The sequence below is a fragment of the Primulina tabacum genome, chromosome 18 (assembly GCF_025594145.1).
Source record: "Primulina tabacum isolate GXHZ01 chromosome 18, ASM2559414v2, whole genome shotgun sequence".
NCBI lineage: Eukaryota > Viridiplantae > Streptophyta > Magnoliopsida > Lamiales > Gesneriaceae > Primulina > Primulina tabacum.
Genome location: NC_134567.1, coordinates 308,692 through 380,176, shown reverse-complemented (window position 1 = coordinate 380,176; position 71,485 = coordinate 308,692). Strand labels below are relative to the sequence as shown.

General features: G+C 47.9%; 2 protein-coding genes across 2 annotated transcripts; both read right to left on the bottom strand.

The window, feature by feature from the left end:
- Nucleotides 1-27,425: 27,425 nt before the first annotated feature.
- On the bottom strand, nucleotides 27,426-32,094 carry LOC142533502 (uncharacterized). Its single transcript, XM_075640310.1, has 4 exons — nucleotides 31,580-32,094; nucleotides 30,252-31,531; nucleotides 28,102-30,178; nucleotides 27,426-27,915 (listed from the first exon to the last, which is right to left on the bottom strand). Exons 1-4 carry the CDS (start codon nucleotides 32,092-32,094, stop codon nucleotides 27,426-27,428), a joined length of 4,362 nt encoding a protein of 1,453 aa, XP_075496425.1.
- Nucleotides 32,095-64,763: 32,669 nt separating this feature from the next.
- Nucleotides 64,764-69,558, bottom strand: LOC142533498 (uncharacterized). Its single transcript, XM_075640301.1, has 6 exons — nucleotides 69,120-69,558; nucleotides 68,821-69,059; nucleotides 68,276-68,722; nucleotides 66,954-67,728; nucleotides 65,857-66,896; nucleotides 64,764-65,294 (listed from the first exon to the last, which is right to left on the bottom strand). The coding sequence occupies exons 1-6, from the start codon at nucleotides 69,556-69,558 to the stop codon at nucleotides 64,764-64,766; spliced, it is 3,471 nt and encodes a 1,156-aa protein (XP_075496416.1).
- Nucleotides 69,559-71,485: the final 1,927 nt, after the last annotated feature.

The following is a 71,485-nucleotide window of genomic DNA, read 5'->3' as shown; positions in this document are numbered from 1 at the left end:
CCAGAGAACCAAACACAGGCAACTCACTAGTAGACGGGACCCCAATACCATCCACACAATCATCCAACTGTAACCCTCCATCAATAACCTCATCACTGAGGATCACACCCTCAACAAGAACAGACTCCAATGGATCCTTTCCAGAAGACCCAAACCGGCATCCTCCAGATTACCACATGGAGGGTCCATATCAACACAATCTAATCCAACAGGATCAGGCTCCGCATCCTGCCCATGCGAGAGCACCTCAAAAGGATTCAACTCAAGAGGATTCTTTCTTGGAAGAACCTGCCGAACTGGCCTCTTTCTCCCTCTACGTCTGGGACCCTTGCCGGTTTTCTGAAGCTGAGGCTGGGTCCCCAAATTAAAACCAGAATTAACACCCCCTGGAGGGGCAGACTCTGTAGATGGGGGAGACTGGCCAGAAGCACGGTCAGCAGGCTTAGGACGAATAGGTTTGGGATTTTTCCCATAGGAATAACAAACACTGGTCGAATGACCCAGCATTTTGCAATCCATGCAGTACCCGGGGATTCGCTCATAAATGACTTCAATTTCTTGAGCATGATCACCCCAACCCACCCAAATCTCTTTGACTGGCGGTTCGAGCACATTAATTTCAACACACACGCGAGCAAAAGCTCCCCGAGAAGAATCTGCAGTATGATCATCCATCTTCACCGGTTTCCCCACAATTTTGGCCAAAGCAAAGAGACTTTGCTTAGAAAACAAATGAAGGGGAAGACCCTGGAAGCGGATCCAAACAGGGGCAATGGGTGACTCCTCCTGAAGATTAAACTCTGGCGTCCACTTAGAGAAGCGGACCGACAGAGGTCCCACCTGCATAACCCCCTTAGTCCAAAAGAAAGCATAGTCTTCTTCACAAGCAAGTGTGAGAACAAGAAAACCCCGAGGCATGAACTTTAAGTCAAAAGATCTAACTAGTCCCAATTTAGCAAAAGCCGCAGAAATACTAGAATTTGGAACTAGAGATCGATTCCCTGAAATTTTTCCAACCAAAGCAAATTTGAAAGGTTCTGCCAGGGTAGAAATTACCTCATCCGGGAAGAGAATACCCGGTTTTCCATTTCGAAGAGTCGGCACAGGCATGTCATTCATCGAATTGTGCAACTCATCAAAACTTTTTTTGGCCCTTCGAGGGGACGGTGGAGTCAGAATATCACGAAATGACACAGTAAGCGGAATTGGAACACGCGTACCTGGTTTGACCGAAACATCACAAGTGTTGACTGCCGAGTCAACTCGCCCCACTCGGCTGTTTGACCCCACCAAGTTGACTCGCGAGTCACCTACCGGAGCACCACCCTGGAACGGCGACGGTGAGGGGAGCCCATAACCGGGATCAATTGGGCTAGAACCGGGCAATGGAGGGATCGATTGGACTACAAAAGATGAAGAAAACCGAGTTGGCTCAAGAAATTGGGGGTTTCCGACCGGTGGCCGGAAACCTGAAATTGACCAGGGAAGAACACGACCCATGACTGGACGATCACAATGGCCAGAGGAATTGAAGAAAGACAGTGGCACGACGCCGGAAATCGGAGATGAATGTGACCAAACAGCGTCGGCTGGTGCGGAAATCTCAGATCTGAAATTGCCATCGATTACAAACGGCGTTTTGGATGAAACCGGTGCCATTGAACTCGCTTTGGAATGTAGATTACAGATCGGGCCTTGGATACAAGAAATACAAGATAAAAACTGAAGAGAGGATGACAACACCAAGACCTCTCAAAAGGCTAGTCAAACTAAACATACAAACAAAAACCTAGGGTGGCAAATACATAAGCCAGAAACTAATCCCTAGGGAAAGCGAATAATACAAATGACCGCCTAAGAGCAGCACAAGATACATGAAAATAAATCCAAACCGATCTAACCAATAAAAATCCAGCTCAGAAATAGGTGCAAAAGACCACCGATGGTACCCATCTCTGAGCCGGCTGTCAATGTAAGGCCAAACTGAGAAATACATCATAATCCAAGATCTATCTGCAGTACAGGATCGCGCAGTCAAAATAGTCAGCAGCTGGGAAGTGACTGTGCAAAAACAGTCGAAGCACGAAAGGAGGACCGCATTGCAGCTCAAGTCATAAAAGCTCCAAATCCCAAAAAGAGAGTAAAAACTGTCGGAGCTCATCACGTCAGAAATGCAAGCATGAATCACACGACTGTAACTATAAATGGAGCTCCAGGCCAGAGAAATCACTGAGATACAACATCCAGATGCACCATAGCAGTCGGCAAAACATAAGGTAAGAAATCGGCAGGCAAGGAGAAGCCTGCAGTGAACGCCTGCCAGATGACAAGGTAGTCCAAAGAGAAGCACCAACGGAGAAAGTGCTGGGACCCACCCAAACCCAAGTGAACAAAATGAGGAGGGTGCAAGTGTCTGGACCCACTTGCACAGAACAAATATGAGTAGATAACAACCTCCAAGAAATAAAGACCTGCAATAAAAAATACATACATACATATATAACTTGAGATAAAAAGAAAGAGATCCAAAAGAAAGATGGGGCTGCAAATGGCTAAGAATATCTGTACCGGAGGTATGGCAGCCCTGAACGATCAGAGCGGGCTAGGATGGAGATGTGACTGGGTAAGGAAGGACCTAACTCTAAGGTAAAGTGCCTAAGGTCATGAGCCCTCGCCGCCAACGCATCCGCCACCGAATTACCCTCCCGAAATATATGCGAAATATGAATAGACCGCCCTCTCAAAAGGACCAGAATCCTAGATACAATGTGATCAAGACCCTAGCAACATCGACGGGAACGAATGAGCTGAATAGAAGTCAGAGAATCAAGCTCGATCCAAAGAGGGAAGAAAGAATGATCGGAACAAAGGAGAAGACCCCTCCAAACCGCCCAAAGCTCAGCCCGGAGAGAAGACCCAGCTCCAATGAACTCGCTGAATGAGAGCACAACCCTCCCGGAATCATCCCGAACAACGCCACCAGCAGCAGAGTCCCCAGATATACCACGCGAGCTCCCATCCACATTAAGCTTGAAGCACCCGGACGGCGGTCGCAGCCAGCGAACAATCGCCGTCCTATGTAATCTGTGGAGAGCAACCGAAATACCCATCGATCTCGCCACATGAAACACACCCAGCCAATGTCTGGGCTTGACAGTACGCGCAGAGTGGGCGAGACGCAGGTAAGACAAAATCTAGTACTTCACCGTCTCCCCAGAGATGGGAAGATGACGGTGCTTAGCATCATTACGCGCAGTCCAGAGGAACCACAGAACGATGCAGGGGAGAAATTCCCGCACATGGCCCCCCTGGGACCAGACCAAGTCTCTTTTCCACGCACTGAGGAACAAACTGAAATCCTCAGTGTCGGGAATATGGACCCGAAAAATGGCGCCAAAGAAACGCCAAACAGACCGAGCTACCGGGCTGCGAAGGAATATGTGTGTGAATGTCTCGTACATATCACAACACTGACATCTCGAAGCTAACGCAAAACCCCGACGCTGGAGTACCTCATCAACTGGGAGCCACTAATGCCAGAATCTCCAGAGGAAGAACGACATGGTAGGCCTCAACCAGCTCCCCCAACACGGGCGGAAAATATCAGAAGACGGAGCACGCTGACGGATCAGCTCCCAAGCAGATCTCGCTGAAAAAGCACCATCAGAGCTATGGATCCAGCGTGCCAGATCGGGCTTTCCCGAAAGAACACGAATAAAAACGATCTCCTCGGCAACCGAAGGAGCAACTACCGCGCACAGGCGATCAAAATCCCAGGACCCCTCAGCCACCGTGACCACAGGATCTTTCAATCTGCGGAATCCAAGACCCACCTCAAGCACGGGAAGGCAAGCCCGGGACCACCGGGCCCAGTGCCACTTCCTATCCAAGGGTCTCGATCCCAGAAGAAGGCATTAAACACCCGCTCAAGCTTCTCCATGACAGCCAGAGGTGGCTGAACCACCTGAAACAGATAAATCGGCATGGAGAGGAGCACGCTACGTATCAGGGTCATGCGGCTGCCCGGGGAGAGGGTCCGAATCTCCCACCCCTCTAACTTCCTATGAACAGACTGTAGGAGGGGCTCAAAAAGGGTGCATGTGCGATTACCCCGATAAAGGGAAACTCCGAGGTACTTGAGGGGCAAATGACCCTCGGCGAACCCGGTGATGCGCAAAAGCCGGGAGCGGAGGCGCCCAGAGCACCTCGGAGGCAAAATCAAAGAACTCTTGGCAGCATTCACACGCTGCCCCGAACAGTTCTCGTAGTGATGCAGAAAATCGACAAGGCGCTGCATACCACGAGACCCACCACTGGCGAAAATAATGACATCATCAGCATAAGCCAGGTGGGAAATCAAAATATCACAATCAGAACGATACCTCAGCGCAGGATGCTGCAGGTAGAGGCGGTCAAGGCCACGAGAAAGATACTCCGCCCCAAAAATGAAGAGAAGGGGAGACAATGGATCGCCCTACCGGAGGCCTCTGGTGGAACCAAAAAGCCCCGATAGAGAGCCATTAATGTTCATGGAGAAATGACAATGGGAAATACAGGCCGAGACCAAAGCCACAATACGCTCAGAAAAACCAAAATGTCTCAAAACATCAAACAGGAAAGACCTCTGGACCCTATCATAGGCCTTGGCCATATCCAACTTCAAGATGACATTACCACCACGAGTGGGGAGAGTAATGCTGTGAGTGAGCTCCTGGGCAAGAAGAATATTATCAGAGATCATCCGACCCGGAACGAAGCCACTCTGATTCGGGGAAGCAAGTCTCTCCACCACATCCCTCAACCGAGAGTACAACAGCTTCGAGATGATTTTGTTCGTGACATTGCACAGACTGATCGGACGGAAGTCCGATCAGGCGCGTGCACCCTCGACTTTGGGAATCAGAGTGATCGTGGTGGCGGTAAAGCCCTGAGGCAAAGGAAAACCCTGGAAAAAATCAAGAACAGCACCAAAAACATCCTGATGGACAATCTCCCAGCAATGCTGAAAGAACGTCGAAGAGAAGCCATCAGGGCCAGCAACGCTATCATGATGAATGGAGAAGACGGTCGCGCGGACCTCCTCCAAAGAGGGTATCGCAGCAATACCATCATTCTCCACAGCAGATATAACCGAGGGAAAACCCGAAAAATCAGGGCAATCGAGCGCAGAGGGCTCCCCGGTAAGTAGATCCTGGAAAAACAAGGCTCCCGACTGCTGAATCAAATCCTGAGACGTCAGGCAGACCCCATTCTCCCAAATGCGGAAAATTTTATTCGCCACGCGCTTTTTCCTCACCATATTATGGAAGAGTCTGGTGTTCCGCTCACCATCCTCAAGCCAATGACAAGCCGCTTTCTGTTTCCAAAAATCCGCCTCCATGGCGGTGATACGAGCCAGATCCTCATTGCGATCAGACAGGGAAGTCCAATTCGCATCAGAAGGGTCGGCCTCACAGACATCCTCAGCTGAACGAACAGCTCTCTCAGCCTCAGTGAGTCTATCAAAGATGTTACCAAAAACATCCCGATTCCACCATCGGAGGTGATGCTTGAGACGCTTCATCTTGGTAAAAAGCCGAGGCATGCCGCTCAGACTGCAAGGCAGATTCCAATTAAGCCTCACAGTCTGCAAAAAACCATGGTGCCTAACCCACATACGGTGAAAGCGAAACGAGCTCGGCCCACGGGCAAAAACAGGAGAGGTAACCAAAAGCGGACAGTGATCTGAGACAGTACGAGCGAGATGTTCAACCCGAATCGAGCTGAAATGATCTCCCCAATCAACAGAAACCAAGACCCTGTCCAACCGCTTCCAAATGGTCTTATTCGTCCAAGTGAACGAAGACCCCTCAAAACCAGCATCGATCAGGCCAGAATCAAGAATAAAAGTGTTGAACTCCTCCATGGGCAGCAACCTACCACCACGGGAGCCCAAGCACTCAGACGCATCCCTGACGACATTAAAGTCGCCCCCAACCAGCCAGGGACCCAAAACAGGCTTAACCAAAAGCAAAGAAGCCCAAAGATCCCTACGCTGAACATAATCACATCTAGCATAAACAAAATAACAAAATATCTCTGTCGGCAAGAAAGAGGCAGAGACTCTGATGTGAAGGAACTGAGCATGATCAAAAACACACTCCGCCCTCACATCAGCAGCAAAAAATACCCAGATATGACCGGAGAGATTGGAGATGACTCCAGAAAACCCCAAACGGCGAGTCATGTATCTCGGATCCAGATCAATCATGGGCTCCAAAACAGCCAAAACCTTAATCTGTTTCTCCTTCACAAAGGCATGCAGCCTCTGCTGGGACTCCGAACCTCGAAGTCCCCGGATATTCCAGATTAAGCAATTCATGGGGAACGGGTGGAAGAAGGATCCGATCGCTTTTTACGCGATCGCCGACCATCATCCTGAGATCCTTTCCTGGGATTGGACATGTCAGTGTCCAGGATACTACACTCAGACCCACAGGTAACCCTAGACACAGAATGTCGATCAAAATCCTGATCAGGATCATCAGCCGACATGTGACTGGGAATCATCTCAAGAATAGGGGTCCCTGTCGAGCAATTAACTCGTCCAGCATAGAAGTGACATCAGCAAGTGATGCAGGAAAAGATGGGACCGAGTGACTGCTATGATTTTCAATACAAACCTCCTGGGTGGCAAACACAGTCACCACATCCGGGCGTGGAGATCCAAGGTCATCCACGCAATCCACATAATTGACACTCTCATCGTCCTCAGCCACCGTGACCACAGGGCGGTCAGAAACAGGGGCCTCCTGATGAGAACTCAAACCGACAGAGGGATCGGGAACACCTAATCCAAGCTCCTCAGAGCCTACCTCTGTCTCCTGTAAATGGGAAAGAACTCCAAAAGAGTTTGAAGCAAGAGGATCATCCCTCGGGAGAGCCTGACGAACAGGCCTCCGTCTCTGTCTATGCCGGGGACCATGGCCATTGACATGAAGCTGGGGCTGTGGTCCCGGGACAATGACAGGGGCTGCACCCTCAGGTGGGGCCTGAGCAGGAGGGGCCTCCGGCTGAGGAGGCCCTCGATCAACAGGCTTGGGTCGAGCAGGTTTAGGATTTTTCCCATGGGAATAGCAAACGTTGGTCGAATGACCCAACATCTTGCAATCCAAGCAATACCCAGGTATTTTCTCATACACAACATCAATCTCCTGGGTATGATCACCCCAGCCCACCCAAACTTGCTTAATAGGTGGTTCCAACACATTCAACTCCACATAGACTCGAGCAAAAACGCTCCGAGAGGAGTCAGCAGTAAAGTCATCCATTTTCACCGGGTTGCCCAAAATCTTGGCAAGGGCAAAAAGACTTTTCTTGTTAAACAGGTGAATGGGCAAACCCGGGAAATGCACCCAAACAGGGGCAATGGGAGATTCTTCCTCAAGATTGAATTCCGGGGTCCATTTGGAGAAACGAATCCCGAGAGGTCCCACCATCATCTGCCCACGCGTCCAAAAGAACGCATAATCCTCCTCACAATGAAGTGAAAGGATCAAAAAACCCCGAGGCAAGAACCTCAAATCAAAAGATCGCTTCAATCCCAAACGAGCAAAGGCCGCAGAAATATCCGAGTTTGGGACTAAGGATCGATTACCAGAAATCTTCCCAACTAAAGAAAACTTAAAAGGCTCGGTTAGAGAAGACATTACCTCATCCGGGAATAAAATACCTGGTTTCCCATTCTTAAGAGTCGGCGGTGGCATTTCATCCATAGCATTCACCACATCTCCAAAGCCATTCTTCCCCGAGCGGGCCGAAGAAGGCGACAGAGCATCCCTAAATGACACCGGAAACGTCTTATGCACCCGAAGATCTGATTTAGAGGCTGAACCATTGTTGTTGACTGCTGGGTGAACTCGGTCAACTCGCTGAGTTGACCCAGCCGAGTTGACCACCGAGTTGACCGCCGGAGAAGTACCCAAGATCGGCGACGGAGAGGAGGTCACAGAACCGGTCTTCAATCCACTAGAACCGGGCAGTAGAGGGGCCGATTGCATCAAAGAATGAGAAGAAATTCGATTTTGCCCTAGAAATTGGGGGTTTCCGACCAGTGGCCGGAAACCAGAAATTGATTGAGGCAAAACACGACCCATGACCGGACGAAGACCTTGGCCAAAGGAATTGAAGAAATACGCCGGAACGGCGCCGGAAATCGGAGATGAATGGGACGGCAGAATCGCGACAGGCACCGAAAGAGTAGATCTGAAATTGCCGTCGACGGTGAACGGCGTTTGGGCTGAAACTGGTGCCATCTGAATCGACTGAGTATGGGCATCACAGATCGGGGCTTGTATTGTATCGAGGTTGCAAGAGTCAGCCGGAATCGAAGAAGAAAAATCCGGCGAGCTCGTGAACAGTGAAGGCGTCACTTTGATCGGTGATTGCGGTGGATACACGGTGTTATTGAGGGTGAGGGTTGTACCAAACGAACCGTCTGGTTGAGGCGAGTCGAACGGTGGGTGGTCGGCGCCGATTGGAGCAGTGAACGGCACCGGCGAAGATTTGAACGGAAATGGGCCATTTTCGATCGGGAAATAGGAGGGGTTGCCGGACTCCGATGCTTCTGATTTTTGAGTATGTTGGTCGCCATGAGGAGGAGGTTCCGGTGGTATGCTTCGCCGGTCAGTATCCGACGGCGGCTGCATGGTGGCGATGACTCGTGAATAGTGTCAAAGTAGTGTGTTTTTCTCACGCTTTTACTGTGTGGTTTTTTCAGAGAAAATTTTTTGGGGGCAAATGGTTTTAGATGGTTTGGTTGAGGGTTGAGGGTTTAGGGTTTAGGGTTTAGGGTTTAGGGTTTCGGGGGGTTTAGGGTTTAGGGTTTTTTTTTCCAGAAATTATTATTTATATACAACAAAAGAGCAGTACAAAGAAAGCCTGATGGGAGGGGGACTAGACCAAGACCTCCGCAAAAAAGACTGAACAATCGTCACATCATAAAAAAATACAGACATACTACAACAGGAACCCAGAAGTCATCTACAAAATGCACTCAAAGGCCAACAGGGCACCCGGAATATATCAGCAAAGCAAATAAAGACAACGTTGAGCAAGGAGAAGCCTGCAGTGAGCGCCCATCAGCTACCGCAAAAGGAGAATGCGGAAGAACTACCTCAACCGGGATCAGGAGGTCGACCATAAGGGGAACTCGACTGACCCGACTGAATCCTGTAAAAACGTCGCCTCTGAGATCTCGTGCGTCCTGGTAAAGGCAAAGACTGACATGCTGTAGTAGGAGGAGGAGTCAAATCAGCCACCCGAGACCCACTCCCAAAGTCGATCTCTAACGGAGCGAGAGAACCAGAAGCGGTAGACACGACCATCTGTGTCGGAACAGTAGATACCATCATCGGATCTAGAACCACGGGGACCACATCAACCAGAGGAGAGCTCACCCCAGAACTAGACCCCTGAGCTTTCCCTACAATAACAGAAGTAACAACCACAGAGATATCTGGAGGAGTAGACATCGGAGCCACCGCAACTTGAGGGAGCAAAGGAACATCCTCAAGACTTGCATCTAAAACAAGAGAAGAGGACGGAGGGCATGAAGAAGAACCCACACAAGAATCACCACCAAGGTAGGAATCACCTGAAATGGAGTGAAGAACCTCAAACTGGTTATTCGAAACAGGAGCCTGAGGAGTAACCTGACTCGAAGCCTGGCGACGCCGACGTCGCTGCTGAGTCCAACCTGGCTCAGCACTCCTAGAACCAGGACCACTAGAAGGAACCGAGCCATGCGGAACACCCTGATGCTGATGCGAAGACCCTGGAGCAGTAGTCGAAGAAGTCTGAGGCCTCTTCCTCTGAGCTTTTGAAAGACCGCCAGATGCCCTGTAACCAGTACGAGCACATCGCTGGGAAGAGTGACCCAACATCTTGCAATCAGTACAGTAAAATGGAACTCGTTCATAAACCACATCCAAGTGAAGAACATGAGAGCCCCATCCAACCCAAATCTTATCCGGACGGGGTTTTGAAACATCAATCTCCACACAAACACGGGCAAAAGAACCCCGGGAACAATCTCAGTAAACTCATCCATCTCAATTGGATTCCCCAAAAGTTTGGCAACCATAAAGAGAGTACGTCTCGAGTAAAGATGTAGAGGTAAATTAGGAATCCTAACCCAAACTGGTACAAGAGGCGACTCCTCAGCAAAATTAAATTTCGGAGTCCATTTAGAAAACTTAACTGACACTGATCCAAAAGATAGAGTACCGAGAGACGAGAATTTCAGAAAATACGCCTCACAAGTAAGAATTAGAGCCATGAACCCCCGAGGAAGAAAGCGAACTCGAGGCGAGCCCACAAATTCTAATTCAGAAATAGCAGTCAAAATAACATTATTGGGAGTGATCTTCCTATTACCAGTAATGCGACCAATCAAAGAAAATTTAAAAGGCGCAACCAAGTTAGACATAACCTCATCCGGGAAGTGTAAACCCGATACTCCATCAAGAACCTGCGGAGCAAAATACTGATCCATGACTTCCGCAACACCTGCAAACGTCTTATCCCGAGGCAAGGAAGAAACAGGAGCAAGTAAATCACTGAATAAACGAGCAGAATCAGGCGAAACAGCACTTTTCAACCCCAATTTGACTTCCGGAAGAGAAAAGTTGACTGTCGAGTCAACTCGTTGAGTACGGCCGAGTGACTCGGCCGAGTCAACTCGTGATTCGCCGGCTGGCGACTGAGAGAAGGTCGGCGAAGGGGTGGAAAACACAAATCCGGGATCCTTTCCAGTAGACTCGGTCGGCAAAGGCACCGATTGAACATTTAAATCCGGTGAAATCGATTGAAATACCCCGAATTGGGCGTTTTTGATCGGCAAGGTATTTTCCGAAATTGAAGGCATAGAAATCTTACCCATGACTTGGTGAGTTTGTAGTAGAGAGGAATTGCAAAAATCAGCAACCGATCCGGAGTAATTGAGTTGAGAAGCCATCGCATATATAGCTTGTGGACTGAAATTCTTAGATCTGAAATTACCTCCGCCTCCGGACTCCGATGATGAAATTGAAACTATTACTGGAGGCGTCTGGTTATGGGCATTCCAGATCGGGGTCGTAATCTGAGAAACAAGACCGGAGCTGGCCGAAATCGGGGCCGAAACTTCCGGCGTCGCGATGAACAGTGCGTGCGGAACTTCGGCGGTCGATTTCGGGGTGCTAATGAACTCCGTTTTGCCTGAATTTTGGACCATAGGATCGACAGTCAGAGACGATTCTAACGGTATACTACACGTGGTCGGACGATGAACGGACGGTGGGGCGATGGATTTCACTGGAATTTCGGGGTTTTTGGGAACTTTGGACGTAAAATTGACGGGGCAAACGTGCTCCGATGGACCTGATTTTTAAACAGTAGCCTCGCCTCGCCGAGGCGCATCTGATGGTACCATTTGCCGGCCAGAAACCGACGCCGACATAGGGGCGATTTTTTGCGATTTTTTGGCGAATTTTGGGCACTATTCACATTAGAGGAAATTTTTTGGGGGCGAATGGTTTGGTTTAGGGTTTAGGGTTTGGGGTTTGGGGTTTCGGGTTTAGGGTTTTTTTTGGGTTTAGGGTTTTTTTTTCGGGTTCGGAGTTTGGGGTTGGGGGTTTGGGGTTTGGGGTTTCGGGTTTATGGTTTAGGGTTTCAGGGGATCAGGGTTCGGGGTTCGGGGTTTCGGGTTTAGGGTTGGGGGTTGGGGGTTCAGGGTTCGGGGTTCGGGGTTTAGGGTTTAGGGTTTTTTTTTTTTTTTTTTAAAGATAAACACCGCCTGAAGCGGTGGGGTTAGGCAGACCCCTACCTGTATATATCATCAAACACAAAATACAAGATAAAACCTAAAGAGAGGAGGATAAAATCAACACCTCTCAAAAGGTTAGTCATACAAATAGAAAGCAGAAACCTAGGGTGGAAAATACACAAGCCAAAAACTAATCCCTAAGTAAAATGCGTAATACAAATAAACACAAGTGATCAGCGCTAAATACATGAAAACAAAGCGAAACATATCTAAACAGTAGTGATCTAGCTCAGAAGTAGGTGCAAAAGACCATCGATGGTACCCATCTCTGAGCCGTCTGTCGATGTAATGCCAATCTGAAAAGTACATCCTAATCCAAGAACTGGCAACTGTATAGAATCCCGCAGTCAAAAAAGTAAACAGCTGTAAAGTAACATCATGAGTCACGCGAATGAATGGAACTCTAGGCCAGATAAACCACTGAGAGAAAATATCCAGAAACTCCATATCACTCGGCAAAAACATAAGAATAGAAGTCGGCGGACAAGGAGAAGCCTGCAGAGAATGCCCGCCAAATAAAAGGAGTAGTCCAAAGAAAAGCACCAACGAGGCAAGTGCTGGGACCCACCCCAACCCAATGAAGCAAAACAAGGAGTGTGCAAGTGTCTGGGCCCACTTGTCATAAAAGCTCCAAGACCCAAGGCGAGGAAGACAACTGACTGAGCTCATAATATCTTAAATCCAAGCATAACTGTAACTCTGGAATAAGAGGTAACCAATAGAGAACGTCCAGAGCCACCAATGCACGGAGCAAAAGTAGAAACCATATAAATCCCGAGATGAATGAGGCTCCAGGCCAAAGAGACCACCGAAATATATCATCCAGAGCCACCATAACAATCGACAAGAGAGCATAAAAGTAAGAAAGCGGCGGGCAAGGAGAAGTCTGCAGTGAGCGCCAGCCGGATAACAGGAATGGTCCAAAAAAAAGCACCGACGGAGAAAGTGCTGGGACCCACCCAAATCCAAAGGAACAAAATATGAAGAGTGCAAGTGTCTGGGCCAACTTGCACCGCTCAAATGTGATATAAAAAACAACCTCCAAGCACAAAAGACCTGCAAGAAAAAAATATACATATATATAGATAAAGTAAGAGAGCCAAAAGGAAGAAGGGGCTAAAAATGGCTAAGAATATCGGGATCTGAGGTATGGAAGCCCTGAATGATCAGAACGGGCAAGGATGGAGATGTGTCTGGATAAGGAAGGACCAAACTCTAAGGTAAACTGCCTAAGGTCATGAGCCCTAGCCGCCAAAGCATCCGCCACCGAATTACCCTCCCGGTATATGTGCGAGATATGAACCATACGCCCCCTCAAGAGAACCAAAATCCTAGACATAATGTGATCCAACCCCCAACAACACTGACGAGAGCGGAGGATCTGAATAGAAATCTGGGAATCAACCTCAATCCAAAGAGGGAAAAGAGAAAGATCAGAACAAAGGATAAGACCCCTTCATACCGCCCAGAGTTCCGCCCGGATAGTAGACCCAGCTCCAATGAACTCACTGAACGAAAGCAAGACCCGCCCAGAATGATCACGAAATATGCCACCAACCGAAGAATCCCCAGGATTCCCTCTCGAACTCCCATCCACATTAAGCTTAAAACAACCGAACGGCAGCCGAAGCCAACGAACAATCGCCGTCCCATGATATCTGTAAAAGCAAACCGAAATCCCCAGCGATCGCGCCACCTGGAAATAACCCACCCAATGCTTGGGTTTGACAGTACGCGCAGAATGGGCGAGGCGCAGGTAAGACAAGATCTGGAACTTCACCGTCTCTCCAGAAATGGAGAGCTGTCGGTGCTTCGCATCATTCCGAGCCGTCCAGAGAAACCACAAAATAATGAAAGGTAGAAACTCCCTCACATGGCCCCCTGGAGCCCAGACCAGATCCCTCTTCCACGCACTAAGGAATAACCTGAAATCCTCAGTGTCAGGGATACGAACCCCAAAGACAGCACCAAAAAAATGCCAGACAGGGCGAGCCACCGGGCTGCGAATAAACACATGTGTGAATGTCTAAGACATATCACAACACTGACAACGAGACGCTAACGCAAAGCAACGGCGCTGAAGAACCTCATCAACTGGGAGCCATTGATGCCAAAATCTCCAAAGAAAGAATGACATCGTAGGCCTCAACCAGCTACCCCAACAGGGGCGATTAATACCAGAGATCGGGGTGTGCAAACGGATCAACTCCCAAGCGGACTTCACAGAAAAAGCACCATCGGAGCTATGAATCCAACGAGCCGAATCCAACTCTCCCAAAAGAATCGGGACCAACACAATCTGCTCCACAAAAGAAGGAGCAACTACTGAACAAAGGAGGTCAAAATCCCAGGTTCCCTCCGAAAGAAAATGGGAAACCCGGGCACCACGATCCCCACAGACCTCAGTCTGACTGGACAGGGGAACATCCCTGAACCAGCAATCATCCCAAAATGAAACATCTCCATGGCCGACACGCCAGGGAATACCACTTTCCGCACGAGGCCTGATCTGGAGCAAACGCCGCCAAGTGGGAGAGATAAAACCACAAGAAGAGACACAAGCTGGGTGCGCCAAGAGACAATATTTCCTCATCAAAAATTTGGCCCAGAGGGAAGATCCCTGCCTGAACCGAAACCACAGTTTTATGGAGAAGCTATCCACGAGATCTTTCAATCTGCGGAAGCCAAGACCCCCCTCTTCCACGGGAAGGCAAGCCCGAGACCAACGAGCCCAATGCCATTTCTTCTCCCAGGGCCTAGACCCCCAAAGAAAGGCATTAAAGGCTCTCTCAAGTTTCTCCATGACAGCCAACGGAGGCTGAACAACCTGAAACAAATATATGGGCATCGAAAGGAGCACGCTACTAATGAGGGTCATGCGGCTCCCCGGAGAAAGAGTACGAATCTCCCAACCCTCCAGCCGTCTCCTAACAGACTGTAAGAGGGGCTCAAAAAGAGAACACGTCCTATTTCCCCGAAATAATGGAACTCCTAGGTACTTGATCGGCAGATGCCCCTCCGCAAAGCCAGTGATACGCAAAAGTCTAGAGCGAAGGTGCTCAGAGCATCACGGAGGAAGAATCAGGGAACTCTTGACAGCATTCACCAGCTGTCCTGAACAGTTCTCATAGTGATGCAGAAAATCTAAAAGACGCTGCATCCCACGAGACCCACCATTGGCAAAAATAATGATATCATCAGCATAGGCCAGGTGGGAAATCAAAAGATCACAACTAGAACGGTACCTAATAGCAGGATGACGCAAGTAGAGTCTGTCAAGGCCACGCGAAAGATACTCCGCCCCTAAGATGAAGAGAAGGGGGGACAATGGTTCTCCCTGTCTGAGGCCCCTGGTAGAACCGAAGAACCCCGAAAGAGAACCATTGATATTAACGGAGAAATGACAATGAGAAATACAGGCCGAGACCAATGCCACAACCTGCTCAGAGAAACCAAAATGGCGCAAAACAGCAAAAAGGAAAGGCCATTGGACCCGATCATAGGCCTTAGCCATATCCAACTTCAAAATAACATTACCACCACGAGTGGGAAGAGTGAGACTATGAGTGAGCTCCTGAGCAAGTAGGATGTTATCAGAAATCATCCGTCCCGGAAAAAAACCACTCTGATTCAAAGAAATAATTCTCTCCGCCACAGCCCGCAAACGAGAGTACAACAACTTAGAAATGATTTTGTTCGTGACATTACACAGGCTGATCGGACGGAAATCCGACCAAGCCCGAGCACCCTCGACTTTTGGGATCAAAGTAATCATGGTGGCAGTAAAGCTCTGGGGCAGGGGAGAGCCTCGGAAAAAATCCAAAACCGCATCCAACACATCCTGATGAACGATCTCCCAGCAATGCTGGAAAAACGCCGAAGAGAAGCCATCAGGGCCTGCCACACTGTCAGGAGAAATGGAGAAAATAGTCGCACGCACCTCCTCAAGGGAGGGGGTAGTAGTAATCCCATAATTCTCCTCATCAGAAATCACCGAAGGAAACCCCGAAAAATCAGGACAATCAAGCACAAAGGGATCCCCAGTGAGTAAGTGCTGAAAAAACGAGGCACCCGACTGCTGAATCATCTCAGGAGACGTCAGGCAAACCCCATCATCCCATATGCGGAAAATCTTATTAGCCACACGCTTCTTCTTAACCATGTTATGAAAGAGTTTGGTGTTCCGCTCACCATCCTCTAGCTAGTTGCATGCAGCTTTTTGTTTCCAAAAATCCGCCTCCATGGCGGTGACACGAGCCAGATCCGCATTACGATCGGACAGGGCAGTCCAATTCGAATCAGAAGGATCGGCCTCACAGGCAAGCTCAGCGGAACGAACTGCACTCTCAGCCTCGGTGATTTTATCAAAGATGTTACCAAAAACATCCCGATTCCACCACTTGAGGTGATTCTTAAGACGCTTCAACTTAACAAAAAGACGCAACATACCAATCAGACTGCAAGGCAAATTCCAATTAAGCCTGACAGTCTGCAAAAAACCATGATGCCGAAGCCACATACGCTGGAAGCGAAACGAGCTCGGCCCACGGGCAAAAACCGGAGCGGTAACCAAAAGCGGACAGTGGTCAGAAACTGTACGGGGGAGATGTTCAACCCGAATGGAGCTGAAATGATCTCCCCAATCAATAGAAACCAAGACCCTGTCCAACCGCTTCCAAATGGTCTTATTCGTCCAAGTGAACGAAGACCCCTCAAAACCAGCATCAATCAAACCAGAATCCATAATGAAAGTGTTGAACTCCTCCATGGGTAGCAACCTACCACCACGGGTGCCCAAACACTCAGACGCATCACGAACAACATTGAAATCTCCACCAACCAGCCAAAGACCCAGAACAGGCTTGACGTGAAGCAGGGACGACCAAAGGTCCCGACGCTCAATATAATCACATCTGGCATAAACAAAAGAACAAAAAACAGATGTGGGTAAAAAAGGGGCAGAAACCTTAATGCGAAGGAACTGAGCATGATCAAGGACACACTCAGCCTGCACATCAGCCGCAAAAAACACCCAAATGTGACCAGAAAGATTCGAAATGACTAGAGAAAAACCAAGACGACGAGTCATGAATCTCTGATCTAAATCAATCATCGGCTCCAAAACAGTCAAAATCTTAATCTGTTTCTCCTTAACAAAAGCATGAAGCCTCTGTTGGGACTCCGAACCCCGGAGTCCCCGGATATTCCAGATTAGGAAATTCATGATGAACGGGCAGCAGAAATGCCCGATCGCTTCCTGAGCGACCCAGGGGGATCATCCCTCCCCCTCTTTTTCTTAACATCTGGCATATCTGAGTCCAGGACGCCGTCCTCAGATGCACGACCATCACCCGGTTCAGAAAGTCTATCAAAAACTTGGTCAAGATCCTCAACAAACCTCTCACAGACAACCCTCTCAGAAATAGGAGAACCCTGTCTATCAACTAGCTGAGTAAACAAAGAAGACGCATCAGCAGGGGACGAAGGGCCAGAAGGGATCGAATGACAACTATGATTCTCCAAACAAATCACGGGTTCAGAAAACACCGTGTCAATACCAGCATGCGGAGACCCCAAAACTTCCACACAATCAACAAAAGGAATGACATCCTCCTCCTCCAAATATTTAGCCCCAGACTGGGCTGACACACCACCTAATGCCAACGGGGTAACAACAACGGTGGGTGAACTCAAACCTACAGTATCCATACCCTCGAATGAAGCATGCTCCAAAGGAGGACCCCCGGTGAAATCAACACCCACATCCCCAAAGCGGGGCCCAGACTCAGAAGTGGAACCAACTAACGCACTAGAATCAAAGAGCTGCGCCTCCTTCTGCCAAGGAGAAAGGACATCAAAAGCATTCGAAGTACTCTTAGACTGTGAAGGAGCCTGCCCTGAAGGAGGAACAGCAGCAGGTGGAACTCGACGCGCTGGCCGTCTCCTTCTACGACGCTTAGGACCAACAAAAGCCTCAGCATTAGGGTCCTGAGGACCCTGGACCTCACCAGAAATGACACTCTCCTGGGATGACGGACCCGAAGCAGCCGTCTGAGATGGAGGGACTGGACCAAATGACTTAGCCCGGATCGGCCGGGGATTCTTGCCATGAGAGTAACAAACACTCGTCGCATGTCCCAGCATTTTGCAATCAGTTCAATAAGCCGGGATCCTCTCATACACAACCTCAATCTCTTGAGTGTGATCACCCCAGCCCACCCAAATGTGCTTTACGGGAGGCTCCAACACATTAATTTCCACACACACACGAGCATAGGACCCACGAGACACCTCAGCAGTGTGGTCATCAACTTTGATAGGCTTTCCCAAGAGCTTGGCAATAGCACAAAGGCTTTTTTTCTCATATAAATGCAAAGGTAATTCCGGAAGTCGAGCCCAAACTGGCGCGACTGGCGACTCTGCCTGAAACTTGAATTCTGGTGTCCATTTAGAAAAACGGATACCAAGTGAGCCAACCATCATATTACCACGCGCCCAAAGCCGTGCGTAATCCTCTTCACAAGAAAGAGTAACGACCATGAAACCCCGGGGTAAAAATTTCAAATTGAACGGTCTGACCAAACCCACTTCGCCAAAGGCAACAGATATCATCGAATTGGGTACCACAAACCGATTCCCAGAAATTTTACCCACCAATGCAAATTTAAATGGCTCAATAAGGGTTGAAATTACCTTATCCGGGAATAAAATACCCGGTTTCCCATCCAAAAAAGAAGGCTCGAGAATCTCCTCCATCGAGTTGAGAACATCATCAAAGCTATTCTTCACCGTACGAGGAGGCGGGGGAGCCAAAACGTCCTTAAAAGACACACGAGGAGAAGCAACTTTCGAACTTACATTGACCGCAGAAGCACCAGGTGTGACTGCCGAGTTGACCCACGGAACTTGACTAGGAGACTCAACCGAGTTGACTCGGCCCTTACCCATCGGACCACCACTGAGGACCAGCGACGTAGCAGCGAACATGAAACCGGTGTCGGAACCAGTAGAACCGGGCGGCGGAGGGGTGAACTCGGTAAACACAGTAGCCGGAAAAGGTGAAGAAATCGGAAATTGGGCGTTTCCGATTGCCGGACTGAAACCAGAAATTGAAGATACCGGCATGTTGCCCATGACAGGGGGAGTAAACGCCATGGAGGAATTGAGAAAAGGAGGTGCGACGCCAGAAGAATTGAGCAAGGAAGCCGTCGCGATCGGTGAACAGTGACTGAAAATTGTAGATCTGAAATTGCCGTCGCATACGAACGGCGTTGGGGCTGATACCAGAGGCAAACTGATCGTCTGGGTGAGGGGATTCAAGATCGGGGTTCCATTAGCAACGAGGTTGCCGGAGATGGCCGGAATTTGACGAAAACCAGACGGCGCAGAGGTGAATAGTGCCGCCGAGAAAAAAAACGAAGAACACGGCGGCTGTGGTGAATAATCCGGTCGCTCATGGGTATCACTGGAAAGCTGACTAAAAACCGATACAGGAGAAGTACCTCCGGTGCCGGAAAGAGCAGCGGCCGCTGGCGACGAAGAAGAAGTAAAAACAGACGCAATTTCGATCTGAAAATCGGGGACGTTGCCGGAATCCAATTGGTCTGAGATTTTGGTATGTTGATCGGCGAGGGGAGGCGGTTCTAATGGGGGTGGTCGCCGGCCGGGATCCGGCGGCGCTGACATGGCGGCGGTAATGACGTGAATAGTGCCAAATTGGGGGTAATTTAGGAATTTTTTTTTCTCTAGAGCGTTTTTCTCTCAAAGAAACTATCACCAAAATATTTTAGGGTTTAGGGTTTCGGGTTTCGGGTTTTGGGGTTTTGGGGTTCGGGTTTGGGGGTTCGGGTTTAGGGTTTAGGGTTTAGGGTTTTTTTTTTTTTTTTATCATCAAACACAAAATACAAGATAAAACCTAAAGAGAGGAGGATAAAATCAACACCTCTCAAAAGGCTAGTCATACAAATAGAAAAACAGAAACCTAGGGTGGCAAATACACAAGCCAAAAACTAATCCGTAAGTACAATGCATAATACAAATAAACATAAGCAATCAGCGCTAAATACATGAAAACAAAGCGAAACATATCTAAACAGTAGTGATCCGGCTCAGAAGTAGGTGCAAAAGACTATCGATGGTACCCATCTCTGAGCCGTCTGTCGATGTAATGCCAATCTGAAAAGTACATCCTAATCCAAGAACTGGCAGCTGTAAAGGATCCCGCAGTCAAAAAAGTAAACAGCTGTAAAGTCACATCATGAGTCACGCGAATGAATGGAACTCCAGGCCAAATAAACCACTGAGAGAAAATATCCAGAAACTCCATATCACTCGGCAAAAAACATAAGAACAGAAGTCGGCGGACAAGGAGAAGCCTGCAGAGAACGCCCGCCAGATAACAGGGGTAGTCCAAAGAAAAGCACCAGCGAGGCAAGTGCTGGGACCCACCCCAATCCAATGGAGCAAAACAAGGAGGGTGCAAGTGTCTGGGCCAACTTGCACAGGACAAAGTGGGTGCGAGTGTCTGATCCCACTCACACAAGACTATCAAAACGGGGAAATAAAGAAACCCCCGAAATAACAGTACCTGCAAAGAAAAAATATACATATACATATTGAAAGATCGAAGAAATGGATCCAAGTGAAGGGAAGGGCTGCAAACAGCTAAGAAGATCTATATCTCAGGTAGGGAAGCCCGGAGGTATCCGAGCGAGCAAGTATGGAAATGTGCCTAGGGAGGGAAGGACCTAACTCTAAGGTAAAGTGCCTAAGGGTATGGGCCTCCGCCGCCAACGCATCTGCCACAGAATTACCCTCCCGGAATATATGCGAAATATGAACAGACCGCCCCCTCAAAAGGACCAGAATCCTGGATACAATGTGATCAAGACCCCAGCAACATCGACGGGAACGAATGAGCTGAATAGAAGTCAGAGAGTCAAGCTCGATCCAAAGAGGGAAAAAAGAATGATCAGAACAAAGGAATAGACCCCGCCAAATAGCCCAAAGCTCAGCCCGAAGAGAAGACCCAGCTCCAATGAACTCGCTGAATGAGAGCACAACCCTCCCGGAATCATCCCGAACAACGCCACCAGTAGAGGAGTCCCCAGATAAACCACGTGAGCTCCCATCCACATTAAGCTTGAAACACCCGGATGGCGGTCGCAACCAGCGAACAATCGCCGTCCTATGGAATCTGTGGAGAGCGACCGAAATACCCATCAATCTCGCCACATGAAACACACCCATCCAATGTTTGGGCTTGACAGTACACGCAGAATGGGCAAGACGCAGGTAAGACAAAATCTGATACTTCACCGTCTCCCCAGAAACAGGGAGATGACGGTGCTTAGCATCGTTCCACGCAGTCCAGAGGAACCACAGAACGATGCAGGGGAGAAACTCCCGCACATGGCCCCCCCTGGACCAAACCAAATCCCTCTTCCACGCACTGAGGAACAAACTGAAATCCTCAGTGTCGGGAATACGAACCCGAAACACGGCGCCAAAGAAGTGCCAGACAGACCGAGCAACCGGGTTGCGAATGAATATGTGTGTGAATGTCTCGTACATATCACAACACTGACATCTCGAAGCTAACGCAAAACCCCGGCGCTGGAGTACCTCATGAACTGGGAGCCACTGATGCCAGAATCTCAAGAGGAAGAACGACATGGTAGGCCTCAACCAGCTCCCCCAACACGGGCGGAAAATATCAGAAGACGGAGCACGCTGACGGATCAGCTCCCAAGCAGATCTCGCTGAAAAAGCACCATCAGAGCTATGGATCCAGCGTGCCAGATCGGGCTCTCCCGAAAGAACAGGAATCAAAACGATCTCCTCGGCAACCGAAGGAGCAACTACCGCGCACAGGCGATCAAAATCCCAGGACCCCTCAGACAGAAAATGAGAGATCCGAACATCACGGCCCCCGCGGACCACACACCGGGAGGACAAAGGAACGTCCCCAAACCAAGTGTCATCCCAAAAGGAAACATCTCCGAGTCCAACTCGCCAGCGAATGCCAGGCTCCGCGCGAGGGCGGATCCTTAGGAGACGACGCCAAATGGGGGATATAGAACCACGGGCGGGGACACAGGCAGGAGCATCATGCCGGCAATACTTCCGAAAAAGGAATCTCGCCCAGAGAGAGGAGCCCTGCCGAAATCTGAACCACAATTTTATAGAAAAGCATTCCACGAGATCTTTCAATCTGCGGAAGCCAAGGCCCCCCTCAAGCACGGGGAGACAAGCCCGGGACCACCGGGCCCAATGCCACTTCTTCTCCAAGGATCTCGACCCCCAGAGGAAGGCATTGAATGTCAGCTCAAGCTTCTACATGACGGCCAGAGGTGGCTGAACCACCTGAAACAGATAAATCGGCATGGAGAGGAGCACGCTGCGTATCAGGGTCATGCGGCTACCCGGAGAGAGGGTCCGAATCTCCCAATCCTCTAACTTCCTACGAACAGACTGTAGGAGGGGCTCGAAAACGGAGCATGTCCGATTACCCCGATAAAGGGGAACTCCGAGGTACTTGAGGGGCAGATGACCCTCGGCGAACCCGGTGATACGCAAAAGCCGGGAGCGGAGGCGCCCAGAGCACCTCGGAGGCAAAATCAAAGAACTCTTGGTAGCATTTACACGCTGCCACGAACAGTGCTCGTAGTGATGCAGAAAGTCTACAAGGCGCTGCATACCACGAGACCCACCACTGGCAAAAATAATGACATCATCAGCATAAGCCAGGTGGGAGATCAAAATATCACAATCAGAACGGTACCTGAGCGTAGGATGCTGCAGGTAGAGGCGGTCAAGGCCACGAGAAAGATACTCCGCCCCCAAAATGAAGAGAAGGGGAGACAATGGATCGCCCTGCCGGAGGCCTCTGGTGGAACCAAAAAACCCCGATAGAGAACCATTGATGTTCACGGAGAAATGACAATGGGAAATACAGGCCGAGATCAAAGCCACAACACGCTCTGAAAAAAACCAAAATGTCTCAAAACGTCAAATAGGAAATGCCACTGAACCCTATCATAGGCCTTGGCCATATCCAACTTCAAGATAACATTACCACCACGAGTGGGGAGAGTAATGCTGTGAGTGAGCTCCAGGGCAAGAAGAATATTATCCGAGATCATCCGATCCGGAACGAAGCCACTCTGATTCGGGGAAACAAGTCTCTCCACCACATCCCTCAACCGAGAGTACAACAGCTTCGAGATGATTTTGTTCGTGACATTGCACAGACTGATCGGACGGAAGTCCGACCAGGCGCGTGCACCCTCGACTTTGGGAATCAGAGTGATCGTGGTGGCGGTAAAACCCTGAGGCATAGGAGATCCCTGGAAAAAATCAAGTACAGCACCAAAAACATCCCGATGGACAATCTCCCAGCAATGCTGAAAGAACGCCGAAGAAAAGCCATCCGAGCCAGCAACGCTATCAGGGTGAATGGAAAAGACGGTCGCGCGGACCTCCTTGAAAGAGGGAATCGCAGCAAAACCATCATTCTCCACGGCAGAGATAACCGATGGAAAACCCAAAAAATCAAGGCAATCGAGCGCAGAGGGCTCCCCGGTAAGAAGATCCTGGAAAAACAAGGCTCCCGACTGTTGAATCAAATCCTGAGACGTCAGGCAGACCCCATTATCCCAAATGCGGAAAATTTTATTGGCCACGCGCTTTTTCCTCACCATATTATGGAAGAGTCTGGTGTTCCGCTCACCATCCTCAAGCCAATGGCAAGCCGCTTTCTGTTTCCAAAAATCCGCCTCCATGGCGGTGATACGGGCCAGATCCTCATTGCGATCGGATAGTGAAGTCCAACTCGCATCAGAAGGGTCGACCTCACGCACAGCCTCGGCTGAACGAACAGCCCTCTCAGCCGCAATGAGTCTATCAAAGATGTTACCAAAAACAACCCGATTCCACCACCGGAGGTGATGCTTGAGACGCTTCATCTTGGCAAGAAGCCGAGGCATACCGCTCAGACTGCAAGGCAGATTCCAATTAAGCCTCACAGTCTGCAAAAAACCATGGTGCCTAACCCACATACGCTGGAAGAGAAATGAGCTCGGCCCACGGGCAAAAACAGGAGCGGTAATCAAAAGCGGACAATGATCCAAGACAGTACGAGCGAGGTGTTCAACCCGAATCGAGCTGAAATGATCTCCCCAATCAACAGAAACCAAGACCCTGTCCAACCGCTTCCAGATGGTCTTATTCGTCCAAGTGAACGAAGACCCCTCAAAACCTAGCATCGATCAGGCCAGAATCCAGAATAAAAGTGTTGAACTCCTCCATGGGTAGCAACCTACCACCACGGGAGCCCAAGCACTCAGACGCATCCCTGACGACATTAAAGTCACCCCCAACCAGCCAGGGACCCAAAACAGGCTTAACCAAAAGCAAGGAAGCCCAAAGATCCCTACGCTGAACATAGTCACATATAGCATAGACAAAAGAACAAAATATCTCTGTCGGAAAGAAAGAGGCAGAGACTCTGATGTGAAGGAACTGAGCATGATCAAAAAGACACTCCGTCCTCACATCAGCAGCAAAAAATACCCAGATATGACCGGAGAGATTATAGATGACTCCAGAAAACCCCAAACGACGAGTCATGAATCTCGGATCCAGATCAATCATGGGCTCCAAAACAGCCAAAAACTTAATCTGTTTCTCCTTCACAAAGGCATGAAGCCTCTGCTGAGACTCCGAACCTCGAAGTTCCCGGATATTCCAGATTAAGCAATTCATGGGGAACGGGTGGAAGAAGGATCCGATCGCTTTTTACGCGATCGCCGACCATCATCCTGAGGTATTTTTCTGGGATTGGACATGTCAGTGTCAAAATACTACACTCAGACCCACAGCTAACTCCTGACACAGAATGTCGATCAAAATCCTGAGCAGGATCATCAGCCGACATGTGACTGGGAATAATTTCAAGAATAGGGGGTCCTTGTCGAGCAATCAACTCGTCCAGCATAGAAGTGGCATCAGCAGGGGATGCAGGAAAAGATGGGACCGAGTGGCTGCTATGATTTTCAATACAAACCTCCGGGGGGACAAACACAGTCACCACATCCGGGCGTGGAGATCCAAGGCAACCACGCAGTCCACAAAAGGAACACTCTCATCGTCCTCAGCCACCGTGACCTCAGGGCGGTCTGAAATAGGGGGCTCCTGATGAGAACTCAAACTGACAGAGGGATCAGGAACACCTAATCCAAGCTCCGCAGAGCCTACCTCTGTCTCCTGCAAATGGGAAAGAACTCCAAAAGAGTTCGAAGCAAGGGGATCATCCCTCGGGAGAGCCTGACGAACAGGCCTCTGCCTCTGTCTACGTCGGGGACCATGGCCATTGACATGAAGCTGGGGCTGTGGTCCCGGGACAATTACAGGAACATCACCCTGAGGAGGTGCCGGAGCAGGAGAGGCCTCTGGCTGAGGAGGCTCTAGATCAGCAGGCTTGGATCGAGCAGGTTTTGGATTTTTCCCATGGGAATAGCAAACGTCTGTCGAATGACCCAACATTTTGCAATCCAAGCAATACCCAGGAATTTTTTCATAAACAACATCAATCTCCTGAGTATGATCACCCCAGCCCACCCAAATTTGCTTAACGGGTGGTTCCAACACATTCAGCTCCACACAGACTCGAGCAAAAGCACTCCGAGAGGAGTCAGCAGTAAAGTCATCTATTTTCACCGGGTTGCCCAAAATCTTGGCAAGGGCAAAAAGACTTTTCTTGTTAAACAGGTGAATGGGCAAACCCGGGAGACGCACCCAAACAGGGGCGATGGGAGATTCTTCCTGAAGATTGAATTCCGGGTTCCATTTGGAGAAACGGATCCCGAGAGGGCCCACCATCATCTGCCCACGCGTCCAAAAGAACGCATAATCCTCTTCACAATGAAGTGAAAGGATCAGAAAACCCCGAGGCAAGAACCTCAAATCAAAAGATCGCTTCAATCCCAAACGAGCAAAAGCCGTAGAAATTCCCGAGTTTGGGACTAAGGATCTATTACCAGAAATCTTCCCAACTAAAGAAAACTTAAAAGGCTCGGTCAAGGAAGACATTACCTCATCCGGGAAAAAAATACCCGGTTTCCCATCCTTAAGAGTCGGTGGGGGCATTTCTTCCATAGCATCCACGACATCTCCAAAGCCATTCTTCCCCGAACGAGGGGAAGTAGGAGCCAGAGCATCCCTGAATGACACCGGAAACGTCTTAGTCGCCCGAGAATCAGATTTAGAAGCCAAACCCGAGTTGTTGACTGCCGAGTGAACACGGTCAACTCGTTGAGTTGACCCGGCCGAGTTGACCATCGAGTTGACCACCGGAGATTTACCCAATATCGGCGACGGCGAGGAGATCACGGAACCGGTCTTCAATCCATTAGAACCGGGCATAAGATGGGGTCGATTGAACCAAAGAAGGTGATGAAATTCGAAATTGCCCTTGAAATTGGGGGTTTCCGACCGGTGGCCGGAAACCGGAAATTGAATGAGGCAAAATCCTACCCATGAGTGGACGATCATGCTGTGAAGAGGAATTTAAAAAACTCGCCGTGACGGCGCTAGAATTGGACGGAGAATGGGACGTGAACGGCGCGACAGAACCACCAACTTGAGATCTGAAATTGACGGCGGAGGAGAACACCATTGGGCCCGATTTCGGTGGCAATAGCTTCGTCTCAGAGTGGGCATTCCAGATCGGGAGCCCTTTTTCACAAAGGTTGTCGGAATCAGTCGGAATCGGAGAAAAACCACTCGCTTGCGCAGTGAACAGTAACGGCGAGGCTTCAATCGGAAAATGAGACGGAACGGCGGGGTTATCAGTTCGCGCAAGGTGTGGGAAACTTACGGGGAGGTAGAGGCGAGTCTAATGGATGGTCGCCGGCACCAAGAGGAGCGACGGTGACCGGCGGCGAAGGTGGTGAAGAAACGGCCGAGATTTCAGTCGGGAAAATGGAGGGGCAATCGGGCATGGAATGGTCTGATTTTTTGATATGTTGGTCGCCGTGATGAGGCGGTTCAGATGGGGTGGTTGGCCGGCCGGGAACCGGCGGAGGCGGCATGGCGGTGGCTAGGGCGTGAATAGTGACTGTTTAGTGTGCTTTTTTCGCACCTTTACTGTGTGTTTTTTCAGAAAAAATTTTTTGGGGGCGAATTGGTTTTTTAGGTTTAGGGTTTAGGGTTTAGGGTTTTTTTTTTTTCCGGTAAACACCGCCGGAATCGGGGGGGTTAGGCGGACCCCTACCTGTATATGTCAAACAAAATAAAGGTACAGAAGAGAATGCCTAAGGGGAAGGGGGACTAGACCAAGACCTCCCCAAAAAGCTAAAAGACCAATAAATACATACAATCCATAATCCACTAAAGGCTAGGGTAGCATAAAATACAATTGCTAACCCTAGTAAAAAAGTAAGGCTCGCAAAGTACTAACAACGAGAAAAACCCGAGCCAATAACATCAAAACGATCAAGTCGAAAGTAGATGCTCCGAGAGAGGCGAGAAAGCCAAGGAGAAGAACCCAACTCTGATCCATATGACCTGTATAGCTCAATCAATCTAATAAGGCACTGAAGATGATCAAAAGGAACCACCAGTAAACTACCAAATGAGAAAGTACGGAAATCCATCGCACGAGAAGCCAAAGACCACAAAAACGCACTATAGAACGCACGCGTGTCACCGGGTGGACATCCAAAGAATATACCAAAGGAAAAACTACCGGAATCCAACCCTCAAAAACCAGGAACCGCAGAAAGTGCCAGTGTCTGTGCCCACTAGCACTGAAGTAAGCAAGCAATGTGAAAAACAGCTCATCAAGAGAGCTCCGTGGGCAAGGAGAAGCCTGCAGTAAACGCCTATCTGAAACCGGGATGGGGCCAAAAGGAAGCACCAACCAAGAAGGTAATGGGGCCCACCCTGAACTTGCCCGTAAAATGAGCATGAAACCCTCGTTACTGATAGTGCTCGAAAGGTGCAAGTGTGTGAACCCACTTGCACAAAACACAAGAGGATGGGAAAATAATCCCTCAAAAGCAAAGTACCTGCAAAGAAACAATACATACATATATATATATATAAATAAATATATATAAAGAAATATATCCAAAGAAATCAGGGCTGCAAAAAGCTAAGAAGAACGAGATCTTAGGTATGGAAACCCTGAAAAATCAGAGCGAGCTAGGGTGGAGACATGGCTCGCTAGGGAAGGACCTAAAACTAGGGAATACCGTCTAAGAATGTAGGCCTCTTCCGCCAAAGCATCCGCCACCGAATTCCCTTCCCGGAATATATGTGATAGATGAACAGAACGCCCCCTCAAAAGAACTAGGATCCGAGTAACAATATGATCAAGGCTCCAACAACATCTACGAGAATGAAGGATCTGAAGAGAAATCTGAGAATCAGTCTCAATCCAGAGGGGAAAAAGACCAAGATCGGAACAGATAAGAAGACCCCTCCAAACCGCCCAGAGCTCAGCGCGAACATTGGTCCCGGTCCCGATAAACTCACTGAAGTATAGCACAACCTTGCCAGAAGAGTCACGTACAACACCACCAACTGACGAATCCCCAGGATTGCCCCTCGAGCTCCCATCAATATTGATCTTGAAGCACCAAGAAGGTGGACGAAGCCACCGAACAAGCACCAGGTTATGAATCCTCTGAAAAACAACCGATATACCCAACAATCTCGCCGTCTCAAAAAACCCAAGCCAGTGCTTAGGCTTAACAATGAATGCAGCATGGGCGAGACGCAAGTAAGATATAATCTGAGACTTCACAGTCTCCCCTGAAATACGTAACTGACGGTGCTTCGCATCATTACGAGCCGTCCAGAGAAACCATAACACAATAAAAGGAACAAACTCCTTGACGTGGCCCCCAGGTGTCCAATGAAGATTTCTCTTCCAAACACTGAGGAACAGTCTGAAATTCCCAGTGCTGGGAATGCGGACATGAAATATAGCCCCAAAGAATTGCCAGACGGATCGAGCAACAGGGCTATCAATGAAAATGTGAGTGAATGTCTCCGGCATATCACAACACTGGCACCGAGAAGCCAAATCAAAGCCACGACGCTGGAGCACATCATCAACCGGGAGCCATTGATGCCAAAACCTCCAAAGGAAGAATGACATGGTAGGCCTCAACCATCTACCCCAGCAAGGAGTCAAAATATATGAACTCTGGTCTCTCAAACGAACAAGCTCCCACGCAGATCTCAGCGTAAAAGCACCGTCAGAACTATGAATCCAGCGAGCAACATCAGGCTCACCAGAGGCGATGGGCATCAGAAAAATCGCCTTGGCCACAGAGGGGGCAACAACAGAGCAAAGAAGATCGAAAGCCCAGTCCCCCTCTGTCAAAAAATGAGAAACCCGAGCACCACGGCTCCCTCGAACCGCATGCTGACTAGACAGAGGAACGTCACCAAACCAAATATCATCCCAAAAGGATACATCTCCAAGACCAACACGCCAGCGAATGCCAGGCTCCGCACGAGGCCGAATCTGGAGGAGACGACGCCAAGTAGGAGATATAAAACCACAAGCGGGAACACAAGCAGGAGCTTCAATCTGGCAATACTTCCGTAAAAAGAATTTCGCCCAGAGAGAAGAACCATGCCGAAATCTAAACCACAATTTTATGGAGAAGCTATCCACAAGATCTTTCAATCTGCGGAAGCCAAGACCACCCTCAAGCACAGGAAGACAAGCCCGAGACCAACGAGCCCAATGCCATTTCTTCTCCAAAGGTCTCGACCCCCATAGAAAGGCATTAAAAGTAAGCTCTAGCTTCTCCATAACAGCCAGCGGTGGTTGAACCACCTGAAACAAGTATATAGGCATCGAGAGGAGCACACTCCGAATGAGTGTCATGCGGCTGCCCGGAGAAAGAGTTCGGGTCTCCCACCCCTCTAATTTCCTACGAATCAACTGTAGGAGGGGCTCAAAAAGTGAACAAACACGATTTCCCCGAAACAAGGGAACACCGAGGTACTTGAGAGGCAAGTGACCCTCTGCAAACCCAGTGAGACGCAAAATACGAGAACGGAGGCGCTCAGAGCACCTCGGCGGCAAAATAAGAGAACTCTTGGCAGCATTAACCAGCTGCCCCGAACAATTCTCATAGTGATGCAGCAAATCCATGAGACGCTGTATCCCACGAGACCCACCATTGGCAAAAATAATGATATCATCAGCATAAGCCAAGTGGGAAATCAAAATATCACAACCAGAGCGAAATCTGAGTGCAGGATGCTGCAGGTAAAGGCGATCAAGGCCGCGTGAAAGATACTCCGCCCCTTAGATGAAAAGGGGACAATGGATCACCCTGTCTGAGGCCTCTAGTGGAACCAAAGAACCCCGAGAGAGAACCATTGATATTCACGGAGAAATGACAATGCGAAATGCAAGCCGAGACCAACGCCACAACCCGCTCCGAAAAACCAAAATGCCGCAATACCTCGAAGAGGAAAGGCCATTGGACCCTGTCATAAGCCTTAGCCATATCCAGCTTCAAGATAATGTTACAACCACGAGTGGGGAGATTGAGACTATGAGTAAGCTCCTGGGCAAGAAGGATATTATCAGAGATCAAACGGCCCGGGACGAAGCCACTCCGATTCAATGAAACAAGTCTCTCAACCACAATCCTCAAGCGAGAGTACAATAGCTTCGAGATGATTTTATACGTGACATTACATAGACTGATCGGACGGAAGTCCGACCAAGCATGTGCACTCTCAACTTTGGGAATCAGAGTGATCGTGGTGGCGGTAAAACTCTGTGGCAGGGGAGAGCCCTGAAAGAAATCCAAAACAGCGCCCAGAACATCCTGATGAACAATCTCCCAACAGTGCTGAAAAAACGCGGAGGAAAAGCCATCAGGCCCAGCCACACTATCAGGAGAAATAGAGAAGACGATCGCGCGAACCTCCTCCAAACTAGGGGTCACGAAAAAACCGTCATTCTCCACAGCAGAGATCACCGAAGGAAAACCCGAAAAATCAGGACAATCAAGCACAAAAGGATCCCCGGTAAGTAAATTCTGGAAAAAAGATGTTCCCGACTGCTGAATCTGAGCAGGAGATGACAGACAAACCCCATTATCCCATATGCGAAAAATCTTATTAGCCACACGCTTCTTACGCACCATGTTATGAAAGAGTTTGGTGTTCCTCTCACCATCCTCTAACCAGTTGCATGCGGCTTTCTGCTTCCAAAAATCCGCCTCCATGGCGGTGACACGAGCCAGATCCGCAATGCGATCAGACAAAGAAGTCCAATTCAAAGCAGAGGGATCGGTCTCACAGGCAGCCTCGGCAGACAAAACAGCCCTCTCAGCCTCGGTGATTTTATCAAAAATGTTACCAAAAACATCTCGATTCCACCACTTGAGGTGAAACTTGAGGCGCTTCAACTTAGCAAAAAGGCGAGGCATGCCAAACAGACTACAAGGCAAATTCCAATTAAGTCTGACGGTCTGCAAAAAACCATGATGCCGAAGCCACATACGCTGAAAGCGAAATGAGCTCGGCCCACGAGCAAAAACCGGAACGGTCACCAAAAGAGGACAGTGGTCAGATAGTGCACGACTAAGATGCTCAACTCGGATGGAGTTGAAATGATCACACCAGTCAACAGAAACCATAACCCTATCCAACCGCTTCCAAATGATCTTATTCGTCCAAGTGAACGAAGACCCCTCAAAACCAGCATCGACCAAGCCAGAATCCAGAATGAAAGTGTTGAACTCATCCATGGGTAGCAACCTACCACCATGAGTGCCCAAACACTCAGAAGCATCCCGAATGACATTAAAATCCCCACCAACAAGCCAAGGACCTTGAACAGGCCTGACAAGAAGCAAGGAATGCCACAGATCCCGACGCTCAATGTAATCACAGCTGGCATAAACAAAATAACAAAACACAGTTGTGGGCAAAAAAGGAGCAGACACCTTGAGGTGAAGAAACTGAGCATGATCAGATATACACTCAGACGTCACATCAGCAGAAAGAAAAACCAAAATATGACCAGAAAGATTCGAAATGACTCTAGAAAAGCCGAAACGGCGAGTCATGAATCTCCGGTCCAGCTGAACCATCGGCTCCAAGATAGCCAAGATCTTAATCTGATGCGCCTTCACAAGAGCATGAAGTCGCTGTTGGAACTCCGAACTCCGAAGTCCCCTAACATTCCAAATGAGGGAATTCATGGAGAACGGTGAGCAGAAGCACCCGGTCTCCGCTTAAACGAATCACTCAGCTCGTCGTTTTTCCTTTTATTCACGTTGGACATATCAGTGTCCTGAACACGAGAATTAGAATGCCGATCAAACCCCGTGTCGAGGTCATCGGCAGTCATCTGCTCGAAAATCCGCTCACAAACAGGAGATCCCTGTTGAGCAACTAGTTTCTCAAGCCGAGAGGAAACATCTGGGGAAGAAGGAAGAGAGGGGATCGAATGGCAGCTGTGATTCTCCATGCACTGTACAGGTGGAACAACCACAATACCGAAACCATCAGATAGAGAACCCAGAACACCCAAACTATCACCAAAAGTGCCAATACCCCCCTCTTCCACATGAACTAAAGACTGGACAGAAACACCATCCGTACCCGAAAATAAGGCGTCATCAATGGGCGAACCCAAAATAACCGTGTCAACACCAACAACAGTAACCTGGTCCAAGGGAGCATCTCCAGGTACCTCAATACCCACAACCTCCAAGTGGGATCCATGACCAGGATTAGAACCAAACAATTCGCTAGCGTCGCAACGCTGAGCCTCATCATGCCAGGGTGACAAAACATCAAAGGCATTTGAGGGGATAGCTTGCTGCGGAGCAGCAGGACCTGTGGGGGGAGCTCTAACAGGAGGAACCCTGCGCACGGGCCGCCTCCTCCGTCTACGTCTGGGACCACCGCCATTGTCCTGAAGCTGAGGCTGTGGTCCGGGATTAAAGACAGGAACAACACCCTCCTGGGGTGACTGTGCTTTGGGAGGAACAGGCTCTTGAGATTGTCGAGGACCAGGCTTAGGCCTAGGATTCTTCCCATGAGAATAACACACAGTAACTGTGTAGAACCCGTAAGTCAGTAGACGTATAAGCCATGCATAATTCTAGATTTTTAAATTTGATTGACTTCATTGCATGATTATTTTAAATGCATTTGTTTGAAGTTAATTATTTCATTATTTCAGTTCAGTAGATTGATTTTTAGCATTTCAGTATTTTCAGTGAGGCCGGACCGGAGTTGGAGTTTTGAGATAGAATTTAAGATTTGAGAAATATTTCCAGAAGTTAATTTAGCTAGTAACTAAGTTCATTTAAGTTAGAAAGGAAGGTTTGAAGATTTAATTTAATTATTTGAGGTGATTAAGAAATGAACTCATTTAAGTTATTAAATTAAGGGGTTAGCTCACTAAATTAATTAAAGGATTAGTAAGGATTTCAAGGATTATTAGTTGACTAGATAATCAACATTTCCATTTATTTTATCATGCATTTTTCGGCCACCCTTAGTGCTAGAAGATTCATTTTCCAACTCACCAAATTTGACCAATTCTTTGCATGTAATTAGTAGGATAATTCTAGGATTTTTGGGAGCACAATTTAATTAAATAAATGGACATATCCTAGTCTAGAATCAAGCTAAATTTCGGCCACCACCTCCTAGAAGCATCCACCAACTCATTTGATATCAATTCAAAATTCAAATTCAAAAGGGGAGTGGACTTGGTCTTGATATGATCCTTATATTGTGCACCCTTCTCCTCACCTTCATAACCACTCAATCCCTCTCCCTCTCCACCGAAATACCTCACCATTCAGATCCATTTTCAGTGTAGAAAAATCTTGAGTCTTAGCTAGAGGGAAGGCAAGAAAAATCGAGAACTAGAAAGAGCAAGAGAAGCGCTCCACCTCCTCCGTGCCGCGTCGTCGTTGTTTCGTTCGTTTTCTTTCAAAACGAAACCAGGCATGTCTAGATTTCTTTCAAACCTCAATCAAGTCATATTATCATTTATTTTTCAGTACATGATCATGTTTTAGCAAGCAAAAACCGAGATACATGTCAAAATATTTTGGGAACACACATGCAGAATTTCGGCCCTTTCATGACAAGCTTCACGTTTTTCTGAGTTTTGTGGTTTCAGGTGATTGGTTCGATTCCAGGCTCCCAAGGCGGCTTGTATACATGTAGTAGGATGCATTAGGACCATGTTGGTCCATTCAAACCAGCCCCATGCTTGCTGGAAATTCAGAATGACAGCAAGTCCCTTAGGTGCAGAAAAATGTGGTTCGGAAATTCAGTTTCTTGTCAAGGGGTTGGATCTGATCTTGGCTGCCCCAAGGGCCTATAGCCATGGTTGGATCACTTCCCTAGCATGTCTAAGACGTGACTAAGTTGCCCTTTTGGTGGCTTGGTCCATGGTTCATCGGTTTTTAATCAAAACGTCACAACAGCCCCCTCCCCTCTCGGCCCTTCGGTTTTGACAGCACGTGTATTTCGAGTTGGTTGGCTTGGTGTGGATCTTGGTTGGCCTATGGCCCTTAGCCACAGTTCATATCATGCTCCTAGATGTCTAGATCGTGCCATGGTCAATCAAATGGCCACTGGAACGACGCAAGACATCGATCATAGCATAAACACTACACACGCATGCACGTTGCTCTCGGTTGGACCCTTCGGTTAAGATTTGGTGTGATGCGGATTGTGGCTGGCCTAGGGCCCTTAGCCATGGTTCAAATCATTCTTTGGGATGTTGGTAAGAGTCTCTGGTCGGTGGTTCACGCCCCTAATGGCCGATAGTCTCGAAACCAATGCAAGTCTTGTAGTGCGCAGCTGCTGTATTTTTTTGACAGCAAGTATGCTGCTGTTCAGAAGCGTCGTTTGAGTTCTTGGTTGGCTTTTAGCCCATGGCCTTGGACTGGACAGTGCCTCATTGAGTTAGGAAGGTCATGTTTTTGACCGTTCGTCATTTGGATCATTTTTGAGGTCGTACGAGAATTTACGGTGCAATGTGCCAAATTGACTCTCGAAAGAGCGTTTCGTGTTTTGGCCTCCATTCCACCTAGATTTCGACCCTATCATTTTAGGAACATTATTTTATGATTTTTCAGCGTATTTTAATCATGACTATATGTCGGTTCAGTGTCGGTTCAGGTTGGCTCGGAGTCATGATTAAATGCGAAGTCATTAGGCGTCATAGTCGCATCTTTTGAACGTAAATTGCATAGTTGGTTAAGTTTAAGCTATTGCATATTTTTCATGGCACAGTTAGGTTGCAGCGAGCCTGGGAACGATCCAATCCAATCCAGTTGGTAAAATTACAGGAATTTTCATTACGCCAGTTAATTATTTTACGTGCATTAAATAGAAAATGATTATTTTTGAGATTTATGCGATATGGCTTGTGGTTCATTCACTATGTGGGAGTGTTATTTTATATGGTCGCCAGTGACCGATCAGTTCAGTATGGTACCACCCGGTCGCTAGTGACCGGCCAGCTCAGTTCAGTTTCAGCCTCCCCGGTAGCCAGTTACCGATCAGTTCAGCTTAGTGCAGTGGCCACAGGCGTAAAACATAATCTCAACAGAAAATTTTATCAGATATTTCAGTACAGGCTCCAAGGAGCAAATATTTTTACAGTGACTTCCAGTTCAGTTATGCACGTATTATAATTGCTCAGTACAGATTATTTTCAGTATGCCTCAGGACAGGATATTTTATCTCATGCATATTTTAAATTCAGATTTTTACTCGTTACCTGCGATTTATGCATGCTGAGTCTTTAGGCTCACTAGACTTGATTGTTGTAGGTACTGATGAGGCCAGAGCCGAGGGCGGGGACCAGTGAGCCAGCTTGGGTCGGCAGTAGTGGCACCCGAGGACCTCAGAGCAGCAGTTGTTATTTTCTTCGCAAACAATTTTAATCAGTTGTTGGATATTTTTAAATCGTTGTTGTTGGCAAAACTTTGATTTTCTTCCGCTGCAATATTTTGAAATATTGGACTTGATTCACCAGTGATTTTATGAATGAGGCCATTTAAGTTCTTTTAAAAAGAAATCTTTAAATTTTTCCGCAAATTTTCAAGAAAGCAGTTTTAGGGCCTTCACAGTTGGTATCAGAGCGGTGGTTCTGTATAGGGTTTCACAACTACTGACCGCGAGAAGCTCACGAAGCCACGCCTTTGGTCTGTAAGTTTTTCAGTTCAGCATTTTGTTCAGCATTTTAGTTAAAGCATGAATTATTTTGTCAGCGTGCTTCCAGATTTTCAGTATTTCAGAGTTCATTTAAAGTAAATTATGGAATTATGCATGTTAGTTACGTATGGGTTATGTTGGAACAGTATGCCCCCTAGACGCATTTTAGAGCGCAACAGAGAGGTGGAGCCTCGCCGAGAGGACAGAGAGGAGCATAGACCGGAGGGAGACCTACCACCTCCTCCACCGCCCCCACCGGACATGAGTGCCCAGATGTTAGCTGGGATGGCACAGTTCTTCGCACAGTTTGCGGGGGGCAATGCCGCAGCCGTAGCCGCAGCCGCAGCCAGGCCGACAGGGCCCGAGGCTGTTTATGAGCGATTCATGAAGATGCGCCCAAAGGAATTCTCTGGGGCATCTGACCCCATGGTTGCCGAGGGATGGATCAAATCCCTCGAGGTTATCTTCGATTTTATGGAGCTGGGGGACGCAGACCGAGTCCGATGTGCCACCTACCTGTTCACTGGAGACGCCCGCTTATGGTGGGAAGGAGCTTCGGTAGCCCTGACATTGGCTACACTTTCTTGGACCCGCTTTACGGAGGTTTTCTACTCCAAGTATTTTGCTGAGGAGGTTCGCACCAGGCTGACCACCGAGTTCATGAGCCTGAGACAGGGGGATATGTCGGTTACGGAGTTTATCCGTAAGTTCGAGAGGGGCTGTCACTTTGTGCCCCTGATAGCGAATGATGCCAAAGCCAAGCTGATGCACTTCCTGGTGGGTTTACGGCCGATCTTGCGCCGGGATGTTAGGGTATCTGACCCTGCTACTTATGAGGTTGCCGTCTCCAAGGCCTTAGCCGCAGAGCAGGATCTGCGGGATATCGAGAGGGATCGCCAGGGCAAGCGCCCAGTCCAGGCACCGCACCGCCCTCCTCCTCTTCAGCATCAGCAGCAGAATAAGAGGCCTTTTCATGGACCGCCCAGGAACAGAGGCCAGCAGCAGCAGCAGCAGCAGCAGCGGGGACGCCCAGCCCCGAGGACTCAGGAGCACCCAGTCTGTCCCAGGTGCTCACGTCGCCATCCTGGAGCATGTATGGCTGGCTCAGGAAAGTGTTTTAAGTGTGGCAGTCCAGACCACATGTTGCTGCAGTGTCCTCAGAGGAATCTGCCTACCCAAGGCAGAGTTTTTGCTCTCCATGCCGCGGAAACCAACCCGGAGACTATGTTGTTGACAGGTACCTTTAAACTTTAAGTTATTCTTCGAATTTCCGCATTTTGGGAATCGGGATTTAGATTTTGAACTTAGAACTGTTATAGGATTGCATGCTCTACTCAGATTTATTTTAGAGGAATTAAGCTAGAGGAACCTTGACCTTTGCATGTCTATAAGTTTAGATCTTGTAGTGGGATTCAACTTAGAGCTCCGCTCTTTCAGGGAGAATTTTTATATCTGGTTCCGCTACCAAGGCCTTGATAGATTCAGGGGCCACTCACTCGTTTATTTCTGAGATCTTTGCAAATTTTCTCAAGATCCAGACCATTGGGCTAGATACAGCCTTTTCAGTAGTGTTGCCATCAGGCGAGGAGATGGCAGCTACCAATGTTATCCGAGATATAGACCTTGAGCTGCACGGTAATCTTGTTTATGCGGATCTGATTGTGCTACCGATGCCGAAATTTGACATCATCCTAGGGATGGACTGGCTATTGAGGAACAGAGTGTTGATAGACTTCCAGCGGAGATCTGTTCTTGTCCGACCGCCTGGAATGGAGCAGTTCTTATTTGAGCCGGACAGGTACTTTCCTTTACCGCGCATTATTCCTTATGTTCAGGCTAGGAAGCTCATGCATAGAGGGTGTCGGGCATTTCTAGCAACCCTTTTATCTGTCCCCGAGGAACCCAGCCAGTCAGCCTCAGATGTTCCGATAGTTAGAGATTTCTTAGACGTTTTTCCCGAAGACGTCTCTGGTATGCCACCAGAGAGAGAGGTGGAGTTTTCCATTGAGCTTATGCCAGGTACGACTCCGATATCCAAAGCGCCATACCGACTAGCACCGACAGAGATGGCAGAGCTTAAGAAGCAGATCCAGGAACTTCTCGACAAGGAGTTCATTCGCCCGAGCTTTTCTCCATGGGGCGCGCCAGTCTTATTCGTTAAAAAGAAGGATGGCTCGATGAGGCTTTGCATTGACTACCGGGAGTTGAACAGGGTTACAGTGAAGAATAAATACCCACTGCCGAGGATTGAGGATCTGTTTGACCAGTTGCAGGGAGCTTCGATTTTCTCCAAGATAGATCTGCGTTCCGGTTATCACCAGTTGAGGGTGAGAGATGCTGATGTCTCAAAGACAGCTTTCAGGACTCGTTATGGTCACTACGAGTTCCTTGTGATGCCGTTCGGTCTGACGAATGCGCCAGCGATCTTCATGGATCTAATGAATCGCGTATTTCAGCCGTACCTCGACCAGTTTGTGATAGTGTTCATAGATGACATTCTCGTCTACTCCAAGAGTCGGGAGGAGCACAGCAGGCATCTGACCACAGTGTTGCAGACATTGCAGAAACATAAACTATTCGCAAAGTTCAGTAAGTGCGAATTCTGGTTAGAGAAGGTGGCGTTCTTGGGCCACATTGTTTCTAGCAGTGGCATTGAGGTAGACCCGGCGAAAGTTGTAGCAGTCAGAGATTGGGTTGTGCCTCAGAATGCATCCGAGATCCGCAGTTTTCTTGGGCTAGCAGGATATTACAGGAAATTCATCCAGGGATTCTCCTCTATAGCCGTTCCACTCACAGCACTGACCAAGAAAAATGTAAAGTTTGTGTGGAGCGAGGAGTGTCAGAAGAGCTTCGATACTTTGAAGCAAGCTCTTATCTCAGCACCCGTTTTGGCTGTACCGTCAGGATCTGGCGAGTTTGTTCTTTATACCGATGCTTCGAAGCTTGGTTTAGGTGCAGTTTTGATGCAGCATGGGAGAGTGATAGCGTATGCTTCTCGACAGCTGAAAATCCACGAGAAGAACTACCCCACCCATGATCTGGAGTTAGCGGCCGTAGTTTTTGCTTTGAAGATTTGGAGGCACTATCTGTACGGAGAGAAGTGCCAGATCTTTACCGACCATAAGAGCCTCAAGTATTTCTTTACGCAGAAGGAGCTGAACATGCGTCAGAGACGTTGGTTGGAGCTTGTGAAAGACTACGATTGTGACATTAGCTACCACCCGGGTAAAGCTAATGTAGTTGCGGATGCTTTGAGCAGGAAAGTCGCAGTGATGGCTCATTTGACGATTCAGAAACCTCTTCAGATCGAGATGCAGAGGTTTGATCTTGAGACTTACCCTCGAGGTAGAGTTCCTCGTTTATCTACCTTGACTATCCAGTCCTCTCTTATTGACCGTATTCGCAGCGGTCAGGTAGCAGATGAGCAGTTGGCACAGTGGAAAAAGAGAGATGAAGCTAAGGGCAGTGTTTTGTATTCAGTCAGCGACGGTATTGTGAGATACCGAGATAGGATATGGGTTCCCAGCAGTGATTCTATCCGAGCAGACATCTTATCAGAGGCCCATACGTCCCCATACTCCATTCACCCTGGGAGTACGAAGATGTACAAAGATCTGCAGCTATTGTATTGGTGGCCAGGAATGAAGAAGGACATCAGGCGTTTTGTATCCGAGTGCCTGACTTGCCAGTTAGTGAAGGCCGAGCATCAGAGACCAGCAGGTTTGCTCAAGCCTCTCCCTATTCCCGAGTGGAAGTGGGAGAATGTTACCATGGACTTTGTGACCGAATTGCCGAGGTCAGCCAGAGGATCGAATGCTATTTGGGTGATTGTAGATCGTCTTACCAAATCAGCGCACTTCTTGCCTATTAAGACGACTTTCACCATGGTTCAGTATGCAGAGCTGTATATCCGAGAGATAGTCCGACTCCATGGTATTCCAGTTTCTATCGTATCCGACAGAGATCCCAGATTCACTTCCTCGTTTTGGAAGAGTTTGCATTCGACTTTGGGTACGAAGTTGCTGTTTAGCACAGCTTTCCATCCGCAGACAGATGGACAGTCGGAGCGAGTTATTCAGATCTTAGAGGATCTTCTCCGTGCTTGCGTCATTGATTTCTCTGGGAGTTGGGAGTCGAACTTACCATTGGTAGAGTTCACCTATAACAACAGTTTCCAGTCGTCTATAGGTATGGCTCCGTATGAAGCGCTGTATGGTCGCAAGTGTAGATCTCCTGTTCATTGGGATGAAGTAGGAGAGAGAGCAGAGTTGGGTCCAGAGATTGTTCAGCAGGCAGCAGATGTAGTAGTCAAGATCCGTGATAGGATGAGGACTGCTCAGAGCCGACAGAAGAGTTATGCCGATCAGCGGAGGAGAGAGTTAGAGTTTGCAGTGGGCGATCATGTCTTCGTGAAAGTGGCACCTATGAAGGGTGTCATGAGATTTGGCAAGAAAGGGAAGCTCAGTCCGAGATTCATTGGACCGTTTGAGATCCTCGACAGAGTTGGGACGCTAGCGTATCGTGTGGCTCTTCCGCCAAATCTGGCCGGAGTACACAATGTCTTTCACGTCTCCATGCTGAGGAAGTATATGGCAAATCCTTTGCATGTGCTGAATTTCGAGCCGTTGCAGCTTACTCCGAACTTATCTTATGAGGAGAGACCCGTGCAGATCCTAGACAGACAGGAGAAGAAACTTCGGAACAAGTTGGTTAAGCGAGTCAAAGTCAAATGGCTCAACCATTCAGAGGAGGAAGCTACGTGGGAGTCTGAGCCGGAGATGAGAAGTCGATACCCTGAGTTATTCGGTGAGTTCTAATTTCGAGGACGAAATTTATTTAAGGGGGGAAGGATTGTAGAACCCGTAAGTCAGTAGACGTATAAGCCATGCATAATTCTAGATTTTTAAATTTGATTGACTTCATTGCATGATTATTTTAAATGCATTTGTTTGAAGTTAATTATTTCATTATTTCAGTTCAGTAGATTGATTTTTAGCATTTCAGTATTTTCAGTGAGGCCGGACCGGAGTTGGAGTTTTGAGATAGAATTTAAGATTTGAGAAATATTTCCAGAAGTTAATTTAGCTAGTAACTAAGTTCATTTAAGTTAGAAAGGAAGGTTTGAAGATTTAATTTAATTATTTGAGGTGATTAAGAAATGAACTCATTTAAGTTATTAAATTAAGGGGTTAGCTCACTAAATTAATTAAAGGATTAGTAAGGCTTTCAAGGATTATTAGTTGACTAGATAATCAACATTTCCCTTTATTTTATCATGCATTTTTCGGCCACCCTTAGTGCTAGAAGATTCATTTTCCAACTCACCAACTTTGACCAATTCTTTGCATGTAATTAGTAGGATAATTCTAGGATTTTTGGGAGCACAATTTAATTAAATAAATGGACATATCCTAGTCTAGAATCAAGCTAAATTTCGGCCACCACCTCCTAGAAGCATCCACCAACTCATTTGATATCAATTCAAAATTCAAATTCAAAAGGGGAGTGGACTTGGTCTTGATATGATCCTTATATTGTGCACCCTTCTCCTCACCTTCATAACCACTCAATCCCTCTCCCTCTCCACCGAAATACCTCACCATTCAGATCCATTTTCAGTGTAGAAAAATCTTGAGTCTTAGCTAGAGGGAAGGCAAGAAAAATCGAGAACTAGAAAGAGCAAGAGAAGCGCTCCACCTCCTCCGTGCCGCGTCGTCGTTGTTTCGTTCGTTTTCTTTCAAAACGAAACCAGGCATGTCTAGATTTCTTTCAAACCTCAATCAAGTCATATTATCATTTATTTTTCAGTACATGATCATGTTTTAGCAAGCAAAAACCGAGATACATGTCAAAATATTTTGGGAACACACATGCAGAATTTCGGCCCTTTCATGACAAGCTTCACGTTTTTCTGAGTTTTGTGGTTTCAGGTGATTGGTTCGATTCCAGGCTCCCAAGGCGGCTTGTATACATGTAGTAGGATGCATTAGGAACATGTTGGTCCATTCAAACCAGCCCCATGCTTGCTGGAAATTCAGAATGACAGCAAGTCCCTTAGGTGCAGAAAAATGTGGTTCGGAAATTCAGTTTCTTGTCAAGGGGTTGGATCTGATCTTGGCTGCCCCAAGGGCCTATAGCCATGGTTGGATCACTTCCCTAGCATGTCTAAGATGTGACTAAGTTGCCCTTTTGGTGGCTTGGTCCATGGTTCATCGGTTTTTAATCAAAACGTCACAACAGCCCCCTCCCCTCTCGGCCCTTCGGTTTTGACAGCACATGTATTTCGAGTTGGTTGGCTTGGTGTGGATCTTGGTTGGCCTATGGCCCTTAGCCACGGTTCATATCATGCTCCTAGATGTCTAGATCGTGCCATGGTCAATCAAATGGCCACTGGAATGACGCAAGACATCGATCATAGCATAAACACTACACACGCATGCACGTTGCTCTCGGTTGGACCCTTCGGTTAAGATTTGGTGTGATGCGGATTGTGGCTGGCCTAGGGCCCTTAGCCATGGTTCAAATCATTCTTTGGGATGTTGGTAAGAGTCTCTGGTCGGTGGTTCACGCCCCTAATGGCCGATAGTCTCGAAACCAATGCAAGTCTTGTAGTGCGCAGCTGCTGTATTTTTTTGACAGCAAGTATGCTGCTGTTCAGAAGCGTTGTTTGAGTTCTTGGTTGGCTTTTAGCCCATGGCCTTGGACTGGACAGTGCCTCATTGAGTTAGGAAGGTCATGTTTTTGACCGTTCGTCATTTGGATCATTTTTGAGGTCGTACGAGAATTTACGGTGCAATGTGCCAAATTGACTCTCGAAAGAGCGTTTCGTGTTTTGGCCTCCATTCCACCTAGATTTCGACCCTATCATTTTAGGAACATTATTTTATGATTTTTCAGCGTATTTTAATCATGACTATATGTCGGTTCAGTGTCGGTTCAGGTTGGCTCGGAGTCATGATTAAATGCGAAGTCATTAGGCGTCATAGTCGCATCTTTTGAACGTAAATTGCATAGTTGGTTAAGTTTAAGCTATTGCATATTTTTCATGGCACAGTTAGGTTGCAGCGAGGAACGATCCAATCCAATCCAGTTCGTAAAATTACAGGAATTTTCATTACGCCAGTTAATTATTTTACGTGCATTAAATAGAAAATGATTATTTTTGAGATTTATGCGATATGGCTTGTGGTTCATTCACTATGTGGGAGTGTTATTTTATACGGTCGCCAGTGACCGATCAGTTCAGTATGGTACCACCCGGTCGCCAGTGACCGGCCAGCTCAGTTCAGTTTCAGCCTCCCCGGTAGCCAGTTACCGATCAGTTCAGCTTAGTGCAGTGGCCACAGGCGTAAAACATAATCTCAACAGAAAATTTTATCAGATATTTCAGTACAGGCTCCAAGGAGCAAATATTTTTACAGTGACTTCCAGTTCAGTTATGCACGTATTATAATTGCTCAGTACAGATTATTTTCAGTATGCCTCAGGACAGGATATTTTATCTCATGCATATTTTAAATTCAGATTTTTACTCGTTACCTGCGATTTATGCATGCTGAGTCTTTAGGCTCACTAGACTTGATTGTTGTAGGTACTGATGAGGCCAGGGCCGAGGGCGGGGACCAGTGAGCCAGCTTGGGTCGGCAGTAGTGGCACCCGAGGACCTCAGAGCAGCAGTTGTTATTTTCTTCGCAAACAATTTTTATCAGTTGTTGGATATTTTTAAATCGTTGTTGTTGGCAAAACTTTGATTTTCTTCCGCTGCAATATTTTGAAATATTGGACTTGATTCACCAGTGATTTTATGAATGAGGCCATTTAAGTTCTTTTAAAAAGAAATCTTTAAATATTTCCGCAAATTTTCAAGAAAGGAGTTTTAGGGCCTTCACAAACTGAGTGTCCCAACATTTTGCAATCAATGCAATATCCGGGGATTTTTTCATAGATGACGTCAATGACCTGTGTGTGATCACCCCAGCCAACCCAAACCTGCTTAATGGGTGGCTCCAAAAACATTAACTTCAACACATACTCTGGCGAATGCAGCCCGAGAGACATCAGCTGTGTAGTCGTCCATTTTAACCGGCTTACCCACAAGACTCGCAAGAGCAAAAAGAGCACGCTTATAGAACAGATGCAGGGGTAAACCAGGAAAACGGATCCAGACTGGCGCAATGGGGGATTCTTCATGCATATTAAATTCAGGGGTCCCCTTAGAAAACCGGATCCCAAGTGGTCCCACAAAGATGTTCCCCCTCGACCAAATACGAGCATAATCTTCTTCACAGGTAAGGGAAATGACCAGAAAGCCTCTTGGTAAGAATTTCAAGTCAAAAGATCGCACTAGTCCCATTTTGGCGAAATACGCAGAAATCGTGGAATTCGGGACTAAGGACCTATTCCCTGAAATTTTACCAACTAAAGCGTATTTAAAAGGTTCGATCAAAGAAGAGATTACCTCAACCGGGAATCGAATACCCGGCTTACCATCCAGAAAAGACGGCTCAGGCACCTCGTCCATCGAATTACGCACATCCTCACGGAAAGAAACTGAAGCCCGAACAGCAGCACGAGGACCGAGTTTGACCGCTGAATCTGTAGAGTTGACTGACGAGTTGACTCGGTCAACGCGCAGAGTTGACTCGCCGTTGACCAACGAGTTTTCGGCCGGAGAACCACCGAGGGACGGCGACGGCACGTGCAGCACAGAACCGGTATCCATGGCACAAGAACCGGACGTCGGAGGGGTCCCTAGCTCGGAAATCGAAGGAAGAAATCGAGAATCAACAACAAATTGGGCGTTTTTTATCGGAGCCATATTTTCTGAAATTGAAGTTACCGGTAGACTACCCATGGACGGACTAGTAAACGCTAAGGATGAATTGAAAAACGAAGAAGCCATTGCGGAGGAATTCGAAAAAGAAGGCGTCGCACCTAGGGTTTCCGAAGCTGAAATGGTAGATCTGAAATTCCAACCGGAATTGAACTCCGATTGCAACAATCCTTCGTGGGTTAGCTTCTTCTGGAGATGGGGATTCCAGATCGGGGTCTTGATTGAACAGAGGTTGCCGGAATCGGCGACAGGAGACAAAACCGATGATGGCGTCGCGGTGAACAGTACCGGCGCAACTTTGGAGCTGAAATCGGTTGAGCAAATGGTATCCGATTGGTCTGAAATTTTGACACACTGATCGCCTTGAAGAGACGATTCATATGGTGTATTATCGGCGTCGATCGGATCGGTGGATCGCAACGACGAGACAACGGCCGGAAATGGCGGATTTTCAAGAGATGATTTCGACGGGAAAACGTTATCCGAAGGGCATGATTTTTTGATATGTTGTTTTATCTGATGAGGCGACTCCGGTGGTGTGGTGAACCGGCCGGAAACCGGCGGCGGCGGCATGGCGGCATTGACAGCAAGGTTAGGCGATTTTTTGGGGTTTTTTTGGGGTTTTTTGGGTTGAGAGCATTTTTCAAACTGGGGACTGGTTTTAGGGTTTATGGTTTAGGGTTTCGGGGTTTCGGGTTTAGGGTTTAGGGTTTTTTTTATAGGGTTTTTTTAGGGTTTAGGGTTTTTTTTAGGGTTTTTTTAGGGTTTAGGGTTTAAGTTTAGGTTTGGGTTTGGGTTTGGGTTTGGGTTTGGGGTTTGGGGTTTGGGGTTTAGGGTTTAGGGTTAGGGTTAGGGTTGGGTTCGGGGTTCGGGGTTCGGGGTTCGGGGTTGAGGGTTTAGGGTTTAGGGTTTCGGGTTTTTTTTTTTATTTTTTTTTCGGAAATTATTATTTATATACAACAAAGAGCAGTACAAAGAAAGCCTGATGGGAGGGGGACTAGACCAAGACCTCCGCAAAAAAGGCTGAACAATCGTCACATCATAACAAAATACAGACATACTACAACAGGAACCCAGAAGTCATCTACAAAATGCAATCAAAGGCCAACAGGGCACCCGGAATATATCAGCAAAGCAAATAAAGACAACGATGAGCAAGGAGAAGCCTGCAGTGAGCGCCCATCAGCTACTGCAAAAAGAGAATGCGGAAGAACTAACTCAACCGGGATAAGGAGGTCGACCATAAGGGGAACTCGACTGACCCGCTTGAATCCACTAAAAACGTCGCCTCTGAGATCTCGTGCGTCCTGGTAAAGGCAAAGACTGACATGCTGTAGTAGGAGAAGGAGTCAAATCAGCCACCCGAGACCTACTCCTAAGGTCGATCTCTAACGGAGCGAGAGAACCAGAAGCGGTAGACACAACCATCTGTGTCGGAACAGTAGATACCATCATCGGATCTAGAACCACGGGGACCACATCAACCAGAGGAGAGCTCACCCCAGAACTAGACCCCTGAGCTTTCCCTGCAATAACAGAAGTAACAACCACAGAGATATCTGGAGTAGACATCGGAGCCACCACAACTTGAGGGAGCAAAGGAACATCCTCAAGACTTGCGTCTAAAACAAGGGAAGAGGACGGAGGGCATGAAGAAGAACCCACACCAGAATCACCACCAGGGAAGGAATCACCTGAAATGGAGTGAAGAACCTCAAACTGGTTATTCGAAACAGGAGCCTGAGGAGTAACCTGACTCGAAGCCTGGCGACGCCGACGTCGCTGCTGAGTCCAACCTGGCTCAGCACTCCTAGAACCAGGACCACTAGAAGGAACCGAGCCATGCGGAACACCCTGATGCTGATGCGAAGACCCTGGAGCAGTAGTCGAAGAAGTCTGAGGCCTCTTCCCCTGAGCTTTTGAAAGATCGCCTGAAGCCCTGTAACCAGTACGAGCACATCGCTGGGAAGAGTGACCCAACATCTTGCAATCAGTACAGTAAAATGGAACTCGTTCATAAACCACATCCAAGTGAAGAACATGAGAGCCCCATCCAACCCAAATCTTATCCGGACGGGGTTTGGAAACATCAATCTCCACACAAACACGGGCAAAAGAACCCCGGGAACAATCTGCAGTAAACTCATCCATCTCAATTGGATTCCCCAAAAGCTTGGTAACCATAAAGAGAGTACGTCTCGAGTAAAGATGTAGAGGTAAATTAGGAATCCTAACCCAAACTGGTACAAGAGGCGATTCCTCAGCAAAATTAAATTCCGGAGTCCACTTAGAAAACTTAACCGACACTGATCCAAAAGATAGAGTACCGAGAGACGAGAATTTCAGAAAATCCGCCTCACAAGTAGGAATTAGAGCCATGAACCCCCGAGGAAGAAAGCGAACTCGAGGCGAGCCCACAAATTCTAATTGAGAAATAGCAGTCAAAATAACATTATTGGGAGTGATCCTCCTATTACCAGTAATGCGACCAATCAAAGAAAATTTAAAAGGCGCAACCAAGTTAGACATAACCTCATCTGGGAAGTGTAAAACCGATACTCCATCAAGAACCTGCGGAGCAAATACTGATCCATGACTTCTGCAACACCTGCAAACGTCTTATCCCGAGGCAAGGAAGAAACAGGAGCAAGTAAATCACTGAATAAACGAGCAGAATCAGGCGAAACAGCACTTTTCAACCCCAATTTGACTTCCGGAAGAGAAGAGTTGACTGCCGAGTCAACTCGTTGAGTACGGCCGATTGACTCGGCCGAGTCAACTCGTGATTCGCCGGCTGGCGACTGAGAGAAGGTCGGCGAAGGGGTGGAAAACACAAATCCGGGATTCTTTCCAGTAGACTCGGTCGGCAAAGGCACCGATTGAACATTTAAATCCGGCGAAATCGGGTTTCGGGTTTCGGGGTTTAGGGTTTAGGGTTTAGGGTTTAGGGTTTAGGGTTTTTTTTTAGGTAAACCCCTACCTGTATATACCCACAAAATAAACAGTAACAAAATACAGAATACCGAAAAAAAAAACCTAAAAGAGGAGGTGGATAAAACCATAACCTCCTCAAAAAGGCTAAAGCAGTAGAAACATAAATACAAAGCAACCTAGGGAAGGAATTACAAAAGCAAAACGAACCCTAGAAGACTACCAAATAAGCGGCAACAACTAATCAAAAAGGAGAAGCGCTATGAACCACATGCTGAGGAAGACAAAATGATAACGGCGAGATGATCGCAGAGTCCATGCAAAAGCTCTCATCCCGGAGCTATCATCCTGGAGAGTCCAATCTGTCAATATAAATATAATCTGGTAGCTGTCAACTGTACCAAACCCACTAGTCAAAAGAAAATCTGGCCAGGAAGCAACTATACAATGGCGATCACAGAGTAATATATATATCGCAATCCCGCCAGAACAAAAGATATCTAGCATCTGAATCAAAAGAGCAGAGATCTCGATCCCATGAAGTAGGAGTCTGACGAACATGTCATAAAAAGCAGAGGATCCTTTAGAAAGCACCCCATGAATCCACCATGACATCCAGCAAACACCTCTACAATAACTGATATGGCGGCCAAGTAGAACCAGCAGTAAACGCCCTCCAGGAACCATGAATGTGCCAAAGGAAAGCACCAACAGAAATAGGGCAGAAACCCACTCAGAACAAACAAGAATACACACATCATGTGCAAGTGTCTGGACCCACTTGCACAGACCATACGGAAGTGAAAAACAACCTCCAAGTACACTAACCTGCAATAAAATATATATATATATATATATATATATATGTATATAGATATAAATAGATATAGAGCCAGAGACCATAAAGAAAGAGATCCAAAAAAGAAGAAGAGGCTGCAAATGGCTAAGAGGATCTGTTTCTTAGGTATGGAAGCCCAGAATGATCAGATCTAGCAAGGGTGGAGATGTCTGGAGGTAGGGAAGGACCTAACTCTAAGGTATACTGCCTAAAAGTATGAGCCCTCGCCGCCAAGGCATCCGCCACAGAATTCCCTTCCCGGTAAATATGCGATAAATGAACAGATCGCCCCCTCATCAACAAAAGAATCCGTGTAACAAAATGTTCAAGATCCCAGCAGCACCGACGAGAATGAAATAAAAGAATGGAAATCCAAGAGTCAGTCTCAATCCAAAGAGGGAAGAGATGAAGATCAGAAGAAATGAGAAGACCCCTCCAAATAGCCCATAATTCTGCCTGGACATTGGTCCCAACTTCAATGAACTCACTGAAAGAAACCACCACATGCCCAGAAGAGTCACGAACAACACCACCAACAGTAGAGGCCCCAGGACTACCTCTCGAACTCCCATCTACATTCAATTTAAAACACCCGAACGGCGGCCGCAACCAACGAACAATCGTCAGTTTCTGATCCCTACGCAACTGAACAAAAATCCCCATAGCCCTCGCAGCCTGCAAAACACCCCGCCAGTGCATGGGCTTAACAGTAGACGCAGCGTGAGCGAGGCGCAAATAAGACAAAATCTGAGACTTAACAGTCTCCGCGGAAATGTGCAAATGACGGTGTTTCGCATCGTTACGAGCCGTCCAGAGAAACCATAAAACAATGAAAGGCAAAAACTCCTTCACGTGGCCCCTAGGAGTCCACTCCGGATGCCTCTTCCAAGCACTGAGGAAGAGTCTGAAATCACTGGTAAGGGGAATACGGACATGAAAAACAGCCCCAAAGTAATGCCATACAGACCTGGCAAGAGGGCTATCAATGAAAATGTGCGTGAATATCTCAGGCATCTCACAACACTGACATTTAGACGCCAGCTCGAAACCACGACGCTGGAGCACATCGTCAACTGGAAGCCATTGATGCCAAAACCTCCAGAGGAAGAAAGACATAGTAGGCCTCAGCCAACTGCCCCAGCAAGGAGTGAAGATATCAGAAACTTGGTCTCTCAAGCGGACAAGCTCCCATGCGGATTTCAGCGAAAAAACACCGTCAGAACTATGCACCCAAATAGCCGAATCGTGCTCCCCCGATGCAATAGGGATCAGAATAATAGTCTCAGCAACAGAGGGTGGGACAACTGAGCAGAGGAGGTCAAAATCCCAAGCCCCATCTGAAAGAAAGTGAGAAACACGGACACCCCGATCCCCCCAAAGCAGGACCTGACTAGACAAGGGAACATCCCCACACCAGATGTCATCCAAAAAAGCAACATCTCCCACCCCAATTCTCCATCGAATGCCAGATTCAGCACGAGCCCTAATCTTAAGCAAACGACGCCAAGTGGGAGAAATGAACCCAGCAGATGAAACATAAGCTGGATGCACCAACTGGCAGTATTTTCTCATCATGAATTTGGCCCATAGGGATGAACCTTGACAAAAACGAAACCATAATTTAATGGAGAAGCTATCCACAATATCTTTGAGCCTGCGAAATCCAAGACCCCCTTCAGAGACAGGAAGACATGCACGAGACCACCTCGCCCAATGCCATTTCTTATCCAAGGATCTGGATCCCCACAGGAAACAATTGAAAACATTCTCAAGCCTCTCCATAACTGCCAGAGGTGGCTGGACTACCTGGAACATGTAAATGGGAACCGAAAGGAGGACACTCCTAAGGAGAGTCATACGGCTCCCCGGGGAAAGAGTTTTAAGCTCCCAACCCTCCAACTTCTTACTCACCATCCGCACAAGGGGATCAAAAAGAGAGCAAACTCTATTCCCACGAAACAAAGGAACTCCGAGGTATTTGAGAGGAAAACAACCCTCCCCAAACCCAGTGATACGAAGGAGACGGGAACGAGTACGACCAGAACACCTCGGAGGCAAAATAATGACACTCTTAACTGCATTCACCAACTGCCCCGAGCAGTTTTCATAGTGATGCAAAAAATCCATGAGACTGTTCATCTCACGAGTCCCACCATTGGCAAAAATAATGATATCATCAGCATAGGCCAGGTGGGAAAGAAGGAGATCACAACCAGATCGGTACCTAATCGCAGGATACTGACGATAAAGACGATCAACACCACGCGAAAGGTACTCTGCCCCCAAAATGAAAAGAAGTGGGGACAAAGGGTCGCCCTGCCGGAGACCCCTAGTGGATCCAAAGAATCCAGTGAGTGAACCATTGATATTAACTGAAAATTGGCAATGAGAAATGCAGGCAGATATCATCGACACTACCTGCTCTGAAAAGCCATAATGCCTCAAGACATCCAACAGAAAAGACCATTGGACCCTATCATAAGCTTTAGCCATATCCAGTTTCAAAATAACATTGCCACCACGGGTGGGTAGAGAAAGACTATGAGTGAGCTCTTGAGCAAGGAGGATATTATCCGAAATCACCCGCCCTGGATCAAGGCCACTCTGATTCCACGAAACCAGCCTCTCCGCCACCTCCTTTAGCCGAGAATATAAAAGTTTGGAAATTATCTTATTAGTCACATTACACAAGCTGATAGGACGAAAGTCCGACCAAGCCTGAGCACCCATGACTTTGGGAATCAATGTGATCGTGGTGGCAGTAAACTCCTGTGGCAAGGGACTACCCCGAAAGAAATCCAGGACCGCATCAAAAACATCCTGATGGACAATCTCCCAGCAATGCTGAAAGAAGGCCGAAGAGAATCCATCAGGCCCCGCCACACTATCACGATGAATGGAGAAAACAGTCGCCCGCACCTCCTCCAAAGAAGGAGGGGCAGCAATATTTGCGTTCTCCAAATCCGAGATCACCAAGGGGAAATCAGAAAAATCTGGGCAAGAAAGCACAAAAGGATCCCCAGTAAGCAGGTTTTGAGAAAAGGCGGCCCTAGACTGCTGAATAAGCTCAGGGGAAGTAATGCAAGAGCCATTATCCAAATACGAAAGATTTTATTAGCCACCTTTTTTTTCTTGACCATATTGTGGAAGAGTTTGGTGTTCCTCTCACCATCCTCTAACCACCTACAAGCGGCTTTTTGCCGCCAAAAATCCGCCTCCATGGCGGTAACCCTAGCAAGATCTGCATTGCAATTGGACAAACTAGTCCAATGCAAATCCGAAGGAGCAGCCTCGCAATCTGCCTCAGCAATCCGGACAGCCTGCTCCGCCTCAGCAAGTTTGGCAAAAAGATCACCAAAAACACTCTTATTCCACCACTTCAGATGGCTTTTGAGGCGCTTCAATTTCACGAAAAGACGGTGCATACCGTTCAAATGACACGGTAAATTCCAATTAAGCCTCACCGTCTGCAAAAAACCATGGTGCCTGAGCCACATGCTCTGAAAGCGAAAAGAACTCGGCCCACTAGCAAAGACCGGGACTGACACAAAAAGAGGACAATGGTCAGAGACCGTACGAATGAGGTGCTCCACACGAATAGAATGAAAATGGTCACCCCAATCAACAGACACAAAAACCCGATCAAGACGCTTCCAAATGGTCTTGTTCATCCACGTGAACGAAGACCCCTCAAAACCAGCATCCACTAACCCAGAATCCAAAATAAAGTGATTAAATTCTTCCATGGGAAGCAACCGCCCACCAGAAGAACCCAAACACTCCGACGAATTTCTGACTACATTAAAGTCGCCACCAACAAGCCAAGGACCCTGAGCAGGCTTAACCTGAAGCAAAGAATTCCAAAGCTGTCTGCGCTCAATGTAGTCACACTTAGCATAAACAAAGGAACAAAAGACAGTGGTCGGCAAAAAAGTAGCAGAAACCCGGAAGTGAAGGAATTGAGTGTGATCAAAAAGACACTCAACCATGACATCCTCAGCAAAGAAAACCCAGATATGACCCGAGGAGTTCGATATAACTCGAGAAAAACCAAAACGAAGAGTCATAAAACGAACATCCAGATCAATCATGGGTTCCAAAATAGCCAAGATCTTGACTCTCTTATCTTTAACGTGGGCATGTAGCATTTGTTGAGACTCCGAGCTCCGGAGCCCCCTGACATTCCATATGAGAAATTCATGGAGAATGGGCACCAGAACCGCCCTGTCGCTTTTTACGCGACCTATGAAAAGCATTCTCCTTCCTTTTCTTAATATCCCCCATATCAGCATCAAGAATACGACCTTCAGACCTACAGCCATCACCCGACTCAGAATGCCGATCAAATTCCTGATCAGTATCTCCAGCAGATTCCAGCCGGAAGACCAGCTCACTGACAGAAGGACCCTGCCTAGCAACCAATTCCTCTACCGTAGAGGAAGCATCATCAGGAGACAAAGGAACAGAGGGGATGGAATGACTACTGTGATTCAAAGTACAAGGCCCCAGAGAACCAAACACAGGCAACTCACTAGTATACGGGACCCCAATACCATCCACACAATCATCCAACTGTAACCCTCCATCAATAACCTCATCACTGAGGATCACACCCTCAACAAGAAAAGACTCCAAAGGATCCTTTCCAGAAGACCCAACACCGGCATCCTCCAGATGACCACATGGAGGGTTCATATCAACACAATCTAATCCAACAGGATCAGGCTCCGCATCTTGCCCATGCGAGAGCACCTCAAAAGGATTCAACTCAAGAGGATTCTTTCTTGGAAGAACCTGCCGAACTGGCCTCTTTCTCCCTCTACGTCTGGTACCCGTGCCAGTTTTCTGAAGCTGAGGCTGGGTCACCAAATTAAAACCAGAATTAACACCCCCTGGAGGGGCAGGCTCTGTAGATGGGGGAGACTGGCGAGAAGCACGGTCAGCAGGCTTAGGACGAACAGGTTTGGGATTTTTTCAATGGGAATAACAAACACTGGTCGAATGACCCAGCATTTTGCAATCCATGCAGTACCCGGGGATTCGCTCATAAATGACTTCAATTTCTTGAGCATGATCACCCCAACCCACCCAAATCTCTTTGACTGGCGGTTCGAGCACATTAATTTCAACACAGACGCGAGCAAAGGCTCCCCGAGAAGAATCTGCAGTATGATCATCCATCTTCACCGGTTTCCCCACAATTTTGGCCAAAGCAAAGAGACTTTGCTTAGAAAACAAATGAAGGGGAAGACCCGGGAAGCGGATCCAAACAGGGGCAATGGGTGACTCCTCCTGAAGATTAAACTCTGGCGTCCACTTAGAGAAGCGGATCTACAGAGGTCCCACCTGCATAATCCCCTTGGTCAAAAATATCGCATAGTCTTCTTCACAAGCAAGAGTGAGAACAAGAAAACCCCGAGGCATGAACTTTAAGTCAAAAGATCTGACTAGTCCCAATTTAGCAAAAGCAGAAGAAATACCAGAATTTGGAACTAGAGATCGATTACCTGAAATTTTTCCAACCAGAGCAAATTTGAAAGGTTCTGCAAGGGTAGAAATTACCTCATTCGGGAAGAGAATACCCGGTTTTCCATTTCGAAGAGTCGGCACAGGCATGTCATTCATCGAATTGTGCAACTCATCAAAACTTTTTTTGGCCGTTCGAGGGGACGGTGGAGTCAGAATATCACGAAATGACACAGTAAGCGGAATTGGAACACGCGTACCTGGTTTGACCGAAACATCACAAGTGTTGACTGCCGAGTCAACTCGCCCCACTCGGCTGTTTGACCCCACCGAGTTGATTCGCGAGTCACCTACCGGAGCACCACCCTGGAACGGCGACGGTGAGGGGAGCCCAGAACCGGGACCAATTGAGCTAGAACCGGGCAATGGAGGGATCGATTGGACTACAAAAGATGAAGAAAACCGAGTTGGCTCAAGAAATTGGGGGTTTCCGACCGGTGGCCGGAAACCTGAAATTGACCAGGGTAGAACCCGACCCATGACTGGACGATCACAATGGCCAGAGGAATTGAAGAAAGACGGTGGCACGACGCCGGAAATCGGAGATGAATGTGACGAAACAGCGTCGGCCGGTGCGGAAATCTCAGATCTGAAATTGCCGTCGATTACGAACGGCATTTTGGATGAAACCGGTGCCATTGAACTCGCTTTGGAATGTAGATTACAGATCGGGCCTTGGATTGACGTTATGTTGGACGAATCGGCCGGAATCGAAGAAATAAATTCCGGCGAGTTTGAAAACAGTGCAGGCGGCACTTTGAACACCGATTGCGGCGGTTCTACGGAGTTGTTTGAGGTGAGGCTGGTACCAATCTCTTCGTCTGGTCGAGGCGCATCTACTGGTAGGTACCCGATGCCGATATGAACAGTGGACGGTGAAGTATCGAATTTGAACGGAATTTGCGCGATTTCAGTCGGTAAAATAGGAAGGTTGCCGGACTCCGATGACTCTGAAATTTTAGTATGATGATCGGCAGGGAAAGACGGTTCTAATGGTGTAGGTGGCCGGCCGGGATCCGGCGGCAGTGACATGGCGGCGGTTGAGCGTGAATAGTACTATTTTAGGAAATTTTTGGAATAATTTTTTTTTTGAGAGCGTTTGTAACTGGTTGGTTTTGGTTTGGTTTAGGGTTTAGGGTTTAGGGTTTTTTTTTTTTTTTCCGGAAATTATTATTTATATACAACAAAAGAGCAGTACAAAGAAAGCTTGATGGGAGGGGGACTAGACCAAGACCTCCGCAAAAAAGGCTGAACAATCGTCACATCATAACAAAATACAGACATACTACAAAAGGAACCCAGAAGTCATCTACAAAATGCACTCAAAGGCCAGCAGGGCACCCGGAATATATCAGCAAAGCAAATAAAGACAACGATGAGCAAGGAGAAGCCTGCAGTGAGCGCCCATCAGCTACCGCAAAATGAGAATGCGGAAGAACTAACTCAACCGGGATCAGGAGGTCGACCATAAGGGGAACTCGACTGACCCGCTTGAATCCTGTAAAAACGTCGCCTCTGAGATCTCGTGCGTCCTGGTAAAGGCAAAGACTGACATGCTGTAGTAGGAGAAGGAGTCAAATCAGCCACCCGAGACCCACTCCCAAGGTCGATCTCTAACGGAGCGAGAGAACCAGAAGCGGTAGACACAACCATCTGTGTCGGAACAGTAGATACCATCATCGGATCTAGAACCACGGGGACCACATCAACCAGAGGAGAGCTCACCCCAGAACTAGACCCCTGAGCTTTCCCTGCAATAACAGAAGTAACAACCACAGAGATATCTGGAGTAGACATCGGAGCCACCACAACTTGAGGGAGCAAAGGAACATCCTCAAGACTTGCGTCTAAAACAAGGGAAGAGGACGGAGGGCATGAAGAAGAACCCACACCAGAATCACCACCAGGGAAGGAATCACCTGAAATGGAGTGAAGAACCTCAAACTGGTTATTCGAAACAGGAGCCTGAGGAGTAACCTGACTCGAAGCCTGGCGACGCCGACGTCGCTGCTGAGTCCAACCTGGCTCAGCACTCCTAGAACCAGGACCACTAGAAGGAACCGAGCCATGCGGAACACCCTGATGCTGATGCGAAGACCCTGGAGCAGTAGTCGAAGAAGTCTGAGGCCTCTTCCCCTGAGCTTTTGAAAGATCGCCTGAAGCCCTGTAACCAGTACGAGCACATCGCTGGGAAGAGTGACCCAACATCTTGCAATCAGTACAGTAAAATGGAACTCGTTCATAAACCACATCCAAGTGAAGAACATGAGAGCCCCATCCAACCCAAATCTTATCCGGACGGGGTTTTGAAACATCAATCTCCACACAAACACGGGCAAAAGAACCCCGGGAACAATCTGCAGTAAACTCATCCATCTCAATTGGATTCCCCAAAAGCTTGGTAACCATAAAGAGAGTACGTCTCGAGTAAAGATGTAGAGGTAAATTAGGAATCCTAACCCAAACTGGTACAAGAGGCGATTCCTCAGCAAAATTAAATTCCGGAGTCCACTTAGAAAACTTAACTGACACTGATCCAAAAGATAGAGTACCGAGAGACGAGAATTTCAGAAAATCCGCCTCACAAGTAAGAATTAGAGCCATGAACCCCCGAGGAAGAAAGCGAACTCGAGGCGAGCCCACAAATTCTAATTGAGAAATAGCAGTCAAAATAACATTATTGGGAGTGATCCTCCTATTACCAGTAATGCGACCAATCAAAGAAAATTTAAAAGGCGCAACCAAGTTAGACATAACCTCATCCGGGAAGTGTAAACCCGATACTCCATCAAGAACCTGCGGAGCAAAATACTGATCCATGACTTCTGCAACACCTGCAAACGTCTTATCCCGAGGCAAGGAAGAAACAGGAGCAAGTAAATCACTGAATAAACGAGCAGAATCAAGCGAAACAGCACTTTTCAACCCCAATTTGACTTCCGGAGGAGAAGAGTTGACTGCCGAGTCAACTCGTTGAGTACGGCCGAGTGACTTGGCCGAGTCAACTCGTGATTCGCCGGCTGGCGACTGAGAGAAGGTCGGCGAAGGGGTGGAAAACACAAATCCGGGATCCTTTCCAGTAGACTCGGTCGGCAAAGGCACCGATTGAACATTTAAATCCGGCGAAATCGATTGAAATACCCCAAATTGGGCGTTTTTGATCGGAAACGTATTTTCCGAAATTGAAGGCATAGAAATCTTACCCATGACTTGGTGAGTTTGTAGTAGAGAGGAATTGCAAAAATCAGCAACCGATCCGGAGTAATTGAGTTTAGAAGCCATCGCATATATAGCTTGTGGGCTGAAATTCTTAGATCTGAAATTACCTCCGCCTCCGGACTCCGATGAAGAAATTGAAACTATTACTGTAGAAGTCTGCAGTGAGCGCCAGCCGGATAACAGGAATGGTCCAAAGAAAAGCACCGACGGAGAAAGTGCTGGGACCCACCCAAATCCAAAGGTACAAAATATGAAGAGTGCAAGTGTCTGGGCCAACTTGCACCGCTCAAATGTGATATAAAAAACAACCTCCAAGCACAAAAGACCTGCAAGAAAAAATATACATATATATAGATAAAGAAAGAGAGCCAAAAGGAAGAAGGGGCTACAAATGGCTAAGAATATCTGGATCTGAGGTATGGAAGCCCTGAATGATCAGAACGGGCAAGGATGGAGATGTGTCTGGGTAAGGAAGGACCTAAATCTAAGGTAAACTGCCTAAGGTCATGAGCCCTAGCCGCCAAAGCATCCGCCACCGAATTACCCTCCCTGTATATGTGCGAGATATGAACCATACGCCTCCTCAAGAGAACCAAAATCCTAGACATAATGTGATCCAACCCCCAACAACATTGACGAGATCGGAGGATCTGAATAGAAATCTGGGAATAAACCTCAATCCAAAGAGGGAAAAGAGAAAGATCAGAACAAAGGATAAGACCCCTCCAGACCGCCCAGAGTTCCGCCCGGATAGTAGACCCAGCTCCAATGAACTCACTGAACGAAAGCAAGACCCGCCCAGAATGATCACGAACGACGCCACCAATCGAAGAATCCCCAGGATTCCCTCTCGAACTCCCATCCACATTAAGCTTAAAACAACCAAACGGCGGCCGAAGCCAACGAACAATCGCCGTCCGATGATATCTGTAAAAGCAAACCGAAATCCCTAGCGAACGCGCCACCTGGAAATAACCCACCCAATGCTTGGGTTTAACAGTACGCGCAGAATGGGCGAGGCGCAGGTAAGACAAGATCTGGAACTTCACCGTCTCTCCAGAAATGGAGAGCAAGCGGTGCTTCGCATCATTCCGAGCCGTCCAGAGAAACCACAAAATAATGAAAGGGAGAAACTCCCTCACATGGCCCCCTGGAGCCCAGACCAGATCCCTCTTCCACGCACTAAGGAATAACCTGAAATCCTCAGTGTCAGGGATACGAACCCCAAAGACAGCACCAAAAAAATGCCAAACAGGGCGAGCCACCGGGCTGCGAATAAACACATGCGTGAATGTCTCAGACATATCACAACACTGACAACGAGACGCTAACGCAAAGCCACGGCGCTGAAGCACCTCATCAACTGGGAGCCACTGATGCCAAAATCTCCAAAGAAAGAATGACATCGTAGGCCTCAACCAGCTACCCCAACAGGGGCGATTAATGCCAGAGATCGGGGCGCGCAAACGGATCAACTCCCAAGCGGACTTTACAGAAAAAGCACCATCGGAGCTATGAATCCAACGAGCCGAATCCAACTCTCCCAAGAGAATCGGGACCAACAAAATCTGCTCCGCAATAGAAGGAGCAACTACTGAACAAAGGAGGTCAAAATCCCAGGTTCCCTCCGAAAGAAAATGGGAAACCCGGGCACCACGATCTCCACAGACCTCAGTCTGACTGGACAGGGGAACATCCCTGAACCAACAATCATCCCAAAATGAAACATCTCCATGGCCGACACGCCAGCGAATACCACTCTCCGCACGAGGCCTGATCTGGAGCAAACGCCGCCAAGTAGGAGAGATAAAACCACGAGAAGAGACACAAGCTGGGTGCGCCAAGAGGCAATATTTCCTCATCAAAAATTTGGCCCAGAGGAAAGATCCCTGCCTGAACCGAAACCACAGTTTTATGGAGAAGCTATCCACGAGATCTTTCAATCTACGGAAGCCAAGACCCCCCTCTTCCACGGGGAGGCAAGCCCGAGACCAACGAGCCCAATGCCATTTCTTCTCCAAGGGCCTAGACCCCCAAAGAAAGGCATTAAAGGCTCTCTCAAGTTTCTCCATGACAGCCAACGGAGGCTGAACAACCTGAAACAAATATATGGGCATCGAGAGGAGCACGCTATGAATGAGGGTCATGCGGCTCCCCGAAGAAAGAGTACGAATCTCCCAACCCTCCAGCCGCCTCCTAACAGACTGTAAGTGGGGCTCAAAATAAGAACACGTCCTATTTCCTCGAAATAAGGGAACTCCTAGGTACTTGATCGGCAGATGCCCCTCCGCAAAGCCAGTGATACGCAAAAGTCTAGAGCGAAGGCGCTCAGAGCATCGCGGAGGAAGAATCAGGGAACTATTGACAGCATTCACCAGCTGTCCCGAACAGTTCTCATAGTGATGCAGAAAATCTAAAAGACGCTGCATCCCACGAGACCCACCATTGGCAAAAATAATGATATCATCAGCATAGGCCAGATGGGAAATCAAAAGATCACAACTAGAACGGTACCTAAAAGCAGGATGACGCAAGTAGAGTCTGTCAAGGCCACGCGAAAGATACTCCGCCCCTAAGATGAAGAGAAGGGGGGACAATGGGTCTCCCTGCCTGAGGCCCCTGGTAGAACCGAAGAACCCCGAAAGAGAACCATTGATATTAACAGAGAAATGACAATGAGAAATACAGGCCGAGACCAACGCCACAACCTGCTCAGAGAAACCAAAATGGCGCAAAACAACAAAAAGGAAAGGCCATTGGACCCGATCATAGGCCTTAGCCATATCCAACTTCAAAATAACATTACCACCACGAGTGGGAAGAGTGAGACTATGAGTGAGCTCCTGAGCAAGGAGGATGTTATCACAAATCATCCGTCCCGGAACAAAACCACTCTGATTCAAAGAAATGAGTCTTTCCGCCACAGCCCGCAAACGAGAGTACAACAACTTAGAAATGATTTTGTTCGTGACATTACACAGGCTGATCGGACGGAAATCCGACCAAGCCCGAGCACCCTCGACTTTTGGGATCAAAGTAATCGTGGTGGCAGTAAAGCTCTGGGGCAGGGGAGAGCCTCGGAAAAAATCCAAAACCGCATCCAACACATCCTGATGAACGATCTCCCAGCAATGCTGGAAAAACGCCGAAGAGAAGCCATCAGGGCCTGCCACACTGTCAGGAGAAATGGAGAAAACTGTCGCACGCACCTCCTCAAGGGAGGGGGTAGCAGTAATCCCATAATTCTCCTCATCAGAAATCACCGAAGGAAACCCCGAAAAATCAGGACAATCAAGCACAAAGGGATCCCTAGTGAGTAAGTTCTGAAAAAATGAAGCACCCGACTGCTGAATCATCTCAGGAGACGTCATGCAAACCCCATCATCCCATATGCGGAAAATCTTATTAGCCACACGCTTCTTCTTAACCATGTTATGAAAGAGTTTGGTGTTCCGCTCACCATCCTCTAGCCAGTTGCATGCAGCTTTTTGTTTCCAAAAATCCGCCTCCATGGCGGTGACACGAGCCAGATCCGCATTACGTTCGGACAGGGCAGTCCAATTCGAATCAGAAGGATCGGCCTCACAGGCAAGCTCAGCGGAACGAACTGCACTCTCAGCCTCGGTGATTTTATCAAAGATGCTACCAAAAACATCTCGATTCCACCACTTGAGGTGATTCTTAAGACGCTTCAACTTAACAAAAAGACGCGACATACCAATCAGACTGCAAGGCAAATTCCAATTAAGCTTGACAGTCTGCAAAAAACCATGATGCCGAAGCCACATACGCTGGAAGCGAAACGAGCTCGTCCCACGGGGAAAAACCGGAGCGGTAACCAAAAGCGGACAGTGGTCAGAAACAGTACGGGGGAGATGTTCAACTCGAATGGAGCTGAAATGATCACCCCAATCAACAGAAACCATAACCCTGTCCAACCGCTTCCAAATGGTCTTATTCGTCCAAGTGAACAAAGACCCCTCAAAACCAGCATCAATCAAACCAGAATCCATAATGAAAGTGTTGAACTCCTCCATGGGTAGCAACCTACCACCACGGGTGCCCGAACACTCAGACGCATCACGAACAACATTGAAATCCCCACCAACCAGCCAAGGACCCAGAACAGGCTTGACGTGAAGCAGGGAAGACCAGAGGTCCCGATACTCAATATAATCACATCTGGCATAAACAAAAGAACAAAAAACAGATGTGGGTAAAAAAGGGGCAGAAACCTTAATGTGAAGGAACTGAGCATGATCAAGGACACACTCAGCCTGCACATCAGCAGCAAAAAACACCCAAATTTGACCAGAAAGATTCGAAATGACTCGAGAAAAACCAAGACAACGAGTCATGAATCTCTGATCTAAATCGATCATCGGCTCCAAAACAGCAAAAACCTTAACCTGTTTCTCCTACACAAAGGCATGCAGCCTCTGCTGGGACTCCGAACCCCGAAGTCCCCGGATATTCCAGATCATGCAATTCATAAAGGGTGGGAATCAGGATCACCCTGCCGCCTCTTGGACGAATCCTCAAGATCGTCCTGCTTCCTCTTCTTCACATCAGACATACCAATGTCCGGAACACCAGACGCAGAGTGCCTATCGAACCCCGAATCAGGATCCTCCTCAGACACCTGTCTGGCAACCAACTCACAAACAGGGGGCCCCTGTCTAACAAACAATTCCTCCACCATGGAAGAAACCTCCGGAGAACCAGGGAGGGAAGGAATAGAATGGCTACTGTGATTTTCAAAGCACAGAACGGAATCACCAAACAACACAGCCACCCCATCTTTTGAAGATCCCAACTCATCCATACAATCTTCAAAAGGGATAGACTCCTCCTCCTCCAGAACCTGACCATAAGACTGAGCAGGCACAACAACTGATCTCGAAGGGAGCACCTCAATAATGGAAGTACCCGAATGATCAAAACCAACACCCACAGGAGAACTCGGCGCCAAGGGCGCCTCTCCATGACAACCAACACCCTCATCCCCAAAAGGAAGAACATCATTAGGACTGTCACCAACTACCTTGGAATCACTACCTCGCTCCGCCTCCGCATGCCAAGGCGACAAGACATCAAAAGCGTTCGAGGTACCCACCGGGACAACATGCGCAGCAGGAGGTGCCCTCACATGAGGAACACGAGGTGCAGCCCGCCTCCGTCTCATGCGCTTAGGGCCAACGAACTGATCAGGATTCTGGTCCTGAGGACCCTGAGCAACATTAGGTGCCACACCCTCCTGGTGTGTCATGCCCACAGTATCTACCTGAAGCGGGGGAACAGGACCAGCAGGTCTAGTCCGGACTGGGCGGGGATTCTTCCCATGCGAATAACACACACTGGTAGCATGTCCCAGCATCTTGCAATCAGTACAATAAGCTGGAATCTTCTCCTAAACTACCTCAATCTCCTGTAGGTGAGCCCCCCATGACACCCAGATGGACTGGACAGGGGGCTCCAAGACATTGATCTCAACACAAATGCGGGCAAAGGACCCCCGAGTGCCATCTGCTGTGTGATCATCAATTTTAATGGGAGTACCCAAAAGCTTAGCAAGAGCGCAAAGGCTCTTCTTATCATAAAGATGGAGTGGTAACTTCAGAAGTCTGATCCAAACCGGAGCAAGTGGAGACTCTGCCTGGAAATTAAACTCCGGTGTCCACTTGGATAATCGGATACCAAGTGGACCAATAAACAAATTGCCCCTGGTCCATAGACGGGCATAGTCCTCCTCACAGGAGAGAACAATCAAAAGAAAACCCCTTGGCAAGAATTTCAAACTATACGGTCGCCCAAAACCGAGATTGGCAAAAGCCGCAGATATAGCATGGTTGGGCACAATCGACCGATTGCCAGAAATTTTGCCGACCAAAGCAAACTTAAACGGGGCAGATAAAGATGATATGAGCTCATCCGAAAAGTGAATGCCCGGCTTACCGTCCTTAAAAGACGGTGCGGGCATCTCATCCATCGACCCAAGAACATCCTCGAAGTTGTTCTTGGCCGCCCGAGAGGACGAAGGTGCCAAAACATCCCGAAAAGACAGGGGAGGGGTAACAGAAGCATTAGGGCCAGAAAAACCCGAAGAAATACCTGGATTAACCGAGTTAACACGTCGAGTCTGCAGAGTTGACTGGCCAGCGTTCACCTTTGACTTTCCCGTTGACTTTCCGGTCGAGGTACCACCGTGGAACGACGACGGTGCAACGAGCTTGGAACCGGAACCCAAAGTGACAGAACCGGACGGTGGAGGGGTGAAATCAAGCGAACCGGTGATCGGAGAAATAGAAAAAACCGGAATTTGGGGGTTTCCGTTCACCGGTGAATTTTCCGAAATTGATTGAGGCGAAATGTTACCCATACCTGGACGATCAACTCCTAAAGAAGAATTGAAGAAAGAAGCCGGAATTGGGCCTGAAATCGGCGATGCAAATGACGGCAGGGAGGAATGAACGTCCATTTCCTTAGATCTGAAATTACCGGCGGGTCTGAGCTCCGATTGGACTAATTCAGGTGCCATTGGAATCGTCTGGACCAGAGGATCACAGATCGGGGTTTGGATGGTACCTTGGATGGCGGAGTTGGCCGGAATCGGTGAAATAACAGACGTCTGCGCAGTGAACAGTGACTGCGCATGTTTGGACGGAAATGGCGCCGGAACGGGAGAACTAGCCGGTCGCGCAGGTGACGGAAAAGAAAGAGGAGGTTAAGATGAAGAGAATGACATATGGCCGGCACCAAGAGGAGCGATGGTTGCCGGCGACGACGAAGATGAAAAAACGGCCGGAATTTCGATCGGAGAAAAGGGCGGGCAATCGGACTCCGATTGGCCTGAAATTTTGCAGGGGTGGTCGCCGGAGGATGGCGGTTCAGATGAGGGCGGTGGCCAGCCGGGGTCCGACGGCGGAAGCATGGCGGTAGAAGGTGGGTGAATAGTGACAATTTGGTGTGTTTTTTCTCACGCTTTTAGTGTGTGTTTTTTGAGAGCATTTTTTGGGGTCTGGTTTTTGATTTAGGGTTTAGGGTTTTTGGTTTAGGGTTTAGGGTTTAGGGTTTAGGGTTTTTTTTTTTTTTTTCCCGGAAAACACCGCCGGATGCGGGGGGGTTAGGCAGACCCCTACCTGTATATACCCACAAAATAAACAGTAACAAAATACAGAATACAGAAAAAAAACCTAAAAGAGGAGGTGGATAAAACCATAACCTCCTCAAAAAGGCTAAAGCAGTAGAAACATAAATACAAAGCAACCTAGGGAAGGAATTACAAAAGCAAAACGAACCCTAGAAGACTACCAAATAAGCGGCAACAACTAATCAAAAAGGAGAAGCGCTATGAACCACATGCTGAGGAAGACAAAATGATAACGGCGAGATGATCGCAGAGTCCATGCAAAAGCTCTCATCCCGGAGCTATCATCCTGGAGAGTCCAATCTGTCAATATAAATATAATCTGGTAGCTGTCAACTGTACCAAACCCACTAGTCAAAAGAAAATCTGGCCAGGAAGCCACTATACAATGGCGATCACAGAGTAATATATAGATCGCAATCCCGCCAGAACAAAAGATATCTAGCATCTGAATCAAAAGAGCAGAGATCTCGATCCCATGAAGTAGGAGTCTGACGAACATGTCATAAAAAGCAGAGGATCCTTTAGAAAGCACCCCATGAATCCACCATGACATCCAGCAAACACCTCTACAATAACTGATACGGCGGCCAAGGAGAACCAGCAGTAAACGCCCTCCAGGAACCATGAATGTGCCAAAGGAAAGCACCAAAAGAAATAGGGCAGCAACCCACTCAGAACAAACAAGAATACACACATCATGTGCAAGTGTCTGGACCAACTTGCACAGACCATACGGAAGTGAAAAACAACCTCCAAGTACACTAACTTGCAATAATATATATATATATATATATATATGTATATAGATATAAATAGATATAGAGCCAGAGACCATAAAGAAAGAGATCCAAAAAAGAAGAAGAGGCTGCAAATGGCTAAGAGGATCTGTTTCTGAGGTATGGAAGCCCAGAATGATCAGATCTAGCAAGGGTGGAGATGTCTGGAGGTAGGGAAGGACCTAACTCTAAGGTATACTGCCTAAAAGTATGAGCCCTCGCCGCCAAGGCATCCGCCACAGAATTCCCTTCCCGGTAAATATGCGATAAATGAACAGATCGCCCCCTCATCAACAAAAGAATCCGTGTAACAAAATGTTCAAGATCCCAGCAGCACCGACGAGAACGAAGTAAAAGAATGGAAATCCAAGAGTCAGTCTCAATCCAAAGAGGGAAGAGATGAAGATCAGAAGAAATGAGAAGACCCCTCCAAATAGCCCATAATTCTGCCCGGACATTGGTCCCAACTCCAATGAACTCACTGAAAGAAACCACCACATGCCCAGAAGAGTCACGAACAACACCACCAACAGTAGAGGCCCCAGGACTACCTCTCGAACTCCCATCTACATTCAATTTAAAACACCCGAACGGCGGCCGCAACCAACGAACAATCGTCAGTTTACGATCCCTACGCAACTGAACAAAAATCCCCATAGCCCTCGCAGCCTGCAAAACACCCCGCCAGTGCATGGGCTTAACAGTAGACGCAGCGTGAGCGAGGCGCAAATAAGACAAAATCTGAGACTTAACAGTCTCCGCGGAAATGTGCAAATGACGGTGTTTCGCATCGTTACGAGCCGTCCAGAGAAACCATAAAACAATGAAAGGCAAAAACTCCTTCACGTGGCCCCTAGGAGTCCACCCCGGATGCCTCTTCCAAGCACTGAGGAAGAGTCTGAAATCACTGGTAAGGGGAATACGGACATGAAAAACAGCCCCAAAGTAATGCCATACAGACCTGGCAAGAGGGCTATCAATGAAAATGTGCGTGAATGTCTCAGGCATCTCACAACACTGAAATTTAGACGCCAGCTCGAAACCACGACGCTGGAGCACATCGTCAACTGGAAGCCATTGATGCCAAAACCTCCAGAGGAATAAAGACATAGTAGGCCTCAGCCAACTGCCCCAGCAAGGAGTGAAGATATCAGAAACTTGGTCTCTCAAGCGGACAAGCTCCCATGCGGATTTCAGCGAAAAAAAACCGTCAGAACTATGCACCCAAATAGCCGAATCGTGCTCCCCCGATGCAATAGGGATCAGAGTAATAGTCTCAGCAACAGAGGGTGGGACAACTGAAGAGAGGAGGTCAAAATCCCAAGCCCCATCTGAAAGAAAGTGAGAAACACGGACACCCCGATCCCCCCTAAGCAGGATCTGACTAGACAAGGGAACATCCCCACACCAGATGTCATCCCAAAAAGCAAAATCTCCCACCCCAATTCTCCATCGAATGCCAGATTCAGCACGAGCCCTAATCTTAAGCAAACGACGCCAAGTGGGAGAAATGAACCCAGCAGATGAAACATAAGCTGGATGCACCAACTGTCAGTATTTTCTCATCATGAATTTGGCCCATAGGGATGAACCTTGACGAAAACGAAACCATAATTTAATGGAGAAGCTATCCACAATATCTTTGAGCCTGCGAAATCCAAGACCCCCTTCAGAGACAGGAAGACATGCACGAGACCACCTCGCCCAATGCCATTTCTTATCCAAGGATCTGGATCCCCACAGGAAACCATTGAAAACATTCTCAAGCCTCTCCATAACTGCCAGAGGTGGCTGGACTACCTGGAACATGTAAATGGGAACCGAAAGGAGGACACTCCTAAGGAGAGTCATACGGCTCCCCGGGGAAAGAGTTTTAAGCTCCCAACCCTCCAACTTCTTACTCACCATCTGCACAAGGGGATCAAAAAGAGAGCAAACTCTATTCCCACGAAACAAAGGAACTCCGAGGTATTTGATAGGAAAACAACCCTCCCCAAACCCAGTGATACGAAGGAGACGGGAACGAGTACGACCAGAACACCTCGGAGGCAAAATAATGACACTCTTAACTGCATTCACCAACTGCCCCGAGCAGTTTTCATAGTGATGCGAAAAATCCATGAGACTGTTCATCTCACGAGTCCCACCATTGGCAAAAATAATGATATCATCAGCATAGGCCAGGTGGGAAAGAAGGAGATCACAACCAGATTGGTACCTAATCGCAGGATACTGACGATAAAGACGATCAACACCACGCGAAAGGTACTCTGCCCCCAAAATGAAAAGAAGTGGAGAACAAAGGGTCGCCCTGCCGGAGACCCCTAGTGGATCCAAAGAATCCAGTGAGTGAACCATTGATATTAACTGAAAATTGGCAATGAGAAATGCAGGCAGATATCATCGACACTACCTGCTCTGAAAAGCCATAATGCCTCAAGACATCCAACAGAAAAGACCATTGGACCCTATCATAAGCTTTAGCCATATCCAGTTTCAAAATAACATTGCCACCACGGGTGGGGAGAGAAAGACTATGAGTGAGCTCTTGAGCAAGGAGGATATTATCCGAAATCACCCGCCCTGGAACAAAGCCACTCTGATTCCACGAAACCAGCCTCTCCGCCACCTCCTTTAGCCGAGATTATAAAAGTTTGGAAATTATCTTATTAGTCACATTACACAAGCTGATAGGACGAAAGTCCGACCAAGCCTGAGCACCCATGACTTTGGGAATCAATGTGATCGTGGTGGCAGTAAACCCCTGTGGCAAGGGACTACCCCGAAAGAAATCCAGGACCGCATCAAAAACATCCTGATGGACAATCTCCCAGCAATGCTGAAAGAAGGCCGAAGAGAATCCATCAGGCCCCGCCACACTATCACGATGAATGGAGAAAACAGTCGCCCGCACCTCCTCCAAAGAAGGAGGGGCAGCAATATTTGCGTTCTCCAAATCCGAGATCACCAAGGGGAAATCAGAAAAATCTGGGCAAGAAAGCACAAAAGGATCCCCAGTAAGCAGGTTTTGAAAAAAGGTGGCCCCAGACTGCTGAATAAGCTCAGGGGAAGTAATGCAAGAGCCATTATCCCAAATACGAAAGATTTTATTAGCCACCCTTTTTTTCTTGACCATATTGTGGAAGAGTTTGGTGTTCCTCTCACCATCCTCTAACCACCTACAAGCGGCTTTTTGCCGCCAAAAATCCGCCTCCATGGCGGTAACCCTAGCAAGATCAGCATTGCAATTGGACAAACTAGTCCAATGCAAATCCGAAGGAGCAGCCTCGCAATCTGCCTCAGCAATCCGGACAGCCTGCTCCGCCTCAGCAAGTTTGGCAAAAAGATCACCAAAAACACTCTATTCCACCACTTCAGATGGCTTTTGAGGCGCTACAATTTCACAAAAAGACGGTGCATACCGTTCAAATGACACGGTAAATTCCAATTAAGCCTCACCGTCTGCAAAAAACCATGGTGCCTGAGCCACATGCTCTGAAAGCGAAAAGAACTCGGCCCACTAGCAAAGACCGGGACAGACACAAAAAGAGGACAATGGTCAGAGACCGTACGAATGAGGTGCTCCACACGAATAGAATGAAAATGGTCACCCCAATCAACAGACACAAAAACCCGATCAAGACGCTTCCAAATGGTCTTGTTCGTCCACGTGAACGTAGACCCCTCAAAACCAGCATCTACTAACCCAGAATCCAAAATAAAGTGATTAAATTCTTCCATGGGAAGCAACCGCCCACCAGAAGAACCCAAACACTCTGACGAATTTCTGACTACATTAAAGTCGCCACCAACAAGCCAAGGACCCTGAGCAGGCTTAACCTGATGCAAAGAATTCCAAAGCTGTCTGCGCTCAATGTAGTCACACTTAGCATAAACAAAGGAACAAAAGACAGTGGTCGGCAAAAAAGTAGCAGAAACCCGGAAGTGAAGGAATTGAGTGTGATCAAAAAGACACTCAACCATGACATCCTCAGCAAAGAAAACCCAGATATGACCCGAGGAGTTCGATATAACTCGAGAAAAACCAAAACGACGAGTCATAAAACGAACATCCAGATCAATCATGGGTTCCAAAATAGCCAAGATCTTGACTCTCTTATCTTTAACGTGGGCATGTAGCCTTTGTTGAGACTCCGAGCTCCGGAGCCCCCTGACATTCCATATGAGAAAATTCATGGAGAATGGGCACCAGAACCGCCCTGTCGCTTTTTACGCGACCTATGAAAAGCATTCTCCTTCCTTTTCTTAATATCCCCCATATCAGCATCCAGAATACGACCTTCAGACCTACAGCCATCACCCGACTCAGAATGCCGATCGAATTCCTGATCAGTATCTCCAGCAGATTCCAGCCGGAAGACCAGCTCAATGACAGAAGGACCCTGCCTAGCAACCAATTCCTCTATCGTAAAGGAAGCATCATCAGGAGATAAAGGAACAGAGGGGATGGAATGACTACTGTGATTCAAAGTACAAGGCCCGAGAGAACCGAACACAGGCAACTCACTAGTAGACGGGACCCCAATACCATCCACACAATCATCCAACTGTAACCCTCCGTCAATAACCTCATCACTGAGGATCAAGAACAGACTCCAAAGGATCCTTTCCAGAAGACCCAACACCGGCATCCTCCAGATGACCACATGGAGGGTCCATATCAACACAATCTAATCCAACAGGATCAGGCTCCGCATCCTGCCCATGCGAGAGCACCTCAAAAGGATTCAACTCAAGAGGATTCTTTCTTGGAAGAACCTGCCGAACTGGCCTCTTTCTCCCTCTACGTCTGGGACCCGTGCCAGTTTTCTGAAGCTGAGGCTGGGTCCCCAAATTAAAACCAGAATTAATACCCCCTAGAGGGGCAGACTCTGTAGATGGGGGAGACTGGCCAAAAGCAGGGTCAGTAGGCTTAGGACGAACAAGTTTGGGATTTTTTCCATGGGAATAACAAACACTGGTCGAATGACCCAGCATTTTGCAATCCATGCAGTACCCGGGGATTCGCTCATAAATGAATTCAATTTCTTGAGCATGATCACCCCAACCCACCCAAATCTCTTTGACTGGCGGTTCAAGCACATTAATTTCAACACAAACGCGAGCAAAAGCGCCTCGAGAAGAATCTGCAGTATGATCATCCATCTTCACCGGTTTCCCCACAATTTTGGCCAAAGCAAAGAGACTTTGCTTAGAAAACAAATGAAGGGGAAGACCTTGGAAGCGGATCCAAACAGGGGCAATGGGTGACTCCTCCTGAAGATTAAACTCTGGCGTCCACTTAGAGAAGCGGACCGACAGAGGTCCAACCTGCATAACCCCCTTAGTCCAAAAGAACGCATAGTCTTCTTCACAAGCAAGTTTGAGAACAAGAAAACCCCGAGGCATGAACTTTAAGTCAAAAGATCTAACTAGTCCCAATTTAGCAAAAGCCGCAGAAATACCAGAATTTGGAACTAGAGATCGATTCCCTGAAATTTTTCCAACCAAAGCAAATTTGAAAGGTTCTGCGAGGGTAGAAATAACCTCATCCGGGAAGAGAATACCCAGTTTTCCATTTCGAAGAGTCGGCACAGGCATGTCATTCATAGAGTTGTGCAACTAATCAAAGATTTTTTTGGCCGTCCGAGGGGACGGTGGAGTCAGGATATCACGAAATGACACAGTAAGCGGAATAGGAACACGCGTACCTGGTTTGACCGTTTCAGCACAAGGGTTGACTGCCGAGTCAACTCGTCCTACACAGTGATTCGACTCGACCGAGTTGACTCGTGAGTCACCTACCGGAGCACCACCATGGACCGGCGACGGTGAGGGGAGTCCAGAACCGGGACCAATTCGTGCAGACTCGGGCATTGGAGGGTCCGATTTAACCAAAGTATGTGAAGAAACTCGATTTTGCCCTAGAAATTGGGCGTTTCCGACCGGTGGCCGGAAACCAGAAATTGAAGATGACAAAATGCGACCCATACCTGGACGATCAACCCCTAAAGAGGAATTGAAGAAAGAAGCCGGAATAGTGCCTGAAATCGGCGGTGAGAAAGACGGCAGTGAGGCGTCCAACGGCGAGTTCTTAGATCTGAATTTCACGGCTGATTTGAAC

What these genes read in the sequence shown, in the direction of transcription:
- LOC142533502 (XM_075640310.1), bottom strand. Translation starts at nt 32,094, where the DNA reads ATGAATTCCCTCATTTGGAATGTTAGGGGACTTCGGAGTTCGGAGTTC. An exon ending in GTCGATGCTGGTTTTGAGGG is followed by an intron (nt 31,532 to 31,579) that starts GTCTTCGTTCAC and finishes GCGGTTGGATAG; the next exon opens with GGTTATGGTTTCTGTTGACT. An exon ending in GAGGCCTACATTCTTAGACG is followed by an intron (nt 27,916 to 28,101) that starts GTATTCCCTAGT and finishes GTTTCTTTGCAG; the next exon opens with GTACTTTGCTTTTGAGGGAT.
- LOC142533498 (XM_075640301.1), bottom strand. Translation starts at nt 69,558, where the DNA reads ATGAATTTTCTCATATGGAATGTCAGGGGGCTCCGGAGCTCGGAGTCT. An exon ending in AGAGTGTTTGGGTTCTTCTG is followed by an intron (nt 69,060 to 69,119) that starts GTGGGCGGTTGC and finishes CTGGGTTAGTAG; the next exon opens with ATGCTGGTTTTGAGGGGTCT. An exon ending in CCCCTCCTTCTTTGGAGGAG is followed by an intron (nt 67,729 to 68,275) that starts GTGCGGGCGACT and finishes GCCAATTTTCAG; the next exon opens with TTAATATCAATGGTTCACTC.